General features: G+C 44.9%; 1 long non-coding RNA gene across 1 annotated transcript; it reads left to right on the top strand.

Moving 5' to 3' along the window:
• Window positions 1-22,718: 22,718 nt before the first annotated feature.
• On the top strand, window positions 22,719-43,415 carry LOC140404803 (uncharacterized). Its single transcript, XR_011938590.1, has 3 exons — window positions 22,719-22,923; window positions 39,437-39,469; window positions 40,465-43,415. It is a non-coding gene; the product is annotated as an uncharacterized lncRNA (long non-coding RNA).
• The last annotated feature ends 28,674 nt before the right edge of the window (window positions 43,416-72,089 follow it).

Raw genomic sequence — 72,089 nt, 5'->3', positions numbered from 1 at the left:
TTTCCCAAGTGCTAAAGATGGATATCAACAAACGTGTCAACGAATGTGTCCACAACAATGTCGCTCAAACTACAGTGTTTTTGTGTCTGAGAATATTGATCAGCTCCTGTTCTTTGAATGGTGTGGAATCATTTTAGTTCTTTTGAACAAGTTGATGATGCTTTGATTAATAACTTAAAAGCACTTCCAACAGTAGTTAGTGTACATGTCCGTGTGCTTCGTGTTTGTTTGGAATAGGGCATGACCCCCTGGCCTCATTCAGAACAGCGCTTCAAATGGATGTCATACTTTGAGCATTTATTTCAGTTGCTAATTGTCAGCTTCCTCCTTCTCTGGCGTGACAAATATTTAAAAAAAAAAAAAATGTTTTTCTCCTTTGCTTCTATTTTCGGGTCTACAATAGAATACTGTTGGTAATATTGAAAGTAAGGTCAGCAAAGAATTAATGGCACTGACCCAGCAGGTGGAAAATGTCATGAGGTCAGATTTCAACTATGTTTTGAATATAGGGCCTAACATGGAAGGAATTGCCAATAATTCTGTGGGATTTTGCTTTCTGTATGGAATGTGTATTCCGAGAACGTACTTTTCCTTTTAAGTGTCGAATTGTGGTTAACAGCCTTTAAAACTAGTGGAGCGTTTTAAAGCTCTTGTCATGAGATTGCAACTACAGAAAGTAACAACGTAGCTTGTGTGATGCCATAGGCAATGAGTCAAAATGAAGAAGAAAAATGGCAGGCTTTAGTTTGAAACTTTTGATTTGACCATACAGGCAGTCGTCAGGCATGTGTTGAGAATTTTGGAGACAGCTCAGTTTGTTCTACAAAGCAGGGTGAGGTGGAATTTGTTAGTACAAGGTCAGGGCTGTTTTTTCTCTCCTAAATTCAAGACTTTCAGGAATGTCGGGGCACACAATGTAAGTGCCTTCACTTTGGTGAGAACATTCGTGGCACTGCAAGAAGTTTCGTCAGCAGATGCCTTATCAGCTTGCTTATTGATTTATTGATTTGCAAACTGTATTAAAATTTGAAAATAGAGGAAAGCAGGATCCTCTGTGCCCCTTAAAAGTCTAGTAACTCAGAAGATTTTAGTTGAAGGTCTATATCTTTGTAATTGCATTGTTACATTAGAACCCCCTCAAGGTTCTATCCTTGGTTGCCTCCCATTATCTGCATGTTGTTCTCAATATGATAAAGAAATTGTGGCTGCTTTTGTATGTATACTGATGACACTCACCTCTGCCACTTGATCCACCCACTGCAGTGTTGTGAAGTTGCTTGTCCAACATTTAGTCCTGGATGAATCGCAACTTTCTCCAATTAAATATTGGGAGGGTCAGTTATTCTCTGCGTCTCCCATCTGGAACTCCATTCTGACACTCCCCAGTTCCGAGCCTTCTCTGGCCACTGTCTCGGGTTGAACCAGACTATTGAAGACCTCTATTTGGCATTTAACTGAGCTTTCAATCCCACGTTCTCTTCACAAAGAGTGTCTACTTTGACCACTGTAATATTGCTCCTTTCTGCCCCAGTATGTTACTGAAACCATATCTCTTTACCTATTCCAATATTCCCCTGGCCTGTCCACCCTATTCTGTCCGTAAATCTCTGCTGTTCTTAAATTCTGGTGGCCATGTTGTTAACTTTCTCAGCCCTAACATTCTCACTCCCTTCCTAAACCCTTGCTTCTCTCTCTCCCTTTCAGGCCCTCTTATTAGGCTTCTGCCTCTGATACACGACTGAAATGGCTCTTGCCAAAGTAACACATGACAACGTATGGTATTCTGATAAACCATGTATTTAACATGGCTGCAGCCTTTGATCAGGTTGACCGCTCCATCCTCCTCCGTCATCAGCTGAATGAGATATATTTACCTAGTTCTACTCATAGAATTCAGCTATTTCCAGAGAATCATCCAAAAACAGGTCAGGTTCCATGTATCCAAATTGCACCCAGCTCTACCATTTCACCACTTTAACACAGCTCCTAAATAGTCAGAATTCTTACCTGACATCCATATTATAGGAGCCGAAATTTGCTCTAGCGAACTATTGGGAAGGCTGAAGCCATTGTCAGATGGATTCAGTGGCTAAGAAGTTAGTGTTTGTGATAAGACTGAAGTAATTGTTTGGTCTTTTCAGAAACTCTTATTCCCACCCTCTCCCTGCCAAGTACCTGAGCATGTAAACTTCTATGATTCTATGTACAAGGCTTGATGTTTGATTTTGACTCTTACACGAGCTGCCGACCACATATTCCCCAAATTGCCTATTTCACCTCTTGTAGCATTGCCATACTCTATCCCTGCTACAGCTCACCTGCTGAACTCCTCATCTATGCCTTTGGTTTTTAAAAAAATTTAGAGTACCCAATTATTTTTTTCCAATTAAGGGGCTAGTTAGCATGGTCAATTCACCTACCCTGTACATCTTTGGGTTGCCATGATGTGGAGATGCCGGCGTTGGACTGGGGTGAGCACAGTACGAAGTCTTACAATACCAGGTTAAAGTCCAACAGGTTTGTTTCGATGTCACTAGCTTTCGGAGCGCTGCTCCTTCCTCAGGTGAATGCAGAGGTCTGTATGCAGACCTCTGCATTCACCTGAGGAAGGAGCAGCGCTCTGAAAGCTAGTGACATCGAAACAAACCTGTTGGACTTTAACCTGGTGTTGTAAGACTTCGTACATCTTTGGGTTGTGTGGGCAAAACCCGCGCAGACATGGGGAGAATGTGCAAACGCCACACGGACAGTGACCCAGAGCCGGGATCGAACCTGTGACTTCGGTGTCGTGAGGTAGCAGTGCTAACTACTGTGCCACCGTGCTGCCCTTTCCATGCCTTTGTTAACCCTAGCCTTGACTATTCCAATGCATTCCATCCATAAACATAAACTTGTCCGAAACCATGATGCTTCTGTTCCAACTCGCACCAGATTCCATTCACCCAACACCCTGTGCTCACTGACCTATGTTGACTCCCAGTTAAGCTATGATTTGTTTTTAAAATCCTCATCCTTGTTTTCAAGTGACTTTGCGGTCGTCTCTTTCCAACTGCCTCCCATTCCCCCTTGGAACATTTTGCTACATGGAAGATGCTATGTAAATGCAAGTTGTTGTTGAAACACACCTTTTTAAACCACGTTTTTAATCACCTATTTTCTTATTGACTAATTTTAGCTGGTGCCAAATATTTTCCTGTGAAATAAGTTGGGCTAGTTTCCTACGTTAAAGGTTCTGTTTAAATGTGAGGAGTTGGAAAAAAGGGACTTGTTCAGTGATATCTGTCCAATAGACAGGAATTGTTGCATGGCAAAGAAGTGTGGGTCCCTGGCTTCATCTACTTGCCAATTACCCAGGATATTGACTCAAAATAGTTCCAACCTTCATGAATGCTCAAACTTGTGACTGGCATTTGTGTAGGGTGTTTGATTTCAAATGTAAGTGAAATGACTGGCATTGGGCACTTGTGGTAGGTGTTCACATCTCCAGGGATGGTTTCCTCATGTGTCTAAGCTGAATGCCTAATATGCCCCTATTGAGAGAGCCTGAACCAAAATTGACTTAGTGGAATATCTGAAGTGCATTTCAGCTGATAGCTCCCTTTATGAAGACTTACAATCCCATTAAGCTGAGGAAAGTCTCAGATTGAACCCTTTCAGGAGCTGTTTGAAATAGAGCAAAACAATTTCCATGCCGATTTATTTTTATTTGTGAAAATTTGGGTCTAGCCTTCAACCTTTACTCTGGCAATGTGATCTTGACCAACACACACTAACTCCTGTGTCATTGCTGCTTGTGAGGGGACGTTCCTCTGGCACTCGTATCCTCTCCCTCTGACCTCCGGTGAGCCAGGCGCCGCTTAGACATAATCAACACGGTTTCGTGAAGGGTAGGTCATGCCTCACAAACCTTATTGAGTTCTTTCAGAAGGTGAACAAACCGGTGGATGAGGGTAAAGCAGTTGATGTGGTGTATATGGATTTCGGTAAAGCGTTTGATAAGGTTCCCCACGGTAGGCTACTGCAGAAAATACGGAAGCATGGGATTCAGGGAGATTTAGCAGTTTGGATCAAAAATTGGCTAGGTGGAAGAAGATAAAGGGTGGTGGTTGATGGGAAGTGTTCAGACTGGAGTCCAGTTACTAGTGGTGTACCACAAGGATCTGTTTTGGGGCCACTGCTGTTTGTCATTTTTATAAATGACCTGAGGAGGGCGTAGAAGGATGGGTGTATAAATTTGCAGATGACACTAAAGTCGGTGGAGTTGTGGACAGTGCGGAAGGATGTTACAAGTTACAGATGGACATAGATAAGCTGCAGCGTTGGGCTGAGAGATGGCAAATGGAGTTTAATGCAGAAAAGTGTGAGGTGATTCATTTTGGAAGGAATAACAGGAAGACAGAGTACTGGGCTAATGGTAAGATTCTTGGCAGTGTGGATGAGCAGAGAGATCTCGGTGTCCATGTACATAGATCCCTGAAAGTTGCCACTCAGGTTGATAGGGATGTTAAGAAGGCGTACGGTGTGTTAGCTTTTATTGGTAGAGGGATTGAGTTTCGGAGCCATGAGGTCATGTTGCAGCTGTAAAAAAAAATCTGGTGCGGGCGCATTTGGAGTATTGCGTGCAATTCTGGTTGCCGCATTGTAGGAAGGATGTGGAAGCATTGGAAAGGGTGCAGAGGAGATTTACCAGAATGTTGCCTGGTATGGAGGGAAGATCTTATGAGGAAAGGCTGAGGGACTTGAGGCTGTTTTCGTTAGCGAGAAGAAGGTTAAGAGGTGACTTAATTGAGGCATACATGATGATCAGAGAATTGGATAGGGTGGACAGTGAGGGCCTTTTTCCTCAGATGGTGATGTCTAGCACGAGGGGACATAGCTTTAAATTGAGGGGAGATAGATATAAGACAGATGTCAGAGGTAGGTTCTTTACTCAGAGAGTAGTAAGGGTGTGGAATGCCCTGCCTGCAACAGTAGTGGACTCGCCAACACTAAGGGCATTTAAATGGTCATTGGATAAACATATGGACGATAATGGAATAGTGTAGATGGGCTTTAGAGTGGTTTCACAGGTCGGCGCAACATCGAGGGCCGAAGGGCCTGTACTGCGCTGTAATGTTCTATGTTCTATAACACTCCCATGGTTTTGCTGGTACTATTGTTGGGATTATTTTGTATGATTCCATACCAATATGATGGACCTGTTACATTAGCCATAGCCTCCGTCAATGCCTGCAGTGCATGTTCTCTCAATGTGAAATGAAATGAATGAAAATCACTTATTGCCACGAGTAGGCTTCAATGAAGTTACTGTGAAAAGCCCCCAGTCGCCACATTCCGGCGCCTGTTCGGGGAGGCTGGTACGGGAATCGAACCATGCTGTTGGCCTGCCTTGGTCTGCTTTAAAAGCCAGCAATTTAGCCCAGTGTGCTAAACCAGCCCCTGAAAGCGTCTTCAGTGCTGCACAGTCACTTTCCAAGAACATCTGAGAGTCTGAAACAGGAATCTGGTCACCAGAATCACATGTGCAATACCGTACTAGACTCTGTAAGGCCTTCCCCTGTGCATGATGCTGAGCAGTCCAAATCACAAACCTTGAATTTGTACTTTAATAATCCTTAAATGTAGTTGTGATTGACTATGACATTAGAGGAAAAATATACTAATGCTTGGAACCTTGAATTCAAGTCAACCAGGATGTGATTCCTCAGTATAAAGGGTTAATGTTGATTTTATGTAAATATATAGTCTTCACCTTTTAATGCGAGATAGCAGAGGGTGGAGAAATATAGATCCATGACGAACTTCATGTCGAGACTACCTTGTAAATTGTTAGCATAATGTTAAAAAAATGTTTGCTAATTGTATCGCCTCCAGCCTTATCTGTAAATCCTGGACCACGACTACCACATACCACACCAAAGACAACAATGACAATTCTCTTAATGAAATTATTTATCCACATCCTGATTGTGTCTGTACCAGGGATAGAGAAGATTGAAGAGACAAAGAGTTTACTTACGCTACCAGGATACCTTTCTCAATGTTAGCTGGAAAATCACCTGGAAAAAGGGCTAGTTGAAGATGGCTACTCAGTCTTCGATATTGCAGTCTACCCAGTACACTGGCTGACTGAGGAACCATTTTCACGTGGCTGGCAGAGGCATATTCTGCATTTTCACATTTTAAAAAGCTACGAATACAAAGTGAAACTGCAGAAAACTACATCCAGCTTAGGATGTTAAAGCTTGCATTTTCATCTTCATTTTTCAACCTCAACACATTGCAAACTGTTTCATAGTCAATGAATTACTTTGTAATGTTGGGATCAGTAGCCAACCTACATAATACGGTTGCACAAACAGCAATGAGATAAATTACTAAACAGTCTGGCAATGTGGGTGGAGAAATAAATGTTATTCAGATTTCATCTCTTGAAATAGCGCCAGGGTGTCTTTTGCATCCACCTGAGGGTACAGGTGGACCTCATTTCAATGTGAAATCTGACATTTCTCAGTACTACAGAGTCAGATGTGCTGAAGTATTGAAGCCACAGCATTTGATTCAAGAATGAAGAGTATTGCCACTAAGATGGACTGATAGCTCTGTTAAAATACCCGTTTGTTGGTTGCAGTTTTCTGCCTGCAGGAAACAAAGTTGAATTATCAGTTTTAGAAATGTTTAGTTTTGGATGACTCTCAGCAGTAACTATTTCAATACCCTTTGGTATGTGGCTTAAAAGGTGCTGGTTCCTTCCCATCTTTGGCAATGCAATAGTGCTAATGGAGAACTAATCCCACTTCCTGAATTCTTCAAATAATCTTGTATCTTCATTTGCCTCAAATATTTATATATACTTCGCTTAGATGATGCATTGAGCTCCCAGACACCCTCCCCACAGCTCTTCATTTTGTTTTCCTTTTCAGTTCTTTACCGTAAACATTTACTCCCTCCATTGGTGCAGTGTGCCTTCAATGTGTACCATCTACTTTGATTTGATTTGATTTATTAATGTCACATGTATTAGCATACAGTGAAAAGTATTGTTTCTTGCATGCTGTACAAAAAATGCACATCGTCTACAGGATACAGTGATTCACCAGAGCTTTTTCCAGAACAAATTCCAAATCTGGCCCCTACCACCTAGAAAAACAAAGTTAACAGATACATGGGAACATTACTGCCTGAAAGTTCACCTTCAAGTAACACCACTCTTAGTTGGAAATACAATGCCCTTCTATCCTTCCTACTGAGCCAAAACCCTACAACTCCCTGTCTTAACAGCACCATATAGAATCTACACCATATAGATTGTAGCGGTTCAGGATTGCGCACCCTGACCTTCTCCAGGGCAATACATTAGCCGTGCCTACATACCAGCCTTGCCATTGATGTCCACATTGCATGAACTAAAAATTCTCCACCTTGCCTCCTTTTTTTTTTTTGTTGGTGTACCCCTCTGCTTACTGATCCTCCTACCAGAGAGGGGGAGTTTCACGTTCTTTTTTTTATACCCTTATAATTTAGAAACTGATTCCATCTGTCTGGACAGGGTTTGAATCCTGTCAATGTAAGGCCAAGATCCATTCCAATTCACATCTTTGTTTATGTTTTTCTCCCTATCCCCAAATCAATATATATTTGGTGCAGCAAAACCTGCTGAAGGAACATATTAAATACAGTGGTTAAAAAGGGTTTTTACTGATTGACCCTTTTTTGGCCACTTACGAATTATCTTTTCCCACAATTCCAGAAATACAGCACGTGGAAATACTGCGTGTGGAAAACAAAGAGGAAAACCTGAAAAATGGCTGCCTTTCCCAAATGTCCATTAATGTGAGTTCTTTTTTCCCAGATTTGCTGAATTATAGCTTGAGATTTTTTTGTGCTGTTTCATATTTTGTTTAAAATAGTGCAGTATGACTTTATATTGACTTTGAAGGAGTTACTGAGGCTGACTGAGGGGAATCCAAATGAAGATGTCAACCATAGGAATGAATAAATATGGAAAACCAGTTTCATTCATTCGTGAAAGGAGGTTTTACGGTTACTGCCCCTGCAGTGTAAAAAGGCAGGGTGGATTTGACCGCCCATTGTAAAAATTGGCAGAATAAAAGAAAAGTGCAGGAAATACTCAGCAGGTCTGGCAGAACCTGTGGAGCGAGAAAAAGTAATGTTTGAGTTGAGTATGACTATCCAGAACTGAAGGAACGTAGCAAAACCTGCTGAAGGATTTTATACCATTGAAATGGGGGAGGGGGAATGAAGGACAAAGGGGGAGAGGGTGGGATAGGGTAAATGATAAACATGTCATGGAACAAAACGCAGAGGAAGTGGTATTGGTTATGGTAATACAAAACAATTGTTCAGGATGAGTGTAATTAACAAAATTAAAATCTGGAAGTGAAAAACAAGATTCAGATTGGCACTTGGCAAAAAAAAGAATCAAAATGGGGAGGCAGGGTTCATGGTCCGAAATTGTTAACTCAGTGTTGAGTGCAGAAAGCCAATATTGGAAGATGAGATGCTGTTCCTCAAGCAGGCCAAGAACAGAAATGTGAGCGTGAGAGCAAGGTGGTGAGTTAAAATGCCAAGCAACTGGGAGCTTGGAGTCATGCTTGCTGACTGAGTAGAGGTGTTCCACAAAGTCTCACCAATTTGGGGTTGGTCTCTTCAATGTAGAGATGATTGTATTGTGAGCAGCGATACAAATACTAAAGTAAAAGAAGTACAAGAAAATTACTGCTTGATCTGGAAGGAGTGTTTTTGGACCTTGGGGCTGGTTTAGCACACTGGGCTAAATAGCTGGCTTTTAAAGCAGACCACGGCAGGCCAGCAGCACGGTTCAATTCCCGTACCAGCCTCCCCGAACAGGTGCCGGAATGTGGCGACTAGGGGCTTTTCACAGTAACTTCATTGAAGCCTACTTGTGACAATAAGCAATTTTCATTGAACAGTTAGGAGAGAGGATCAAAAGGGAAATGTTATATTTCCTGCGATCCCGTGGGAAGGGGCCATGGTATTGGGAATGAGTGAGGAGTGGGCACGTTATCATGGGAATCAATCCCTTTGTAATGCTGGCAGGGGAGGAAAAGGTATGTTTGTTGGTAGCATTGTACTGAGGACTCTAGAGGATGATCCTTTGTATGTGCAGGCTGGTGGAATGGGAAGTTAAGACTAGGGGCTGAGTGGTGGGAAGGGCTGAGAGCAGAAGTGTGCGACGTGATTTGGATTGGGGGTGTCAGCATGCTCAACTGAGGAAAAAGGCAGACAAGTGAGAAGCTTTGTTGTGGAAGGTTGTATCACTAGTACAGATATGATGGAGAAACTGGCAGGATGTGAGGAAGTGTAGTTGAGGTAGCTATGGGAGTCAATGAGGCTTAAACGAATATTAGTGAACAGCCTTTCTCAGGAATGGAAACAGGAGGAAAGTGTTGGAGATGGGCTATGTGAAAGTGAGAGAATGGTGAAATTGGAAGCAAAGTGGAAGACTTTTTCCAGTTCCGGGTAAGAGCAGGAAATGGCACTGATGCCCTCAGAAATATATCGCAAAAAGAGTTGGGGGGTGGGGTTTGAGTAGGATTGGAACAGTTTATGTTCCAATTATCCCACTGAATGATTTGCATCGCTCCGACCCATGTACCAATAGCAACACCTCTTATTTGGCATAAGTGACACAAGTGAAAGGAAAAGTTGTTTAATGAGAGAACAAGTTCAGCCAGATGGAGAAGGCTGGTGGGGAAGGAGGACTGGTTAGGCCTCCGTTTAAGGGAGAAGTGGAAAGCCTTCCGACCGTCGTAGTGAGGGTTGGAGATGTAGAGAATACTGAAGTTATAACTAGGAAACTGGAAATTGTTGGAATGAGTATGGTGTCAAGAAGAGTTACGAATGTAGGTAGGAAGAAATTTGGCAAGGGAAGAAAAAAAAAGTTAAGAAAAGATTGGAAGAATAAAGTTTGTGGGACAGCATAGGGCGGAAACGTTTATTGAATAAACTCGGTTTGTTCTCACTGGAACGAAGGAGGTTGAGGGGCGACCTGATAGAGGTATACAAAATTATGAGGGGCATAGACAGAGTGGATAGTCAGAGGCTTTTCCCCAGGGTAGAGGGGTCAATTACTAGGGGGCATAGGTTTAAGGTGAGAGGGGCAAAGTTTAGAGTAGATGTACGAGGCAAGTTTTTTACGCAGAGGGTAGTGGGTGCCTGGAACTCACTACCGGAGGAGGTAGTGGAGGCAGGGACGATAGGGACATTTAAGGGGCATCTTGACAAATATATGAATAGGATGGGAATAGAAGGATACGGACCCAGGAAGTGTAGAAGATTGTAGTTTAGTCGGGCAGTATGGTCGGCACGGGCTTGGAGGGCCGAAGGGCCTGTTCCTGTGCTGTACATTTCTTTGTTCTTTGTTCTTTGAAACCGGCAGGCTGGTTGACTGCCCATAACAGGAACTGGTAGACTTCTGATTGCAGTGGAAATCAATTGAAATGGACCATAATAAGCTGACATTGCTGATTTTATAACTAGGTGATAAGTTGATAAACTATCCAGTATGTCCAGTTTGGTGACATTTGCAAGCCAGCTTGCATGATTTTCATCGTGACACAATGTTTCAAGTGCATGGCACATTGGTATCTGAACTATTTTCTGCCATTGAATTCTCAGAAGGTATCTTGATGATGGGAATTGCAGTTCAATTTTAAGATGTAAATGAAAGATCACTTTAGGACACTGGATAATTAATATGGAATGGAACATGGAGGTTTGATCTTTCCACTACGTCAGCTTCAATTTGATGTGGTGCTGTGGAGTTTCCTGAATCTGACACTGAATATCAGGTAGATATGCCTTGTCTGGGCAGCAGCTTGTATCCCCTAACTGCTAGCCAAGGAGTCACTAATTGGCAGAGTTCAGATTGTAATGATACGTATATAGTCAGTGAAGGGTTAATAATTGCATTTGTGTGTAAATCAGAAACTAGAGGGCGTTACTAATTCACTGTACATAAGTCAGCCTCTCAGAATTCTGGGAGAAGCTGAAAAGAACATGGGGAGAGCAGAGTGAAAGTTGAATAGAGATATATAGCACAAGGTCATTGCGTAGTTTAGTAGTTAGATAGAATATTGAACACTAGTAACGATTCAATATCATTTGTTTATTATCTATAACTCTGTAGAGTGTGCAAACTTCATTTAATTAGTATTGTAATAATAAATTAGTTTTGAATCAATCTTTTGATTGTAGTATCCTGGAAGAAAAGGCGAAGAATACAACATATTATCAATCTGGGAATATAACACAGATGAGCCTTCCAACTGTTCACCCCATCTATACTCCTAATAATTTTATAAACTTCTATCAGGTCGCCCCTCAGCTTCCATGTCTCTAGGGAGAACAATCCCAGTTTATTCAATCTCTCCTCATAGTTTTTGTTTTCATAAATTTAGTGTACCCAATTCATTTTTGTTCCAATTAAGGGGCAATTTAGCATGGCCAATCCACCTAGCCTGCACATCTTTTGGGTTGTGGGGGCAAAACACACGCAAACACGGGGAGAATGTGCAAACTCCACACGGCCAGTGACCCAAAGCCGGGATCGAACCTGGGACCTCGGCGCTGTGAGGATGCAGGGCTAACCCACTGCGCCACCGTGCTGCCCATCTCTCCTCATAGTTAATACTGTCCATACCAGGCAACATCCTGGTAAACCTTTTCTGTACGTTCTCCAGATCCTGACTTCTGGTAGTGTGGTGACCAGAATTGGACACAGTATTCCAAATGTGGCCAAACCAACGTTCTATATAACTCTAACATTATTTGCGAACTTTTATACTCGATGCCCCGTCCGATGAAGGCAAGCATGCCATATGCTTTCTTTACCACCATTTCTACCTGTGCTGCCCCTTTTAAGGATTTGTGGACTTGCATGCCCAGATCTTTCTATGTCTCTATGCTCCTGATGGCTGTGCCACCTGGAGCTCCCACCTGAATTGGATCTACCAAAATGCATCACCTCGCATTTGTCCGGGTTAACTTTGGGGCAGCATGGTAGCATATTGGTTAGCACAATTGCTTCACAGCTCCAGGGTCCCAGGTTCGATTCCCGGCTTAGGTCACTGTCTGTGCGGAGTCTGCACATTCTCCCTGTGTGTGCGTGGGTTTCCTCCGGGTGCTCCGGTTTCCTCCCACAGTCCAAAGATGTGCAGGTTAGGTGAATTGGCCATGCTAAATTGCCCTTCGTGTCCAAAATTGCCCTTGGTGCCGGGTGGGGTTACTGGGTTATGGGGATAGGGTGGAGGTGTGGGCTTGGGTAGGGTGCTCTTTCCAAAGAGACGGTGCAGACTCGATGGGCCGAATGGCCTCATTCTGCACTGTAAATTCTATGATCTATATTCCATCTGTTATGTCTCCACCCAGTTTTGCATCCTATCTATACCCTGCTGTATTTTCTGACAATCTTCATCACTATCCGCAACTCCAGCAATCTTGGTATCATCCGCAAGCTTGCAAATTAGATCAGCTGCGTTTCCTTCTAAGTCATTTATATATATTACAAACAGCAGAGGTCCCAGTACTGATCCCTGCGCAACACTACTAGTTACAGACCTCCATTCGGAAAAACACCCTTCCACTGCTACCCTCGCCAGTTCTGAATCCATCTAGCTAGTTCACCCGTGACCCCATGTGATTTAATCTTTTGCACCAGCCTGCAAATGAGAGACCTTGTCAAATGCTTTACTAAAGTCCCATGTAGCCAACATTCACAGCCCTTCCCTCGTCAATCATTTTTGTCACCTTCTCAAAAACTCAGTTAAATTAGTGAGACATGATCTTCCTCGTACAAAACCATGCTGTCTGTCGCTAATAAAACCATTCACTTCCAAATATGCAGAGATCCTATGAAAATCTTTTCCAACAATTTCACTATCACTGACATCAAACTCAGTGGCCTATAATTACCTGCGTTATCCTTGCTACCCTTGTTTTAAAAAAAATATATATTTTATTAAAGTTTTCAAACACAATCTTTCCCCCTTACAAATCAACAAAAACGGTAACATGATAACTGATAGATAACATTGTTTAAATAAAATAACGAACTAACAAAATAACATGAAATAGTGCATCCCCCCCCCCCCCCCCCCGCCCCTTCACCCCATCTAGAACAAAAACAATCCCCCCCCCCCCCCCCCCCCGGGCTGCTGCTGCTGGCTATCTGTTTTCACCCTAACGTTCCGCTAGATAGTCGAGGAACGGTTGCCACCGCCTGGAGAACCCCTGAGCCGATCCTCTCAGCGCAAACTTCACCCGCTCCAGTTTTTTGAACCTTGCCATATCGTTTATCCAGGCCTCCACGCCGGGGGGTTTCGCTTCCTTCCACATGAGTAAAATCCTTCGCCGGGCTACTAGGGACGCAAAGGCCACAATATCGGCCACTTTCGCCTCCTGCACTCCCGGCTCATCCGCTACCCCAAATATAGCTAACCCCCAGCTTGGCTTGACCTGGACCTTCACCACCTTTGAGATCATTCCCGCCGCTCCCCTCCATTACCCCTCCAGTGCCGGACACAACCAAAACATATGTGCATGGTTCGCCGGGCTTCCCCCGCACCTCCCGCACCTGTCCTCCACTCCGAAGAACCTGCTCAACCTCGCTCCCGTTATATGTGCTTTATTTAGCACCTTAAATTGGATCAGGCGAAGCCTGGCACACGAGGAAGAGGAATTTACCCTACTTAGGGCATCAGCCCCAAACCCTCCTCAATCTCCTCCCTGAGCTCTTCTTCCCATTTTCCTTTCAATTCTTCTACCAGCTCCTCCCCCTCTTCTCTCATTCCCCAGTATATTTCGGACACTTTGCCCTCCCCGACCCACCCCCACCAAAAGCACTCTATCCTGGATCCCCTGTGTCGGGAGCAGCGGAAATTCTCTCACCTGTTGTCTCGTGAATGCCCTCACCTGCATATACCTAAAGATATTCCCTGGAGCCAGCTCATACTTTTCCTCTAGCGCTCCCAAGCTCGCAAACGTTCCATCTACAAATAGGTCTCCCACTCTCCTAATTCCTGCCCGGTGCCAGCTCTGGAACCCTCCGTCCAACCTCCCTGGGGCAAACCTATGGTTGTTCCTGATCGGGGACCACACCGAGGCTTTTAACACACCCCTCTGTCGCCTCCATTGCCCCCAGATACTTAATGTTGCCGCCACCACTGGGTTCATGGTAAACCTTTTCGGGGAGAGCGGTAGTGGCGCCGTCACCAGCGCTTTTAAGCTCGTTTCTTTACAGGACGCCATCTCCAGCCTTTTCCACGCCGCCCCCTCTCCCTCTATCATCCACGTACGGATCACATTGGCGGCCCAGTAATAGTCGCCCACGCTTTCTAGAACCATCCCGCCCCCTATGGCGCAGCTCCCCTACAGCCCCGTTCCCATTCCCCATCCCCCACCTGTGTCTCTTCCCCCCCCCCAACGGCGCCCACATTTCTCAGTCCCCCCCCCCCCCTCCCCTCCCCAATTTACACCTCTATACATCAACATTGCCGTTTCCCCTCCAACATCAGTCCCTCCGTTCTGGTCCAGTTTCTCTTTTTGAATGAAGGTCCATGCTTCTTCCGACGTTTCAAAATAGTAATGTCTATCCTGGTACGTGACCCATAATCGCGCCGGCTGCAACATCCCGAACTTTACTTTCTTCTTATGCAGCACCTCCTTGGCTCGATTGAAACTCGCCCTCCTTCTCGCCACCTCCGCACTCCAGTCCTGATACACTCGTATTACCGCATTCTCCTATCTGCTACTTCGTACCTTCTTGGCCCAGCTCAAAACAATCTCTCTGTCGTTGAAGCGGTGAAATCGCACGACCATCGCCCTAGGTGGTTCTCCAGCCTTTGGTCTCCTCGCAGGGACCCGGTGGGCCCCTTCCACTTCCAAGGGGCCCGAGGGGGCCTCAGCTCCCATTAGCGAACGTAGCATCGTGCTCGCATAAGCCCCGCCGTCAGCTCCTTCCACTCCCTCGGGGAGACCCAGGATCTGGAGGTTCTTTCTCCTTGATCTATTTTCCAGGACTTCAATTCTTTCGATGCACTTCTTATGAAGCGCCTCGTGCGTCTGCATTTTGACCGCTAGGCCCAGGAGCTCGTCCTCGTTGTCAGTTACCTTCTGCTCCACCACACGGAGCTCTATCTCCTGGGCCTTTTGTGTCTCTTTAAGCCTCTCGATTGCCTGTAACATCGGGGCCAGCACCTCCTTTTTTAGCACCTCCACACACCGTCTTAGAAATTCATCCTGGTCCGGTCCCCATGTCGCCTGGGCTCACTCTGACGCCATCTTGCTTCTTTTTTTCCTCTGCTGCTGCCCTCGAGGATCCTCCGTGATCTGGCCGCTGCCGCCGATCTTTTTCTTTCACACTGAGGGGTCTCCCTGTTGCTTCACCCCACACCGGGGTTCGTCGCAAAAATTTCCCGTTGGGGCTCTTAAAAAGAGCCCGAAAGTCCATCAAAGCTGGAGCCACCGAAGCGTGCGGCTTAGCTCATCATCGCCGCAACCAGAAGTCGCTACCCTTGTTAAACAACGGTACAACATTGGCTATTCTCCAATCCTTTGGGACTTCATCTGTGGCCAACGAGGAAGCAAAGATTTCTGTTGGAGGCTCCGTGATTTCATCTCTTTTCTCCCTTAGCAACCTGGGAGAGATGCCATCTGGCCCTGGGGATTTGTCTACCGTAATGCTTTTTAACACACCTAACACTTCTTTCCTCATAATTATGACTTGTTCGAAAGTGTTTACACATTCCTCTGAGACACCACCAATCAACGTGTCCCTCTCCTTTGTGAATCCCGATGCAAAATACTCATTAAGGATCTCACCCACTTCCTTTGGTCCTACGCATAATTTCCCTCCTTTGTCCTTGGGTGGACCAACTCTTTCTCTAGCTACCCTCATGTTCCTAATATATGTATAAAATGCCATGGGATTCTCCTTAATCCTGTCTGCCAAAGACATTTCATGACCCTTTTTGCCCTCCTAACTCTTTGGTTTAGAACTTTTCTACTTTCCCTGTATTATTCAAGTGCTTCATCTGTTTTTTTTATTGCCTAGACCTCATGTATGCATTATTTTTCTTTTTGACTAGACTCTCAATTTCTCTGGTCATCCACGGTTCCTGAATCCTGCCTTTCCTGTCTTTTCTTTTCGTCAGCACATGCCTGTTCTGCACTCCCATCAACTGCTCATTAAAAGACTCCCACATGCCAACTGTGGATTTACCCTCAAACAGCCTTTCCCAAACAACAGCCTAATCTGGTTGTAGTTAGCCTTCCCCAATTTAGCACCTTAACCCTCAGACAACACTCGTCCGTTTCCATGATAATTAAGGATAATATCAGATTGAAAGAAACACTATGGATCTGAAATGATTAGTGGTAGGTCAGAAGATTGGTCAAGTTTAAGAACCAGCAAAGAATGACTAAAAATAATAGAGGGAGAACGAAGTGCATGCGAGAAAGCTAGCTGGTAATATAAAACCAGATGATCAGAGTTTGTAATATAAAAGCAGATGATCAGAGTTTTTACAAGTATGTATATAAATAAATAAATATGAAAAGATTAACTAGTGTTGGTCCTATAGAGAGACAGTCTGGGGAATTCATAATTGAAAACTGGGAAATGACAAGAGGCACAGAGCAAAGATACTTGAAAATCAAGAGGTGAATGGGAGGGAGGAACTTAAAACAATACCATCACCAGGGAGAAGGAACTGGGAAAACTCTTCGACCTAAAGGGGCAGCACGGTAGCACAAGTGATTAGCACTGTGGCTTCACAGCGCCAGGGTGCCAGGTTCGATTCCCTGCTGGGTCACTGTCTGTGCGGAATCTGCACATTCTCCCCGTGTCTGTATGGGTTTCCTCCCGGTGCTCCGGTTTCCTCCCACAGTCCAAGGATGTGCAAGTTAGGTAGATTGGCCATGATAAATTGCCCTTGGTGACCAAAAAGGTTACGAGGGGTTATTGGGTTACGGGAAAAGGGTGGAAGCGAGGGCTTAAGAGGGTCGGTGCAGACTCGATGGGCCGAATGGCCTCCTTCTGCACTGTATGTTCTATGTTCTAAAGGCCAGCAAACCTCCAGATCCAGATGCCAGATGGCCTGCATCGTGTGGTTTTGAAATAGGTGGCTGCAGAGGCAATTAATCTCTGATTAGATTCTGAAAGGATCCCAGTGGATTGAAAAATAGTTAATGTATCACCTTTATTCAAGAAGAGAAGGAATCCAAAAGAAGGGAACTGCAGGCTAATTAGCCCAACATCAGTCATGGGCAAATTGTCAGAGGTTATAGCATCAAGGAGGTTATAGCGGATATATTGAAAATCATAATCTGATCAGGGAGTGTCAGCTCGGAATTGTCAAAGGAAAATCATATTTACCTAATTTACTAGAGTTTCATTGATCATAGAATTTACAGTGCAGAAGGAGGCTGTTCGGCCCATCGAGTCTGCACCGACCCTTGGAGAGAGCACCGAACTTAAGCCCACATCTCCACCCTATCCGTGTAACTCCACCTAACCTTTTAGACACTAAGGGGCAATTTAGCATAGCCAATGCATCTAACCTGCACATCTTTGGACTGTGGGAGGAAACTGGAGCACCCGGTGGAAACCCACGCAGACACTGGGAGAAAGTACAAACTCCACACAGATAGTCACCCAAGGCCAGAATTGAACCTGGGACCTTGGAGCTGTGAGGCAGCAGTGGGTGCCACCGTGACACCAGTCTTTTGAGGAAGTAACAAGCAAGGTGGGTAGAGGGGGGGGTCTGTAGATGTGGTGGAATGGATTGTTAGAAGGCATTTAAAGGGGTGCTACATTAAAGATTACTACACAAGATAAAATTACATGGTGTGGAGGATAACATATTAGCATGGATAAAGGATTGTTTAGCTAGGGCTGCATGGTGGTGCACAGGTTAGCATTGCTGCCTCACTCACGCAAACACGGGGAGAATGTGCAAACTCCAGACAGACAGTGACCCAGATCCGGGATCGAACCTGGGACCTCGGTGCCGTGAGGCAGCAATGCTAACCACTGCGCCGTGCTGCCGCAGGGAAACGGAATACAAAAGTAGGCAAGTTTTACTGCAGCTGTACAGGGCCTTGGTGAGACCACATCTGGAACACTGTACAGTTTTTGTTTTTTTGGAAAAAATATGTAATTGAGTAGTAACAGTTCAGAGAAGGTTCACTCGACTTATTCCTGGGATGAAGGGCTTATTTTATAAAGGAGAACAGGTTGGCCCTATACCTGTTGGAGTTTAGAAGAATAATAGGTAATCTTATTGAAACATACAAGATCCTGCGAGGATATGATAGGTGGATACTGGGAGGATGCTCCCACTGGTGGGAGAGACGAGAAGCAGGGGACACGATTTAAGAATAAGAGGTCTACCGTTGAAGACTCAGATGAAAATAATTTTTTTCTGAGTCATTAGTCTGTGCAATTCCTTTCCCCAGAAAACAATGGAGGCTGAGTCATTGTATATATTCAGAGTTCGACAAAGTAGCCGAGGGGTTATGAGGGGCAGACAACAAAGTGGAGCTGAGACCACAACCAGATCAGCCATGATCTTATTAAATGTGGAGCAGGCTCGAGGGGCTGAATGGCCTGCTGCCCCCAAGTCTTATGTTCCCATAGGACTTGGGGGCGAAGAGAAAACACAAAATTGAAACTAAAATGGCCTCCGATTACATTTCAAACACTTGCTAACTGAGAGATTTAGGTGCTTTCAATGCAACTTTAGAAATGTGTTGTGTTTAAAAACTCACCAAATCCTTGTCTGTTCAAGATAGTTTTTTATGGTATTTGGAATGCCAAAATATAAAGCAGCAAAAATTTGTCTTTCCCCAATTATCTTTCAATTTCTGCTCCATTTATGGTTGGTCTCTGCTTTTCCTGCCTTATTCCCCGTTTGATACTTTGCTTTTCTCGTTCAATTTGCCTTTTCTTCACTTCCATTCTCTTATCTAAGGCACGGTGTGGGAGTTAACATATTACACACTAGTGATGATTTAGACTGGTATCAAAATTTTGTTCAGATCCATCTCTTACTGGAATTTTATTTCTCTTGCCTGGAGAGCAGAATGAAGCAAAAATTGGATTCAGAGGTGAGCACAGCAACTGGGGAGGTGGAGAAGGGTAGATCAGCAAACAAAGTGGGAAAGGTAAACCGAACATTTGTTCCAGGGTGTTGTTGCTGCTTTTGTACAACTTTCGCGGGATATGATTTAAGACGTATGCCCATGTCACCCAGTGATGCATTTGGTCTTTTGGATTCTATGGATGTGGTAGGTCGGATATCAGCAGAACCAACAAATTACAGATTTTGTCCGTTTCAAATGACCACGTTTACCACGGACATTGACTTGGAGTCATCTCTATCCTGTTTAGATCGCTGACCTTTCAAAAGTTTCCTTGAAAAGGAAAATCAAAATAGATAACTGTTATATAGAACATAGAACATACAGTGCAGAAGGAGACCATTCGGCCCATCGAGTCTGCACCGACCCACTTAAGCCCTCACTTCCACCCTATCCCCGTAACCCAATAACCTCTCCTAACCTTTTTTGGGGGGACACTTAAGGGCAATTTAGCATGGCCAATCCACCTAACCACATCTTTGGACTGTGGGAGGAAACCGGAGCACCCGGAGGAAACCCACGCGGACACGGGGAGAACATGCAGACTCCGCACAGACAGTGACCCAGCGGGGAATCGAACCTGGGATCCTGGTGCTGTGAAGCCACAGTGCTAATCACTTGTGCTACCGTGCTGCCCACTGTGCTACCACGCTGCCCACCATTGGCTTCACCCTTGGCGTTTCCAAGGAATATTAGTTTGTCCTCCAATATTTGGTTTCTTAAACTTGATCAACAGAAGAAAATACAAAATATATGCTAATTCTGTCATAGTCCAGACGGTGTCCAGAGATTAGGTGAAGTCCAGCTTCAGGAAGTCCATGTTGAGAACAGTTTTGTTTTTAATGATGGGTTTAAATTGGTTACTATAAATTCACCAGTACATCATTGCTTTCATCTTCATGGACTCAGTTTAATAACTAACATAAAATCAAATTACTGTGGATGCTGGAAATCTGAAATAAAAACAGAAGATGCTGGGAAAAACCAGAAGGTCTGGTAGCATCTGTGGGGAGAGAACCCGAGTTTTTAAAAAAATTTAGATTATCCAATTATTTTTTTTCCAATTAAAGGGCTATTTAGCGTGGCCAATTAACCTATGCACATCTTTTGGGTTGTGGGGGCGAAACGCAAGGATTGAACCTGGAACTTCGGCGCCGTGAGGCAGCAGCCCTAACCACTGTGCTGCCCTAAGAGAATCCGAGTTAACATTTCACGTCCGTATGACTCTTCTGAGCTGAAGAGGGTAGAAATGTGACGGATTTTATATGTTCGGAGAGGTGGTTGGAGCAGGTGGACATGCTAACATAGGCATAAAGGTAAGATGTGTTAAGGTGGAGAAAGTTTACAGTTGTTGAACTCAACATTGAGCCCAGAAGGCTGTAATGTGTCTAATCGGAAGATGAGGTGCTGCCTCTCCAGTTTGCAGGGGGCTTCATTACAACAGGCCAAGGATGGACATGTGGGCATGCGAGCAAGATGGTGAGTTGAAATGGTAAGCGACAGGGTTGAGGTCATGCTTGCAGTCTGAGTGATGGTGTTCCACAAAGCTCACCCAGTCTGCGTTTAGTCTCCCCAATGTAGAGGAGACTACACTGGGAGCAGCGAATACATTAAACCTTGACTACAACTCCTCACACCCCACTTCCTGAAAGGACTCCATTGCATTCTTCCAATTTCATTGGGATGTTGTCATCTTCAAAACAGTGTTTCTGACATGCCTGGCTTTTCCGTTAACTGAGGTTTCCCTCCCACTGTGGTTGACAAGACACTCGTCTGTGTTCAACCCATCTCCTGCACCGCTGCCCTCACTCCTTCATGTCCCTCCCAGAACCATGGTGGGGGGTCCCCTTTGTCCCCAGTTTTCACCCACCAGCCTCCACATTCAAAGGATCACCCTTTGCCATTTCTGCCAACTCCAGCATTTAGTTAAAAAAGTTAAAACTTTTTTTGCCCCAATGCAACCACTCCAACCCGCAGAGTCACCTGCCACTTGTTCTTTTGTTTTGTTTTCACTCAGCACTGTCACTTGTTCTCCTATTAACACAGTCTGCTATCTTACCTTTCTGCCACTATCAACACCTACTTTCATCCTTAAAACTGCCATTAATGCACCTTTGTCTTGTGCCCTAGACATATTTGGCCGAGTTCAATCTCCTCGTTCATGCCTATCACTGACCTATTTTGCTCCACCCGCTCCCTAACAGTATAACATCTGTCATGTTTCTCCGTCTCTCAAGCTTATGTTAACCCCATTTCCCTCTCCATAGATACTGCCAGACATGCTGGATTTTCCCAGCATGTTTTTATTTAGTTGCGAAGTCATTGCTGAATAGAAGCATAAATTAAGCGTTCAACTATTTTTGACCCACTGTTACACAGATGCATATTTTAATATTTTACAAGGTACTGATGGTTTTTGGCCAATTATTTTATCCTTAATTGTGTACAGTAAATAAGCTAACCCATCAATAAAAGCTGATAGACCCAGATGCTGCCTGGACTGGAGGGCATGTCTTATGAAGAAAGATTGAAGTGTGCTGACTTGATAGAGGTGTACAAGGTGATGAGAGGCATGGTAGAGTGGATAGCCGAGACTTTTCCCCAGGGCGGACTTGGCTATCACGAGGGGACATAATTTTAAGGTGTTTGGAGGAAGGTATAGGGGAGATGTCAGTGGTCGGTTCTTTACACAGAGAGTGGCGGGTGTGTGGAATGCACTGCCAGCAGAGGTGGTGGAGTCAGAGTCATTAGGGACATTTAAACGACTCTTGGGACAGGCACATGGACAGCAATAAATTGAAGGGATGCAGGTTAGGTTGATCTTCGGTTAGGATAAATGGTTGGCACAACATCGTGGGCCGAAGGGCCTGTACTGTACTGTTCTATGATCTATATCTTGGTCGGTGAATAATGAACAAATTTCAACTCCAGATGAAAGGATTTTTCCCCTCCCGTTATGGATAGTTTTCTGCAGTGAATGGAATTTATCTGGATCTTTTAACTGTTCAGTCCTGGGTAAGGATGTCAGATTCTATGCAACGGTCACATAAATGAAGAAGCAGTCAACATATTGCAGAATCAGAATATGTTGCTAGCCTTTGGTGGCATGCAGAATGCAAGAAAATGGAATCCTACTTCATACTTGAATGTTATGACTTCAGGTGATTAATTTTGCTTGAAACTACTGATTCCATGTTGACCACATTGAATCCTAATTCAGTACAGTGAAAAAACCGAGATGAAGAAAATAATTTTTATTTCATATGCATTTATTTGCATATCGGAAAACCTGCTCAATGACTCTGACCAAATCCATCGACTGCAAGTAATATTCATTTGATCCAAGAACTGCAATTTCAAACTTGGACCCCTCCTCATACTGCCGTGTAATTGGAACAGCAAGCAATAGAAACTGACAGCAGCAATCAATTTAAAAATCACAAGTTGGTGCTCATAAATATTGCCAACTTTCCTGCTTGTTGTTTAAATAGTTGATTTTTCTATCCCACGGTAAATAAAATGCACTATCTGTTTGTGGGGGTATGTCGGTATCTTCGCCAGTTAACAGTCCGTATTCCCTTTGCAGGAGATGTGATGCATCACAGTGGAAAACTACTGTTGTCTCCAGTGGCTGCTGGTTATCTTCAAAGCACTCTACATCTACACAAAACATCCTCCACAAAGCAGTTAGTTCATAAGGCTCCTGGAGTTGATTGAGCGTGTCAGGATGGTTTTTCAGTAAGTCATCACTGTTTCAGATGGTATATTTAGATTGAGCTTCAGTCTATATTTACGGCGGCCTCGATAAAAAATGCTCTTGTATGATTCTGATGCAACCACTTTCATTGGTTTGAGTGGTAGTTACTTCTGCCGAGAGCTGGTAAACTCACACCAACTGGAGTATATTTGAAGCCACCTGTTGCCGTATTAACAAGCCTGAACTTTGAAAGGGTCACTCCTGCTGTTCCCCTAGGTTGAGGCAAATTAGTGCAACTCTGAACCGATGACATGGCAGCAATTTGATCTACAAATACAATGGAGATCAAATGTTTCCTGCTTTTCTGTATAAGTAGATAATCCTTCTAGAGGTATTTAGTGCATCCTCCAATGTTGAAATCTTGAGAAAGAATTGGTTTGAGTGAGGGTCTGTATATATTGAATCCTTGTTTGGATATTGTGAATGTTGGGGGGGGGGGGGGGGGGAAGAGCGGGGATGCAAAGAATATGGGGCCACATACTTGAAGATTAGGAGGGGCGAAACTTGAGATGTATTGAGTTGTGAAAAATTACAATGGAGAGATAGATTAAAAGCTGACAGTGAGAGAGAAGCCACTTATTTTCCTTGTATTCTAGGAGTGAGTAAGAGAGGCATTGGTTTTGCAAGAAATGGAACCCATTATTCAAGTCTTGCATGAGTTGGTGCTTCATAGAATTGTTCAGGGAGAAAGAAATGATTGGGACACAGAAGGAAGCTAAACGTAGAAGCATACAAGTTTCTATACAGGTTTTCATATTTTCTCTGCACTTCATCAAAGCAGCCAATCCTGCTTTCTCACCTTAAATGCTTTGCTTTCAATATTTATCCAAATTTTCCTATATGAAAGATTCACTGGTCTCTGCTTCAGCCTCTTTTTGCATTTGAAATATTTTATATCCCAACAGCTCCGTGCATAAAAACTTTCTCTGGATCTTGTTCCTTAGTCAGTGATCATTTTATCTTGGCCACCCTTTGTCAGACTTGTTAACAAAGGGAATTATATATGTAGGTCACTGAGACCAATAATGTCAATGAAGGACGGCTAGAGCCATTAAAGTTGAAAATGCATACAAGCAGAAATACACAAGATACTGACAGAAATAGGAAACCAGATTGTATTAGTACACAATAGGTTGAAAGTATAATTCTCTTTTTTAAAAAATAAACATTTTTATTCAAATTTTTACATATTTTCAACAACCCCCCCTTACAGAAAAAAGAAAAACAAAGAACACATAAATAAACATCTTACAACTACATCACGAATTCCCCCAATATACAAACCCCCCATTAAGCAATAATAAACACAGTAGAAAACACAAAGTACATCCTCCCTCCCCCTCTGGGTTGCTGCTGCTGCTGACCACCTCCTAACGCCCCGTCAGAAAGTCTAGGAACGGTTGCTACCGCCTGAAGAACCCTTGCACAGACCCTCTCAGGGCAAATTTTACCCTCTCCAATTTAATGAACCCTCCCATGTCGCTGATCTAGGCTTCCACGCTCGGGGGCCTCACATCCTTCCACTGTAGCAGAATCCTCCGCCGGGCTACCAGGGGCGCAAAGGCCAGAATAAGGGGCTGGTTTAGCACAGTGGGCTAAATAGCTGGCTTGTAATGCAGAACAAGACCAGCAGCGCGGGTTCAATTCCCGTACCAGCCTCCCCGAACAGGCGCTGGAATGTGGCGACTAGGGTTTATTTCACAGTAACTTCATTGAAGCCTACTTGTGACAATAAGAGATTATTATTATTATTAGAATACTGGCCTCCTTCGCCTCCTGCACTCCCGGCTCGTCCGATACCCCAAATAGTGCTAACCCCCAGCTCGGCTTAACCTGGGTGTTCACCACCTTAGACATCATCCTCGCAATACCCCTCCAGAAACCATCCAGCGCCGGGAATACGCAGAACATATGGGTATGATTTGCTGGCTCCCCGAGCACCTCCAACACCTGTCTTCCACCCCAAAGAACCTGCTCAGCCTCGTCCCTGTCATATGCGCTCTGTGAAGAACCTTAAATTCTTTCAGGCTAAGCCTGGCGCAAGAGGAGGAAGAATTAACCCTACCCAGGGCGTCCGCCCACGTACCCGCGTCTATCTCCTCCCCAAGCTCCTCCTCCCATTTACCCTTTAGCTCCTCCACCGAGGTCTCCTCCTCCTCCTGCATCTCCTGGTAGATCGCCGAGACCCTGCCCTCTCCAACCCACACCCCCGAGAGTACCCTATCCTGGATCCTGAGTGCTGGAAGCAGCGGGAACTCCCTCACCTGCCGTCTTACAAACACCCTCACCTGCATGTACCTGAAGGCATTTCCAAGAGGAAGCCCAAATGTTTCCTCCAGCGCCCCAAGGCTCGCAAACGTCCCATCTAAAAACAGGTCCCCCATCGTTCTAATTCCTGCCCTGTGCCAGCTCAGGAACCCTCTATCCATTCTCCCCGGGACGAACCGATGGTTCTCCCGGATCGGGGACCAAACCGAAGCCTCTACCTCACCCCTGTGGCGCCTCCACTGCCCCCAAATTTTCAAAGTCGCCGCCACCACCGGACTCGCGGTGTACCTAGTCAGCGGGAGTGGCAGCGGTGCTGTCACCAGCGCTCCCAGACTCGTGCCCACACAGGACGCCATCTCCAGCATCTTCCATGCCGCCCCCTCCCCTTCCATTACCCACTTGCGTATCATTGCCACATTGGCAGCCCAGTAATTCCCACACAGATTAGGTAACGCTAACACTCCTCTGTCCCTACTCCGCTCCAGAAACACCCTTCTCACCCTCGGGGTCTTTTTCGCCCACACACATCCCATGATGCTCCTACTGACCCGCTTAAAAAAGGCCTTGGGGATCAGGATGGGGAGGCACTGGAATATAAAAAGGAACCTCGGGAGCACCGTCATCTTCACCGACTGTACCCTACCCGCCAAGGAGAGTGGCAGCATATCCCACCTTTTAATCTGCTCCACCAGCCTCGTCAAGTTGAGCTTGTGTTGGGACCCCCAGCTTCTGGCCACCTGGATCCCCAGATACCGAAAACTCCTTTCCACCCTCTTCAGTGGAAGCTCGTCTATCCCCCTTCCCTGGTCCCCTGGGTGCACCACGAAGAGCTTACTCTTCCCCACGTTGAGCTTGTACCCGGAAAAGTCCCCAAACTCCCTGAGGATCCGCATCACCTCTGGCATCCCCCCCACTGGGTCCGCCACATACAGTAACAGATCATTGGCATACAATGAAACCCGGGTCCTCTTTCTCCCCCCCCCCCCCGGACCAGCCCCCTCCAGTTCCTGGACTCCCTTAGAGCCATAGCCAAAGGCTCAATTGCCAATGCAATAGCAAGTGGGATAGTCCAAAGTATTCCGACCTCCTCTGATTCGTGGCCACACTCGCCACCGGGGCTTCGTAAAGTAGCCTACTCTAACTAATGAACCCTTCCCCCGAACCCAAACCCCCTCAACACTTCCCAGAGGTACCTCCACTCCACCCTATCGAAGGCCTTCTCCACGTCCATCTCCGCCTCCCCCTCCACTGTAGGCATCATGATTACGTTAAGAAGCCTCCGCACATTGGTATTCAGCTGCCTTCCCTTAACAAAACCCGTCTGGTCCTCGTGAATCACCCCCAGGACACAGTCCTCAATTCTGGTAGCCAACACCTTCGCGTCCACGTTGAGGAGAGAGATTGGCCTATACGACCCTCACTGTAATGGGTCCTTGTCCCGCTTCAAGATCAGCGAGATCAGCGCCCTGGATATCGTCGGGGGTAGGGCCCCCCTCCCTCGCCACATTGAAAGTCCTCACTAATAGAGGGCCCAGCAGGCCCATGTACTTCCGGTAAAATTCCACTGGGAACCCATCTGGCCCCGGTGCCTTCCCCGCCTGCATACTCCCCAGCCCCGTAGTCAGCTCCTCCAGCCCTACCGGTGCCCCAAGCCCAGCCACCTGCTGCTCCTCCACCCTCGAACCTCAGTCGATCCAAAAATCGCGCACCGCCCCCCCCCACCTCCGTCGGCCTCATAAAAGTCTCTAAATACCCCATTTATTCCCACCGCACTCCGCACCGTGTTCCCCCCTTTATCTCTAACTCCCCCAATCTCCCTCGCTGCCTCCTGCTTCCGAAGCTGGTGTGCCAACATCCGGCTAGCCTTCTCCCCGTACTCATACACCGCCCCTTGTGCTTTCCTCCACTGCACCTCTGCCTTCTTGGTGGTCAACAGGTCGAACTTGGCCTGGAGGCTTCGTCGCTCCTTGAGTAGTCCCTCCTCGGGGACCTCTGCATACCTCCTATCCACCCTTAAAATCTCTCCCACCAATCTCTCCCTCTCTCTCCTCTCCTTCTCCTTGTGGGCCCTAGTGGAGATTAGCTCTCCCCTAATCACTGCCTTCAGCGCCTCCCAGACCACCCCCACCTGCACCTCCCCATTATCGTTAGCCTCTAGATAGCTTTCAATGCACCCCCGGATCCGCCCGCTCACCACCTCATCCGCCAGCAAGCCCACATCCAGGCGCCACAGCGGGCGCTGATCCCTCTCCTCCCCTAGCTCCAGCTCCACCCAATGTGGGGCATGGTCTGAGATGGCTATGGCCGAATACTCCGTGCTCTCCACCCTCGGAATTAATGCCCTGCTCATAACGAAGAAGTCTATCCGGGAGTAGGCTTTATGGACGTGGGGGGAAAAAAAAGAAAATTACCTGGCCCCCGGCCTGACAAACCTCCATGGGTCCACTCCTCCCACCTGGTCCATAAACCCCCTTGGCCACTGCCGGCCTCTTACCCTTCCTGGACCTGGAGCGATCCAATGCTGGATCCAGTACCGTGCTGAAGACCCACCCCCCATTATCAAGCTCCCTGCCTCCAGGTCCGGAATCCGGCCCAAAATGCGCAGCACAAATCCGGCATCGTCCCAATTCGGGGCCTATACATTCACTAATACCACCCGCACCCCCTGCAGCTTACCACTCACCATCACATACCTACCTCCATTGTCTGCCACGGTGTTCAGCGCCTCAAACGATATCCGCTTCCCCACCAAAATCGCCACCCCTCGATTCTTTGCGTCCAACCCCGAGTGGAAAACCTGCCCTACCCACCCCTTTCTCAGCCTAACCTGATCTGCCACCCTCAAATGCTTCTCATGGAGCATAACCACATCTGCCTTTAGTCCCTTCAGGTGCGCGAACACACGGGCCCTCTTGACCGGTCCGTTCAGACCTCTCACATTCCAAGTTATCAGCCGGATTGCCCCCCCCCCCCCCCGCCGATTAGCCATCCCCTTTTCTAGGCCAGCCACGTGCCCGCGCCTCCCGCACTCTCCATTCCCCCCAGCGGCAGACCCCCGCCCTGACTCTCTCTCCGAGCTCCAGCTCACCTTTGCCCAATGCAGCAGCAACCCAGTCTCTTTCCCCCCCCCCCCCAAACTAGGTCCCCCCCTAGCTGCGTTGCTCCCCCCATAGCACTCCCGTAAGTCAGCTGACTCCCGCCACTCCATCGACCCCCCAGTGTGGTAGTCTCTCTCCCCCCCCCCCCCCCTCCTGTCCATCAGCGGGCGCTCCTCTCCAACACCACCCTTCCCTCCGGCCCTGCCCCCTTCCTTCCCTAGCGCGGGAAAAAGCCCGTGCTTTGCATCAGACCGGCCCCGCCCTCTATGACGCCCTCCTCCAGGGGCTGTTTAGCACAGGGCTAAATCGCTGGCTTTGAAAGCAGACCAAGGCAGGCCAGCAGCACGGTTCGATTCCCGTAACAGCCTCCCCGAACAGGCGCCGGAATGTGGCGACTAGGGGCTTTTCACAGTAACTTCATTTGAAGCCTACTTGTGACAAGCGATTTCATTTCATTTCATCTCCCTTTTGCGGCCTAATCCCAGCTCCCCCACCTCGGGCCTCCCATCTTCCCTCCCCCCAACGGGGCCCCGTCCTTCCAACCACCGATGCCCACACTCACAAAACCTCCACTTCGAGCCAATTCACCCTACCCCACCCAGCACCCAAGGAAACAATACAGAACAGAATAGAACATCCCTCAAAGCACAGTAACCACAGTAGCCCCCCGTGACCTCCCCTCATAGAAAGCAAAGAGTGGGGATTAATGGGTGTTTCTCTGGTTGGCAATCAGTAGCTAGTGGTGTCCCTCAGGGATCAGTGTTGGGCCCACAACTTTCTCATAGATGATTTGGAGTTGGGGACCAAGGGCAATGTGTCCAAGTTTGCAGACGACACTAAGGTAAGTGATAAAGCAAAATGTGCAGAGGATACTGGAAGTCTGCAGAGGGATTTGGATAGGCTAAGTGAATGGGCTAGGGTCTGGCAGATGGAATACAATGTTGACAAATGTGAGGTTATCCATTTTGGTAGGAATAACAGCAAAAGGGATTATTATTTAAATGATAAAATATTAAAACATGCTGCTGTGCAGAGAGACCTGGGTGTGCTAGTGCATGAGTCGCAGAAAGTTGGTTTTCAGGTGCAACAGGTGATTAAGAAGGCAAATGGAGTTTTGTCCTTCATTGCTAGAGGGATGGAGTTTAAGACTAGGGAGGTTCTGCTGCAATTGTATAAGGTGTTAGTGAGGCCACACCTGGAGTATTGTGATCAGTTTTGGTCTCCTTACTTGAGAAAGGACGTACTGGCACTGGAGGGTGTGCAGAGGAGATTCACTAGGTTAATCCCAGAGCTGAAGGGGTTGGATTACGAGGAGAGGTTGAGTAGACTGGGACTGTACTCGTTGGAATTTAGAAGGATGAGGGGGGATCTTATAGAAACAGATAAGATTATGAAGGGAATAGATAGGATAGAAGCGGGCAGGTTGTTTCCACTGGCGGGTGAAAACAGAACTAGGGGGCATAGCCTCAAAATAAGGGGAAGTAGATTTAGGACTGAGTTTAGGAAGAACTTCTTCACCCAAATGGTTGTGAATCTATGGAATTCCTTGCCCAGTGAAGCAGTAGAGGCTCCTTCATTAAATGTTTTTAAGATAAAGATAGATAGTTTTTTGAAGAATAAAGGGATTAAGGGTTATGGTGTTCGGGCCGGAAAGTGGAGCTGAGTCCACAAAAGATCAGCCATGATCTCATTGAATGGTGGAGCAGGCTCGAGGGGCCAGATGGCCTACTCCTGCTCCTAGTTCTTATGTTCTTATGTTCTCACAACCGACCTTCTGTCCGTGTCCAACTTTTCGGCCTGAATAAAGGTCCACACCTCCTCCGGCGTCTCAAAGTAATGGTGCCAGTCTTTAAACGTAACCCACAGTCGTGCCGGCTGCAGCATCCCGAATTTCACCTCCTTCCGATGCAGAACCGCCTTAGCCCGATTGTACCCAGCCCTCTTCTTGGCGACCTCCGCGCTCCAGTCCTGATATATACGGACCTCTGCATTCTCCCACCTGCTGCTCCGCTCCTTTTTTGCCCATCTTAGGACACACTCCCCGTCCACCGAACCGCAGCAATACCGCCCGCGGCGGCTCGTTAGACTTGGGCCTCCTCGCCAGGACTCGGTGGGCCCCATTCACCTCCAGGGGCCTCGGGAAGGCACCCACGCCCATCAACGTGTTCAGCATCGTGACCACATATGCTCCAGCATCCGACCCCTCCACTCCCTCCAGGAGACCCAGAATCCGCAGATTCTTCCTCCTCGACCGATTCTCCATGTCCTCGAACTTCTGCCAGTTCTTATGCAGCGCCTGGTGTGCCTCCACCTTCACCGCCAGGCCCAATATCTCGTCCTCATTCTCCGAGGCCTTCTGCCGCACCCCCCGGATCGGCGCCCCTTGGGCCTTCTGGGTCTCGACCAGCTTGTCGATCCAAGTCTTCATCGGCTCCAGCAGCTCTGCTTTCAATTCCGTGAATCAGAGCTTGAGAAACTCCTGCCCACTGTGCCCACGCTGCCTGGTCTCCACCCGCCGCCATCTTGGCTTTCCTCCCTCGCACTTTTCGCTGCACCAGAATTACTTTTTTCACCGCTCCACTCCTGGTCCAATCCATACAGTGCAGGGAAATGGTACTGTCACCTTCCCACACTGGGAACTGTCGAACAAATGCCGCTGGGGCCCCTCAAAAGAGCCCAAAAGTCAGTTTCTGGCGGGAGCTGCCGAACGTGCGACTTAGCTCAGCATAGCCGCAACCGGAAGCTGAAAGTATAATTCTCAAACATAATTCTTACACAGTCCAAGAATGTGCCATGACCTTTGGGGCAATGCAGTCTTTTGAAGACTTCTGTGGGTGGGGTGGTGTTCCTTCTGCTTTTGCACGAGGTAAACAGCTGTTTTGTACTCTATAGGTATGGAAGTATTGACATTGAAGAAAGACTAGTATATATCCAGCTCATTGGTTCTGAGTAAACCGGTGTCAAGTTCAAACTCAAAATGGCGGCGGCTTACCCTCCGTGGTAATTAGCAGCTTGACACACTGCTCCACCCAGGACTTGCAGATGTTTCAAATAGTGCAGAGCCTGAATCTTTAGACCTGAGTGATTTACCTATTAAAAAAACTAACTTGTTTAAATTTGCAGTCATTGGTAGTTGTCAGAAATTTGGAGTCTACACATTTTGTTCCAGAAACGTTCAATAACATTAGCTTAAGTTCAAAATCTTCTCGAGCATCATTACATCTTAGCCATTGCTTTGATGAGCTCCTGCAACAGTTTGGTTTGCAACTTGTAAAACATGGGCATTGGAAATCCATTGGTGGTGCTATACTATAAAACAAACCTTAGACGTTAACGATTGGAGCTGATTGTATGCAATTTGAAGTTACTTTTTCTCTGGTTTACCTGAGCTTTGCTTCAATAACATACATCCGTTTCTCTGTCTGGCTCTGTCCAAAATCATCTCATAATTCCCATTTCATGGAATAATTTAAATATTTTTCACAAACTTTCTTTGTGAGTTTGCTAATGTAGTTTTATGACATGGAAAATGTTTCCCTTGTTGAAACTTGTTGGATACTTTCAGCCCTGTTCAGTAAGGTTTGAGAGTCTTGCTGTCCTTGTATTATGCACTGTCATTTAACATGGATTGACAAAATCCATTTGAAAATGCAAACCAATCTCAAGCCTGGAGCCAACAGGTCTTCGACAAATCCATCTCTCTGAACAAACATTAGTGAAATGGATGGCAGAATGTCCAGCAGGTTGAAACATTGGAATGCCTCATAACTAGCCGCAATTTGTTTTTCGCTACCTTCTGTGTATGACAATCTAAAACTGGGTTCTCTGAGTAAATACAACACTCTGATGTGGAGTAAATACCATTACAAAGCATTTACTGGGTGGCACAGTGGTTAGCACTGCTGCCTCACAGCATCAGGGACCCAGGTTCGATTCTGACCCTGGGTGACTGTGAAGTTCGCACATTCTCCCGTGCCTGCGTGGGTTTCCTCCGGGAGGTGCTCTGTTTTCCTCCCGGTGCTCTGTTCTCCCAAAGCTGTGCAGGTTAGGTGAATTGGCCATGCTAAATTGCCCCCCCTAGAGTCCAAAAGGTTAATTGGGGTTACAGGGAGAGGGTGTGGGCATAGATCAGGTGTTCTTTCGGAGGATTGGTGCAGACTCAATGGGCCAAATGGCCTCCTGCACTGTAGGGCTTTGAAGATTCTGTGATACTGTTTAAACCTTACATACCTTACAGCTATGTTATGAATGCCCCAGCTCCTGAACTTTCAGCTCCTATGTAATCGCGTCCTCTCCGTGGGCCAGATTACATTTTTGTCAGTTTCTTTTGGAGGCTGTCAAATCAAGATAATCTACATTTGTAGGTTTTGTTAAATGTCAATCCTTCATGCATCCAATTTCAAGTTTTCGTACATTTCATTTGGTAGGGTTTAAATTTAACATTGCTTTGGGATTGAGTTAAGTGACAGGGAATGGATTTTAAATTTATGAAATTGGATCAGGTTAATAACATGATTCCTGTCAAAAGGGCATCATTCTTTTCTGCCTCGGAAACTGCAGACGCTACCAACACTGGAAGAATGTATAAAGTAGGAATCCTCAGCAGATGGTGGCGTGGTAATGTCACTGGTCTGGTAATTGTAATGTCCTGCCACAACAAACAGTTGGTGGAATTTAAATTAATAATCTATAATTGAAAACCTAACATGCTGACCATGAAACCAATGCTGAATATTGTAAAAAGACCCATCTGGTTCATTAATGTCTTTTAGGGAGGAAAATCTGCCATTCTTGCTGGGTCTAGACTACATGTGACTGCAGATCCACAGCAACGTGGTCGAGTTACCTGCCCTCTGAAATGGTGGAGCAAGCCGCTGAGTTCAATTACAATTAAGAATGGGCAACAAACGCTTTGCCAGGGACGCCCACATCCCATGAAAGAAAAGAAAACAAGTTGCAGAAAAATGAATCTGCATTGTTTAATGTTTTCATGTTGTGCTGTAGGGTTTGTTTGCAATGAATTTCTAAAGACTGCTTTGGTGTGCCATTAATCACTACATATCTGATATGTCATCCCAGAGGAGAATCCAGCACATGTGATACCCTTTATGATTCTTCCTCAAGCATCTGTACTCATCCAACTGACGAGCTGAGGTGTGTTCCTAGTAATGTGAAATCTAAACCTTATTAATATAGTTGTACAGGCAGCATTTCCAGCCCACTATTAATTTGCATTCGGTAATAAGGTGAAGAGTTATATTGGACCACATTATAAAAAGATGAATGATGGTGAGGAGTGGGGGCGGGTGGCTTTAGACTGTTTAAATAGCGTTGCAGGATAAATTCTGCAGCTTTAAGTCTGGCTTCAATGTCATCTCAATCTTAGTTTGTCGTTCTTCTGTAACACACTCTGCTGCTGTTTATAATTCACCCAATTTTAAAGATGCTTCACCAAAAGATTTTCACGTTCTGTGGTTGAGTGTAGATTTCTAAATTTGAAAAGTGGACAGTAGAGTTTTCTATTTCCGAACAACATTGATGTGCTGTGTGATTTGACCTGGCGTTGGAGTGGGATTTTATTTTGCAACTTAATCCAACGAAAATGATATACATTATACACATCATAATCTGTAATCCCTCCTTTGTCCTGTTGCCCATCTGAACTCCAAAATCAGATAGTTGTGCTAAATTTGCTTCCTGTCATTTAGACATACAGCAGGTGGTCAGCTCTTCACATTGTGTTGATGTGAATGATTCCTTCACAGAATCTGACTGATATGACACTCGCCAGGTTGGTGGCATGATAATGCTGACCATGGTAGACCACTGCTAGCGGACTTAGATTAGTTTAGACAGCTCCAATAGGTTGCTTGGTTCTTCATTTATTTGCAGTTTTAAACCCGATTTTGTATTTAACATTCTACGTGGCTGGTAGATTACATGTAATCATATAATCCCTCCAGTACATAAGGAGACCATTTGGCCCATTGAGTGCGCAGCGACCCTCCAAAAGAGCACCTTAACTTGGCCCAATCCCCTACCCTATACCCGTAACCTCACCTAACGTTGAAAACTATGGGGCAATTCAGCATGGCCAATCCACCTAACCGGCACATTTTTGGACTAGGAAGAAACCGGAGCACCCGGAGGAAATCCACGCGGACAGTGGGAGAAAGTTCAAACTCCACACAGGCAGTCACCCAAGGCTGGAATCGAACTTGTGTCCCTGCCACTGAGACAGCAGTGCAAACCACTGTGCCTACCCTGTTGGTTTACAAAGCATTCCTCCAGAAATTATCCATTCTCACCCCTAAAAGCATTTCCTTTCTTCATTCCATCCCTAAAAAAGTATCCATAATTTGTCTTTCCCCTATTGTGATTTCCAGGCCAACTCAGAAGAAATATTTTGCTTTGTAATGTGGTTTTTTGTTCTGAAACAGTGGGCTAAATCATCTAACTTCCAGTAGAAATTAGCAAATTGTATTTTCACACAGAAAAACTAGTTGTCCCTTAAAACACTTGCTTTCAAAACTGTCAGTTCGAGAAATGGTCTTATTATTAACTCGTTGAACATAGAATAGTTGGTTTGGTATCTTCCACCAGAGCATCTTTGCTTTGAGCAAATTTTCCACGGGCAGAGCGAAACATTTCTAAGGAATAACCAAAGAACAGAACTTTCATCCGCACATTACCCAATGTGATGCCTCTAGTTAAGTGAAAGTTCATCTCTAAAGCTGATCACGTAACTGGCACCCAAATACAAAGTGGGATGACCCTTGTTGAATAACGTACTCGCCATAATTAGGCGGTACTATCTTTCAAGTGGGATTAGCTTTTGTAACAGTTTTGTTTTTACTGTACTGGTGACATAAGATCAGGGAGGGGATATGTAATTTTGAGTAAGTTACCTTTTGGAGAACCTGAAGTGGGTAAAGGTCGAGCATGCTTCTCTGGCCAAATGTTGAATAGCCTTTAACAATATTTGCAGATTTTTCCTTTCTTTATTCTAAGAAAACAAAATGTCTAGCAGTGTCAATAAAGGAAATCATACCAAATGTAAGGACACAGTGAAGAATGAAACGGTCATACAGGTAGATCAATTTTGTTACCAAGGAAGTATGTGAAAGTGCGACCAAGAAATACGACTTGAGATTGGAATGGCCAAAGAGGCATTTCAAAAACTAAAAAAGGTTATAATGAACTGAAAAATTAGCCATGAAAACAAAAGCTGAGAATCTTGAACGCTACATCACACAGATTTTGACATGTGGAAACAAATGTTGGATAATCAGTGAAGCAATACAGCAAAGAATTGAAGCTGTAGAGTTGTGGATTTAGAGGCAAATAATGAAGATATCTTGGCTAGTAAAATCTGAGACCGATAGAGGTCTGCTGACCAAGATCAAGAAGGAACAATTGGAATTCCTCAGGCATGTAATAAGCCATGATTTAGAAAGACTGCTGCTGATGGGAAAGATTGATGATAAAAGTGATCGAGATCGACAGAACAATCTTTTGAAAGAGCCTTGCAAACTGAATGAATGTACCATCAACAAAAATGATCCATGACATCAGAGAAAGATTAACATTGGAGGTCCATGGACAGCAACACCTTCTCAGGGTGTGGTACCTGAAGAGAGAAGGATCTCCAATGCAATGACTGCACTGCTTTAGAAACATCCTTTGACAACCAGTTACAATTCTTCAGTAAGTTCAAGTAAGGTAGGGTACCCATAAAACAGCCTCCACCTTAATCACCGTCTTGGGTAACCATTATCAGTCTTGCATCTTGTGGCAAGAATCAATTCCTGTTGTATTTAGATGGTCACATCAGGTGCATACAGCATCTGCTTTTTGTTAACCTGGAATATTTTGGACAGCATTGGGTAAGTCGCAAATGTCATAACTGGAAGGTTAGTTATGAAAGATTAGAGAAGGTGACAGTGAAGGGCATGGCTGAGATGTGTTGATTAGATGCAGGATATATTTAACTGAGCTATTTTTAAAACTATTATTGGAGTGGATAAATTTCAGATAACGTGCACTGTGCTCCACCACACTGTGTGTCTCAGAAGAATCTTCTATTCTTGGCCATGCCACCTTGGGAAAGGATGAGGGGGATGTAGAGAGAATGAAGATTACACGTTCCTTCACTTTCTGGGAGAAACTGAAACTTAGAGGTCAGGTTGCCGTATGCAAATCCAAATGCCTAGTGACAGTGATACTGACTGGAGTTTCAGAACAAGTCATTTGCCGTCTCCCCATTCAATTTAGTCAGTGGCTGTATTTTGTGCAACAATTAGTTCAAAATCGAGTTGACAAATATAAATGGCTTTTTAAGAAGGCCTTCCGAGTTTGTTGAGCTTTGACCATGGAAACCGTACAATTTGTAAATGAAGTTAACTATTGAAAGGAGAAGGCATCCTCTCAAGAAATGATGCAACACATTTGAGCAAAACTGCTAACTCTCAGATTTGGAAATGTAACTGTTGGCTGCTTTATTGGCAGCATATTGAGACTTCAATCTTCTAATTGGATGTTCGTGTATCAGTTTCGATTGTTGAGAAGTAGGCTTGTGGTGACCATTGCTGCCGGCCAGTCCCACAAACTTGTTAGTTTTGGTATGTTTGCCTTTGGTTGAACGTAAAGTTGTTTGGCTTTGTTCTAACCTGTACTTCTGAAAATGTTTAATTGGGTATATGGAAGAGATATGCATAGTTTTTGTGTTTGAGAGCTTTAAAAATGAGAGTTCCATTGCATTTCGCCCTGACACATGATTTTGTGATTGTACAGCAAGAGCAATGTTTCTCTTTGATCTTGCATAAATTCCTTGATGTTGAACACCTTCAGATAGTTTTGTGTTGTGTTATTTTGTTTTTTAATCTTTGGGTGAAAGGGGGTAGGGTGTGCATTCAGCCTCCTCTGTCTCCCCTCGATTTAAAAAAAAATGTAGTTATGCTTTGGCAGCAGCAGATTCACCAAGCAGCATGGTGCCACTGCTTATTTTAACACCATTTTAGAGGGGGGGGAATCAGAAAAATTAAAACAAAAACATTGGAGTGAGCATTTGATTGCACATATTTTCTAAATATGGTGAGGAAAAAGAAAGCAGATGTTTAAAAATTGACCCTGTGCCAAGGAGTTACAGAGGAAGAAAATCTAGGTCGGCAGTTACTGTACTAACCAGGATAGCAGCCACTTGGCAAGGTTACAAGGCAGTCAGAGACGTTAGCTTTGGCGCAATTTTAATACATGCAAATACAAATTTTTTATTCTTCAACAACAAATCCCCCAGACTTGAGACTTCGCACATGTTTTCCTTAGGCATAGAGGCTTACACTGAATTTTTTTCAGATTTTTCCCTGCCCTAGAAAATGTGCAATTTGAGTGTAGAAAGTTGCGCAGGGGGGAACTGAGCAGTCTTTTTTTTCACCCTTTACAATTGCTCAGAGGTTGTGCTAAGGATTTTAGGTAGGAAGGTTTCTGGGGGGCGAATCAGGAGCAAAAAAAGGTTCGAATTTGCCAGGTAGACTTTTCCGAGGTGGGGGAAAATGCTTTTCAATGATTTTTGGCTTTGAAATGTTGGAGCTCGACGAGGTTACAGGCAGAGTGAGTTGTTTTTTATATCAGAGTCTTTTGGTAGTGGTCACAGTGCATGCTCAGGGCCATCCGCATCAGGGTTTAAGAAGGGGGGAAAAGGGCTATTTTCGGGTTCGAAAATAATTTCATTTTGCCATGTTTATGATTTTAGATTTCTAAAGTAGATTATCTGTAGGGAAAGGGGTGTAATTTTTCACTAATTGATCATTTTTCAGGCTTTTTCGGATCCTCACTGTTTTTGCACCCTTACTGTGCAGCCTGATGCAACTCACTAGCTCCATTGCTGCTGACGTTTCAAGATTTTTTCCCCCAAAATATTCAGAATAATTCATAGGGGGTTTATTGGAGCAAATTAATGAAAAAACATAGTGCTAGGAGGCAGAAAATAACTTTTTATTGAACTATTTTATTTGAGAAGACTTCTGGAAAAATACCCTTGATTTTTGGAAAAAAACATAATTAATTTTCGTCAAATTAAATTAAAATTAAAATACGTTTTGGGTGCATTTGTCAATTTGGTGAGACGCATACATTAATATAGGCCTAAAATGTAGAGGTTTTTTTTAATAACCAAAATTGCGGCTTGAGGTGTAAGGCAAAATTCTAGCAGGAACGGATTTCTAATATATACAAGGAAAAGCAAAGTTTAGGACCGATAAATGGGTATCGCTTTTTTAAAACCGTTGTTTAATGTTGCAAATGAGCTAAAAATTGCAGAATTTTGTTTGGGCGTGGCAATCCCTTAAATCCTGCATTATAACCTTTATTTGTACTGTAGCATTGTTATTTTACAAGTCATTTTTCTACAGTACCTGCATAAATATTTTTCCCGTTTTTTGGAAAAGTTATTTTTTTGCTTTTCCCCCAATTTAGTATTTTCTAATTTTCTCCAAAACGAATCTTGTTTTTGATGCTTTTTTTTGTATTCAATCTGAACTGATGATTTGAAAACAGTTGACAAATTGCAATCGCCTGACCAATAGTTAGTTGAAGTTCTTTTTGAGGTGTTTTTGAGGCTATATTTTGGCTGGACGATTGGATGCATAAAGTGACTTATGATAAGGCAGACATTTGCTGAACCGCCATTTTGTCTAAAGCAGCAGATCTGCCAGGTTCAGCAGACCTCTAGCTCTACTCTGTTAATGCACGAGATTAGTACGTTGCTTTACTTTTTGTAAGGAAGGTTTCCCCCGATTTTAATTTTAGAAGTCGCCCTTGTCCGATTCGTTCATGTTTCATATTGGGGTATTTTTCGTATTGGCTCAATTATTTCTAGTAGAAAAATTGTCTGGTTAATTGATAAATATTGGCGAATAACGACACCAATTTATTTGATTTTTTTTTCTCTCGGTTTTGTTTCAAACGGTGGAACGGCATAATTGTGCCTGATTTTCATATTCAATTTATGAGCATAGTACTTAAAGTTCATTTTAACCTTCATTCTTGATTTTAGTATTTCAAATGGCTTTTAGGTATCAAAATGATTGAAAAGTAACAGCTGTTTTTCTTTCTCCCCCTCCATCCCTAGAACTCTGCAGGACTTTACTATTCAAATATACAGGTGGGTCTATTCTTTCTCTTAATAGCAATTTGTAAAATAAAGTGAGAAATAGTTAATATTTATTGCCCCCCAGTATTTGCAGTGCCAATTGGTGACATTCTGAAATCATTGTAAAACCTGGAGCATCTTTTGAGTGCAGTATTTTTTCCCTTGGCATGACATTTCTCTCATGTTAGTGTTTAATTAGGATTGCTCAAAATAATGCTCCTTTGAACTAATACATTGTTCATACTGACTTGAATTGTTTTCTGAACCTGTTGCAATATTTGTTGCTCAACCTGACCAATCACATTAATGTTCATTTTGTTTTTAAATCCCGTGGTTCACAAATCTTAACCAACCTGAGTCGAATGAGAAATTGTAACTCCCTATGAACATTTCATAGGCTGGTTCAACCGGTAACACTTGATGAACGTTTTTTTTTTAAAAAGCCTCTCGTACTGCATCCCAAAAGGAGCACTACTGAATGTTTTCTGCAGAAAAATAAATTTGTAGTTTCTTGTGCCTTTCGTACCCCAGAAAGAGGTTGCTGGAGGGATAGTACAATCGACTCCTGAATCAGTTTTGTGGTCTTTCTGCACAAAGTTTCATGAATTTTGAATATGAACAAATGCATGGTGCGGCATCAAAGAAACATGGTCCTGTGTTATCAAAACCAATGAAAATCAACTCCTTAGTTACCCACCACATTATTCCCGTCTCAAAGCTCTTTCAAACAATCCATGTTTATTTTTCTTTGCCTTGCGTTTGTATATCAACTCAGTGCCGTGTGTTCCATGTGCAAAATCGATTTCAGCATTGTCCTATTTTTGGCACAATTTCCTCATTGATCGTCAAAGAGCTGATGAGACTGGTACATACTAAATTGAAACTGGCAATTGACTTTGTTTCTTGCCTTGTTCTGCTCATCACTTATGTCCACTTAAGTACTGCAGCAGCATTTGTGTGCTGCGATTATAGAGTGTATATGTGTGAAATTATGTGTTCTCTTCCAGTCCTTCAACATGAGCGAGACAGCCTGGGGACACTGCCTGCACCGACTACTCACGATTGCAGTTGTAAGGGGGCAGCCCCGCGGGCTTACTGCAAGGTGGGGAGTTAGTCCCACTGAGGATTTCCATTGATTTTGAATAAACATTGCCTCCACATGTCGTGATCATTGCTCTTTTGTAGTGTTTTACAGCATTATAATTTTGAAGACTGTTCATAACTATTTTCTAGTATGTTAATCCTTAGAAAGAAACTCCCTCAAGACCGTGTAGGGAGAAAAAACAACGCGAAATCTGTGAACAGCTCGTGGGTAGGGTTGGAAACTCTGATTTGGAATCGGTGGATGTATGAAATAAAGGAGGGGACTTGAATTTACCCAAGTGTTTGGGATGATAGTGGTAATGTCATTCTGTGACGCTCAAAGTTGGAAGATTTGCTCACTTCTAGGCAATGTTTCCGCAGTAATAATGACTGGAATGTAAGTTTTGTTTTGTGTGGGGGTGCAACTATTTTACTGACTCTCACTTTTCATGTAGTTATTTCCACTGGACAGTGTTTACCAACAAATCTCATTTGCAGAGATTTTAATGTGTACAACATTCATTTTATATTACATGGAAGTTTGTTGCCATAAAGAAAGATGCTTCACTTCCCTATTAACTATACTTTCTCTGAATAAGTCATCTATTTTTCAGGAATACGAATGACCAATTTCTAAAAGGATCTGCGAACACTTTATCTACTTGAACATTCTACATGATTTACTGGTTGCTTGGAAGTTGCACTGCCAAGCTGTAGGGTTATAATAAAGATAACTTGCATCAAAATATGCAGGTCGAAATAAGAACATGTACTTAAAAGAAAAATAGATTCCATTGGTTAGCCTTGTTTTATGAAGAGCTCATTCTTGTGAAACCCAGTTGCTTATACTTCTAAGTGTGTCGCCCACTCTGTCTGGTGGGAAAACTTGCAACCATCTTGTGTAACTGAAAAACATGGTACACAGGATGTGATATCAATTCTGGGCAGTAGGATTTGATAGAAGCAAGAATATTGCAGGCTCTGCTTTACATTCTCAGAAAAGGAAAAGAAGAAAAGGATTTGCATTTATATAGTGCACTTCATGGCCATTGGATGTCTCAAAGCGCTTTACAATGAATTATACTATTTTGAAGCGCAGTCCCCAGAAGATTCAGAGGCCAATTAGTGTAAAACAAACTCCAATAAACAGCAATCTAAAAATGACTAGATTATCTGTTTTTGTCATGTTGATTGAGTGACAAATACTGGTCAGGACGCAGGGGATAACTCCACTGTTTTTCTTCGCAATAGTGCTGTCGGATCTTTCACATTCACACGAGATAGCAAATGGGGCCTTAGTTTACAGAATTTTTCATAGAATTTACAGTGCAGAAGGAGGCCATTCGGCCCATCAAGTCTGCATCGGCTCTTGGAAAGAGCACCCACACCTCCACCCTATCCCCGTAACCCAGTAACCCCACCTGACCATTTTGGACACCCAAGGGCAAATTTAGCGTTGGCAATCCACCTAACCGACACATCTTTGGACTGTGGGAGGAAACCGGAGCACCCAGCGGAAACCCACACAGACATGGGGAGAACGTGCAGACTCTGCACAGACAGTGACCTAAGCCGTGAATTGAACCTGGGACCCTGGAGCTGTGAAGCAACAGTGCTAACCTCTGTGTTACCGTGCCACCTCGTCTGAAAGTTGGCACCTCCCATTGTGTGGCATTCCCTCAGTACTGCATTGGCATGTTGACCTAGATGCATCTACAGTAGCCCCTTTTATAATACATCCATTCGTACACTAAAGTTCGGGAGGCTTTGTAATGTGTAGTTTATGATTATAGTATGGAATTTTGAAGGCAGCCTCATTTCTCTAACCTTAATAATCATCATTAAACTTTCCATTCAGAATGTCAGCACATCAAATTTCTTTCCTGCTGATATAACACGCAGGAGGGAATTGGAAGCTTCTGGCAAATTATTGACAGTATTTTGACGGAGGATGATTTTTGACGATGTGGCTTTGAATGGTGCTACTTACAGCGAACGCATACATGATCCACATGCGCCATAACCTGTTGGAGGTGACTCTTGTGCCACCTGGAGATTTGAGTTTTGTATTACCATTAAATCCTTGGAAAAGGTAGCTTGGAATAGTTCCCTTTAACTTGAGTTAATAGGAGTGAAAATCACGTGTATTTTGAATTTTTATGCACTGGATAAACAGTCACTAACCAAATAATGAAATTCATCTAATCTTCATTGTGTTAGAGCAAACATTTTGTCTATTCTCTGTTATTTCAACTTTTTGTCTCTTCCCATTACCGTTATGTGTTATTACTTGACCAAGCAAACAAGCAACTGACAACTTCCTGGACCTGTGATTTTCCATTAGGAGGAACAAAACAAATGGACTGGTTTGGCTTTTTGATTTATCTGACTTTGTTCCCATCCTGCCCATCTCATCTGGTCCCAGCCTCTACTCAACCTTGTATATCTCCCCTAAAAAGGAGCTACAACGGAAAGTGAAAACTTGCTGTATGGGTCATTGCTGGTGACAGCCCTAATCGTGTCAAGCCGCAGTGTTAGCATGATCAGTGCCAGAAATCGTTACCTGCAAGGTGGAATGTAAGTGAATGAGTGATCAGTGGAGAGTCTCTTACTTAGCAGAAACATAGACATTCCAAATGCTTTACAATCAACAGCAAAACTTTGGTTTACTGTGCAACCTGTGACATAACAATATGTTATTTAGGAATAAGAAAAGGTTATTCATTAAAACAAGCCCAACTTTTAAAAATGGACCTGCCTCCTTCCCTTTATCCCACAGTTTCTTCAGAAAATGTCTCTGGAGCTCATTGCCACTGTCTCTTGCCTTGGGTATGGATATGTGGGAATGACTGGCAGGAAAAGACAAGCCAATACATCGAGCCTACTCCATACACGTGATTGTGCTTGACACGCTCTCTCTCTCTCTCTCTCTCTCTCTCTCTCTCTCCTCCCCCCACCCCCCTCCCCCAACCCCCAAAACTACATTCCAGCAAATGACCATAATTTTTTTTTTTTAATTTAGAGTACCCAATTCATTTTTTCCAATTAAGGGGCAATTTAACGTGGCCAATCCACCTACCCTGCACATCTTTGGGTTGTGGGGCAAAACCCACGCAGACACGAGGAAAATGTGCAAACTCCACACGGACAGTGACCCAGAGCCGGGATCGAACCTGCGACCTCGGCGCTGTGAGGCAGCAATGCTAACCACTGTGTGACCGTGCTGCCCCCTAAATGACCATAAATTAAAAGTTATAATTATACAGACCAATTTAGATTTTGGAGTGCTCCCTTGTAATTATGGAAGAATCTCCCCTAAAAAGGAGCTACAACGGAAAGTGAAAACTTGCCGTATGGGTCATTGCTGGTGACAGCTCTAATCGTGTCACGCCGCAGGAAGGCATATCTTGGCTTTCTAGAATGAATTCCTCATCTCTCAAATATAATTTTGTGGTAAACTACTATTCATCAAATATAAATTTATTGCACTTCAAACTAAAGTGTGTTTCAGGGCAAGTCAATGATTTAGTTTTGAAAGTCCAGTAAAACCTAGCCCATTAGTACTACAGAATCCTTAGTGAAAACCGCCATATTGTGTACTTTTTCAGAGGGAATTTTTGCTGTTGCTTTAAATCAGATTGATTGCAAATCATCTCTCCCTAACTGTCAGGTTTATCGCTGCTGATTTTTATTGTACAGTTGAAGCAACAAATCTCCGGCTAAAATTCTGTATGAATCTGAAAAAATAAGACTTCTTTGACTATTTTGAAGTTGCTTCCCTCTGATTTTAATTTTCAAAAATGCCAACTTCTTTAATTGTATTACGTCTGAAAATGAAAATTCTCTTCAGCTCTAATTATGTTTGAAGAATGTTGCGTATTATGGATAAATGGGACCAGGAAATGGCCATTTGTCCCTTGGAGCCTGCTCTGCTTTCCAGTTAGAACATAGCTGTTCTTCTATCTCAATCCCACCATCCTACATCCCTGGATTCTCTTTATATCCAAAAGTCTTTCATTCTTTGACTGCACAACCGCAGTGCTCTCGAGTAGAGAATTTAAAGATTTACAATTATCTGGGCGAAGAAACTTCTCATTTCAACCCGAAGTCCCTCCCTCCCTTCATTTGAGATTGTGAACCCGAGTGCTTGAGACTTCAGCCTCCTAACATCTACCGTATCAAGTCCTCCAAATATTTTGTGTGTGTTAATGAGGTCACTTTTCATTCTTCTATAGTAAGACATTTAGGCTGATTTGTACTCCCTTCCCAAAGGATAATCACCTCGTCCCAGGAATCAGTCCAGTGAACGTTTGCACCACCTCTGAGACAAGTATGTCCTTTCCCTTCCTCGGGTAAGAGGAACCTAGTCTGTACACAGCACTCCCAAGGCCCTATGCAATTTCAGTAAGACTTTTGTTCTTTTACTCCAATCCCTTTGTAATAAAGACGAACACACCTAATGCAATGACGAGACCATAAATCTGTTTGAATTCTCTGAAATGAATTTGTTCTTGCAGCCTAAAAGCTGTTACAATCCTCATTATTTCTTGTTTCTGTAATCTGGATGACGTTTCAGAGCTATTGAGTTTCACGTGGAATGTTTTCCAGAATGTTTGTCCTGTTAGCAGCATAAAAAATTCTCTCTCCTCATACCTGTGTAGGCATTTGCTTCCTTGGCATTCCTTTCTGTTCCTCAAAGTGGAAAACCTTTTCTAAACACTATTTTAACCTCCACAGGGCTCTGTATGTTAGAGGCTTTGTTCTTTGTTCCTGTGCAGCCACAGCCATTTTTGTAATTAAATTATTATACAAAGTTCTGCAGTAGCAGTGTGGGTTATCCACATTCAAAGTCTGTTCCTTTATCTTGATAATGTGCTATTTGCATTTGGCCAAATGTTTGAGACAGGAAGCAGAGACTTGTGGAAATATGGCTGCTTTTAACAATTTGTGATGTGGCCAAAGTCACCAGCTAAGCCTTTTTAAAAAAAAAAAAATTTGGAACTTGCACAGCCATTTCTAGAAGGAGTTGTACAAATAACTAAGCTACCGTTCCATGGTCTGTATATATACTTAATAAAGTTCAAACCTCCAGTTGTTCACAGCTATGTCTTATTATGGCTTCAAGAACAATTTATGTTGGCTGTTGTCTCGCTGAAATGACCAAATCAGAAGCTTGAGACCCATGGGTGCTCACTTTCCTCAGTGAGGAAACTTCAGGGTTTGAAATCCAAGTTCTTCTCCAGTTGTAGTTGAAGGACCTTTCTCTTCAGCTGCCTGTAGGTCTGCTACTCTGAAACCTGGAACTAGGATAAAGCTCAAAAAAAGACAATTGGAGAAATGATAGTCACAACACTAAAATAATGAGGGGCATAGATAAGGTAGATAGTCAACATCTTTTCCCAAAGGTAGGGGAGTCTAAAACTAGAGGGCATAGGTTTAAGGTGAGAGGGGAGAGATTCAGAAGGGCCCAGAGGGGCAATTTCTTCACTCAGAGGGTAGTGAGTGTCTGGAATGGGCTGCCAGAGGTAGTAGTAGAGGCGGGTACAATTGTGTCTTTTAAAAAACATTTAGATAGTTACATGGGTAAGATGGGTATAGAGGGTTATGGGTCAAGTGCGGGCAACTGGGACTAGCTTAATGGTAAAAACTGGGCGGCATGGACTGGTTGGGCTGAAGGGCCTGTTTCCATGCTGTAAACTTCTATGATTCTATAACACTGATTTGAGACATGGTCCACTTGGAAAGGCTTCTTCAGGTATACGAAACAAAGGATACCACCAACCAGCCCATGAATGAGTGAAGAACACGTAGCTGCTCAGAGGTCAGGGTTCAAAATCATAGTTTGAAGTAAAATCTGTTTGCATTAAATTAATCAGAATTCACAGGCTTTATTCACATTTCACCATTTTATAAAACAAAAGCTTTCCAGCAGTTTAATGGATTTTGCAGGGTTTTCCTAGTTCTGGTTTTGCAAATTGGATGTAAAGTGTGTTTTTTAACCAAATCTGTACAAGTTATTACAATTCTGATATTTTCCAGATAGTGAGTTCTCACTCTGCACGAAGGAGCCTTTACAAGTCTTTAATTTCCACGCTCTAGTAATATAATATTGTCTGGAGTTCAAATGAAACATGCTCGTTACTGAAACCTGCTCACTGGAATTGGCTCAATTTTCTGTGTGTAAATTAAATTCTTTGAAAGTAAAAATTTTAAACCTATCTCACTTGGCTATAGAGCAACTCGTGTTATGTACAAAAAATGCAATTATTTGTTAAATCTCCAAATATAAAATTTGATCTGTAATGCAGATTTATACATAAATCTCTCCATAGGCTGGATTAAAAAAAACTTGATGAATTGAGAGAAAATGTTGCTAAAAAAGGCAACTGGCTACAGAGGTAGACTAAAGGGATTTAAATCTCTTGTTTCTTCAGTTGCTTCACTAAGTGGCTCATCCTTCCACATTAAACTCCACATTTCTACTTCCACCAATTTCCTTTCAGTTCACCTTTCCCTTGACCTGGCTTTCCGCGTTGGCGCATTCCACCTCTTCAAACTATGAACTCTCAAATTGCTCCCCTTTCCTCCATGACACGCAAACTTTTACTTTCATTTTTTGTGACTAATTTTACTTCTTTACTCCCTGTCAAATCTATGCTTTCCCAAGATTGGTCTGCCATGTGTGATGGTATTTACACTGCTGCACTTTTTGGATAGCATTCATACTGTGGTGCGCCATACCCAATGACAGAATAGCAAATTGACACCACTTCCACGTCTTTGCTTTTTACTTGTTCCCACATGAATTGCCGGTGAAGTGCATGGGAGATATGTGTGATTACATGGAGGGGGAGGCTTTCAGTGCTAAAACTTGCCAGCTGAGAATATAGCAGTTACACGTGGGCTATAGAAGAGCCTCCTGGACTAACGGGGATGCTCTTCATGGCCACAACTTTCCTGTCTAACTTTATTTCCATTATCATAAGACTTGGAATTGAAATTTCACGTGTAAATATTTCATATTACACTGGTTTCAGTGTGCATCATTGTTATTTGTTGAGACTAACTTAGCTAAAAATACTGGCGTGCCTTGTGGTTGGCACTCATTGATGGTTATTGGGAACTTAGGAACACTATTGTGTTCACTCTTTATTGAATGTTGATGTTAGTGTCCAATGTTGTATTCTGCACACTGTGAGGCGTGGCTGAACTTAGTAGGCTCAGCTGGCCCTTTCAATATAAATAACAATTGTCTAAGGTCACTCTCAGCAGGGAGAGGTGAACTTGTAATCCTTGCCAGCCAACACCACTAATTCACCCTTGTCGGCCATGAGCTTCCATGCAAGCTGCCATCCTCCTGTTCAAAAAGGAAAACTGCTGACTTCAGACACACCTGCACAAAACTGACTTTTGAACGCCACCTTTAAATAAATGTAAACTGGGTGTCATGAGATTCTCATGCAATACTGACTTTATCGTAATAGTAGGACTTGACTATTCATGGCATGCAAATGTGTCACCAGTAGGAAACAGCGATGGGCCGGCCCAATCTACCACACGCACACACCCTGCTGATTTAACCTCTGCACCTGAACCCGCTGTCAGAAAAGTGTAAATTCAGCTCCCGCTTCATTGTCACCTCGCTTGCCATGTTTCCTCCTCTTACAGACCCCATAAAATGTGTCCACCCCTATCCCTCCCCTTTAATATTTCACTTTACTAAATGAGTTGGGCTGGCTCCATGTGCTGTTTCTCCCGACAAAGGTGCCATCTGAAATCCGTAGCTCATAAGATCTAAAGTACCTGGCACCCGATTGCTTTGGTATTTCATTACAAGATCTCATTGAATGCTATTATTTACTATTCCTTCCCCAGCTAAATTTACTTGTTCGTCCAAACATATCTTGCCGAGCAGGGGCAATTCTAAGCTCCTTGTTTCCGTCACCCTTTGCTCTCTCACTTTAGCCTTATATGACTCAGCTCATTGTTCACCAATGACATTATTTCTATCCTCCTCTTTCATCCATAACTCCACCAAAACATCAATCAATATCCTGTTTTCCGAAATCCTACTGTACTCTTATTGTAGCTGAATCTTGATTTCCTATCAGGTCCTAGTTTGTCCAACTGTTCTGACACTAATCTGATTTCTGCTCTGCCAATAGTAGACCCTGCTTCTAACCAAGATAGAGTACCCAATTCTTTGTTTTCCAATTAAGGATCAATTTAGCGTGGCCAATCCACCTACCATGGGATATTTGGGTTGTGGGGGTGAGAACCACGGGGAGAATGTGCAAACTCCACATGGACAGTGAACCAGGGCCGATATCGAACCCTGGTCCTCGGCAGTGCTCGCCACCATGACGCCTGGTCTCCTGATTCTAATCTTAACATGTTGTATTGGTGCGTATCCCATCAATGATATATTTAATATCCCCAAACAGTAAAAAGCAGTTGGTTCACTTCACTTTTTGGTACAGCTCAATGATAATCAGCAAATACAGCATCAATTTCTATACTTGTATTGATAATGCTAATCTTTTGTACTTTTTAATTTCATGACCATGATATGAATTTTCACTACTATTGGGCATTAAGTCATGGGATGAGTCAAAACAAATCCAGCTTAATATAAGCAAAATTGGCCATTTTTGCTATCTTTAGACAATGCCTTTAATTTTATTGACCTCCCTGAATACTACCTCAGGTTAAGTCTAATACTGCTGCAGATCATAGGCTACTGCTTGATCACAAGCGGAGCTCCCTTCTCCATATTCTCTTCAAGTCCCAGGCTGTAACATTGCCTGCCTTTACACCACATTTTACCATTGCAAGCCGTGCCTATATGGTCTTCTCCAAATCCTGCACCAGTGACCTTGAACCCTACATTCTCTACTTGCCCATCAGTTAATGTTGAAAAGCACTTTGGCACACTTCCCTATAGAAGTTCCTTCCTATAGTGTCAGCAGCTTTTTCACCTGTTCTACAATGTGAAATTCTCTTCGATCCTGGCCCCGGTTTGTTGTCCGTGTGGAGTTTGCACATTCTCCCCATGTCTCAGTGGGTGCCACCCCACAACCCAAAGGTGTGCAAGTTTGGTGGATTGGCCACGCTAAATTGGCCCTTAATTGGAACAAAAAATGAATTGGGTACTTTAAATTTATTTTTTTAAAAGAAGAAAAAAGTGAAATAGTCTGTTCCCTTGCAGTTATTTGTTCCTCTGTGACTGGCTTTTTCTGTTAATCTAGTTCTCTCTCCAGCTATTGTCCCCCTTTCCTACAAATCTACCATTGTTACCCCTACTCATGAATCAAATCTGTGATCCCCCTGGACTTAATCTCTCTTCAGTCATCATCACTAACCTCTTAATTTATTGCATCTCAAACCCATGCTCATCACTCCTGGAGCTACATACTTGAATCACTCCAATCACGGTTCTGCCCCTACCATAATATCAAAACGGCTCTTATCAAAGCCACAAAAGGAAATCAGTGTGACACTGACAAAGATAATCTATTGCTTAGTATGTTTGCAGCCTTTGATGCAGTTGACCATACCATCCTCCCCTAATATCTCTTCACTGCTGTTCGTTTGAGTGCAACTGCATTTGTCTGGTTCCATTCATCTCAAGTCTCAACCACAGAGTCACCTGAAATAGCTTCCCTTCCTCTACAGTTAACTGTGTCCCCCCGAAACATCCTTGGCTAGCCCTTATCTCTCAATTACAGCTGCTTCATGTCAGTATTATCTGAAAACATGCTGTTAGTTTCCACATATATATTAGAATTGAGGCCCAGAAACTCTTGCCAGACTCCTATATTCTACACTCTAAACTTGAGGTCTTCCAAACTCTACCTGTGTCCTAACTTGAAACTAGTTGCTGTTCACCTCTCATCCCTATGCTTGCTGAGATACAGAGCTCTGGTTAAGTAAATGTTAAAATTCTCATCTTTATTTTCATCTTGCCATGAACTTGCTCCTCCCTATCTCTATAATCTCTTACAAAACTTCGAGATATCTGTGCCCTTCCAATTCTGGCCTCGAGCATCTTGATTTTAATCACTCCATGACTGCCAGTCGTGTCTTCAGTCCCAAGCTTTGGAATTCTCTCCGTAAACCTCTTTTTTTCTCTCTCTCGTAGTTTACTGATTTAAGACACTTCTGAAAATGTACCTTTTTGGCCAAGATTTAGGTCATCTGACCGAACATCTCCTTATATGGCTCAATGTCAAATTTTGTTCGATGCTGCTGCTGTGAAGCATCTTGGGACCTTTTTGCTATATTAAAGATGATATGTGAGTGCAAGTTGTCAGTTTGAGGGAGTTTGCATTATTAATAGATTGACATGATTTTCTTTTCTCTTCACCCTTCCCCTTTCTGTGCTTCAGGTAGATTATTCTGGCTGTTTTGACCTGCCATTTTGGGGTTCTAGCAATCTCCCTTTTGTGTTAGAGCCGAGGTATGACTTTTTTCAGCAATAATTTCCTATTTAACCATATCTTCATTTGTGCAACACATTTTGTTGCCTTGGTTGTCCACCTAGGGCTAGTCACCCAGGTGAGTGATAACCTTAAGAAGGAGAAAGCAAACTTGTCAAAATATGTAAAGCATACTGGACTATATAGTAGACCCTAATTCTGGTTAAGATGGCAGTGAGTGCCATTGAGCCATATCTATGCTGTTCAGCAGGATTGTGAAGGGTGTGACCAGCCTGTGCATGGAAGGTAATTCCACTTGTTGGAAAGTCCATGATGATTTATTTCAGACTTGGAAATGCCCGAGGATCCACTTGCCAAAGAAGATGTAATCCATTTGTGGAGAGTCTTGTGTGAGAGAGCAGTAATCACCATTCTGTCAGAGAGTCACCTGTTATTGTGCATTTGCTCACAAAGCATTGAGCTTGACTCTGGATTTTATACCACACCCTAGGGTGTTGACCGCCTATTTTGTGTGAAACTTGAGCAGTATCTGCTCTGACACTTGGTTATCTGTTCCACTCAGGTGGTTCAAATACTCTAGTCATTAATTGGAACTTGTGAGCTGATTTAATTGCTTCTGGGACAATAGCCTAATGTGCTTGCAGCAGGTGAATTTTCAATTTCACCTGCATTACCCATCTTCATTCTGTTTGGAAACTGATGTGCATCAGAACCATTGCCTATTGAGAATAATTCTTTGAGTTTTCTCAAAGTGTACACCTGTCATTTAAAACATAACTTAGTGTGTGGTCATCCTTGCTAAAGTGGGTTTCGTTCACCATCTTTCTGTTTTCAGTAGTGACCTAGATCAACTTTCATCCTGATCTGTGAAAGGCCCAGATGTTTCGAGCCTCTTAAATTATCGACCTGTTTAGAGCAGTGCTTCTGAAACCTTTTGCTGGCGTGACCTCATTTTAATGCCCTCCTGATTTTGCGAGACACAAGACTAAATATTTACGAGTTGGCGAAGGCGTTCAGCTGCTAACCGGGGGAGAAGGAGTGTGAGGTTGAGTATGGTGAGAGGTGTTCAAACCGCAGGTTAGAAGAAACACTTTCACAGGCTTTTTCCCAGCAGGAACCAGGCCTCGTTTCATTAGGCCATGACCACTATTAGAAAGAAATGTGAAGATTTAAAAGGGCCTCGCAGCTGTTTCGCAGCACTCAGCCTGAGCTCTCCTTCACAGCCAATGTTGTCTCGGGAGCTTGCAACCCTAATGATCAACAGTTTGGGAAGCCCTGGTTTTGAGACTTAGAGGATCCTATTCAGACCCGACAATCCACATTGTATTCTAACATCCAAATTCAGCCTGGCTGAGCCTTTAACCCTGGCCCATGCTGCAGTGTTAGCTTACCATCTGTGGAATTTTAGTTCACAACAATTTTTGCTGCATGCAGAAGAATAGATTGCCATGCTGCTGGTGGCAGCATTCAAGTCTGATGCTTCGGTGCCTAGTCACAAACTACCAGCTGAATTTCTGGTGGTTTTCCAAGACTAAATGTTCATGTAAAATCTCGAGTCCTCCGATAGTAGGCTGAAATGGGTGGATATTAGCAATAGAAGCATTCATTTCCAAGGGACCCTGAACATGCATATAACTGATTGTGTTTCCCAAGAGTTTCCCACTTTCAAAAGTAAGGAACATTCAGCTTATTTCAACCGCAGAACTCTCGGTGTTTTACTCTGGAAGACTGGGGAAAATGGTCGATCATCAAATATTGTGGCCAGGTGATTGATAAGCTACAGTGGATCTCAGGGATGCAGACTTGAATATATGGATCGGGACCAGTTAATTTGACCCATAATGGAGGGTTTACTTGGAATTGACAATTTCTACCAGTTTTCGCAGCAGGCAGCAATAGCCTGTTGTTTCACTAGCCAACAGAGAATATGTTTGAAGACATTTTCCTTGGTTTTCCCCTTTGAGTCAGTGGGAAAAGGACACTCATTCCTATTTTTGTACATTATGTTCTTCACGTCCACCAGCTGTTCAATTCCTTTTCTACAAATCCACCTTTCCCCACCAACCTGAGGAAATCGGGCTTCCCAATTGCTGCATGCCTGTTGAGATAGCCAGCTTAGAAGAAGGGTTCAGATTCAAAACCTGTGCTCATGGAAGATCTAAAAAATGTGACCTTTTATTTCTTTGGTGATTCAGTATTTCTACATGGGTCTTGAGTATGGAGCACCACAGTTAGTGCAAGAATCTTGTGAACCGTTGGGTTTCTGTGTGCTTATGTTCTTTTGAAAGGATTTCTTGATTTCACTGTTAAATTGTTAGTTTCCTTGCCCCAAATATATATTCCTTCAAAGGACGTAGGTTTTAATACAGGTAAGACAACAGATCATTGAGAATCTAGATTGCCAATGATTTCCTTTGGGAGAAAGATTTTAGGCAACCTATTATGAAAATGAGCTGAGCTCATTGAGTAGCAGAACCTATCTCCTCTCCTTGTGTTAGTCTCTAGCATCAACTACCAGGTGAACTAGAGATCATTGTATTTTTGCAGTGACTACTAGAGAAAACCTATGAAGGATTTCTTTTAGGCCATCTGCAAAGCTTTACTTTCTCATGTTTAAAGTCTGTAATAATCAGCACTTAAGTACTGCTTGTTCAACTTGATCTGAAGGTGTCATGTTCTCAACCCAAACGCCACTGCTACTCTGGTGTTATTCGAGATGAACAAATTACGACTGATGATTATATGTTTCCTCATTTGTTCAATTTTCATCTGCAGTTAAGAGATTAAACTAAAAGCTGTATCCTAAATGGGAAAAATCTCAATGGGTGACGGAAGCAGAGAGATCTAACAGTGCAGGAATGCTGGTTTCTTCATTAGGATCATAGTACCTCCCCCTGACGTGATTATTCCTGATGTGAGGTTGATCTCTAGTCTCTCTATTCTGCGCCACATGTCCTCTAAAGACATTGATTTCGAATATATATTTTAAAGATCTCTTGGTTCATCGTGGGTGACTAGCATTAAAGAAATATTTCTAAATATCATGCCAAACCAATGGGGTTTTACTTTGTAAAAAAAATATTTTTATTCTCCTTTTTCACATTTTCTCCCAAATTTACACTCACCAACAATAAACAATAATCAGTAACAAATATGTCAATCCCCATATCAATAACAACCATCCCATCCTCCCACCAAACCCCAATCATTAGCCCGCATATTCACACAAACAAATGACAAAAAGGAATAAGAGACCACCCATAGTCGCCATTAACACCCCCCCCCCCCCCCCAACCCACACTCCCCAACTAATGTTCAGTGTTATCCAGTTATAAAAGTGCGTAATCATAGAATTTACAGTGCAGAAGGAGGCTATTCGGCCCATCGAGTCTGCACCGGCTCTTGGAAAGAGCACCCTACCCAAGGCCAACACCACCACCCTATCCCCATAACCCAGTAACCCCAACCAACACTAAGGGCAATTTTGGACACTAAGGGCAATTTATCATGGCCAATCCACCTAACCTGCACATCTTTGGATGTGGGAGGAAACCGGAGCACCCGGAGGAAACCCACGCACACACTGGGAGGATGTGCAGACTCCGCACAGACAGTGACCCAAGCTGGAATCGAACCTGGGACCCTGGAGCTGTGAAGCAATTGTGCTATCCACAAGGCTACCGTGCTGCCCCGGTAATGACTAGCATTAGGGTAATGAATAATACCCATGAATTGTAGAACCCCTCCATCCTTCCCCTCAGTTCAAACTTAACCTTCTCAAGAATCAAGAATTCCAACAGGTTCCCCACGCCACGGCACACTGTGGAGAGGTTGCTTTCCAACCCTGGCTGGTCCGACACTCCGAATATAGCCTCCCGGGGGCCCAGGTCAAGATTTACGTACACCACTTTAGAAATTACTCTAAAAATCTCCTTCCAGTAATCCTCTTGCTTTGGATAGGACCAAAACATATGAATGTGATTAGCGGGGGCCCCCCCCTGCAACGTTCATACACATCTTCTACTCCTTAAAAGAATCAGCTCATCCTCGCCCTCGTGTGGTGTGCTCTGTATACCACCTTCAGCTGTATCAGCCTCAACCTCGCGCACTAGGTGGAGGCATTCGCTCTCCGGAGCACCTCACAGACCCCCTCCTCTATAACCTCTCCCAACTCTTCCTCCCACTTTGCTTTGATCCCTTCCAGTGGTGCCTTCTCCCCTTCCAAAATAGCTCCGTAAACCGCTGACACTACCCCCTTCTCCAGTTCCCCTGTCGTCAGCACCTCCAGCAATGTGGAAGCCAGCTCCACCGGGAAGCTCTGAATCTCCTTTCTGGCAAAATCGCGAACCTGCATGTTTCTAAACATTTCCCCCTGCTCCAGCCCATACTTCGCTTCCAGCTGCTTCAATTCTGCAAACCGACCCCTAAGAAACAAATCTTTTAGTGTTTCCTCCCATTTCCGAAAATGGGGTTTTACTTTTGGGAAAGTCTTTTCAACTGGCTGGTTTGGATTTTTTTAAGGATTCCTCCCAAACAATGATGCTCACACTCTCGCTCGCTCATGTACATCTAATGGGTAGAGAGGAATACCAAAAGTTGCACATCATGCTAAACTAGGGGATAAGGTAAACTGAGAAAGCAAGCAGGATAATGGAATGGGACGATATTAAGCTTAGTGTAGATTTATATTCATTAGAACACTTGTAAATAGGTCAATGGAGTAAAGGAACAGAAAGACTTTGCGGTACAGTTTCTTAAATGTGCCATGTCAGGTAGAAAAAGCCTTAAAAAGGTGAAAGGGGGCTTTGAACATCTGTTGGTCCATTTACATTGTGTGATCGAGTAACATGGCTCCCGGCCAGTTTGATATTGTATTGTTGGAATGTTCCTCTTGGTAAGTGTGGAGGGAGATTGTGAGATGTGAATTTTATAATATGAAAGCGAAACCTAGTGTGTAACTTCAGGCTATACTTATTCTAAAACTTATGTTTTACAATCTGCTTTGTGGCTGGCTATTTCAGTCATTGGAATAGGTGTTCCCTTTAGAATTAGATGCCCGCAGGCTTCAATTAGTTGGATGGGTTGACGTAGAACTCTAGTGCTGTCTCTTCCTACTCAATGTTCTGGATTGCTTCAGATATTTCCTACAATTATAGTTTAATTAAACAGAACTTTTTTTTTTTTTACAGAAAGGATTTAAAAAAAAAAAAAAAAAAAAAAATTTGAATGGGCAGTTTTTGATGGCTGGAGATTTTGGTACACATTCAATATTGCTGTTTGCGATTCCAGCTTCAATGCATTGCACACTTGGCTACATTTTTGGTAACATGCACTGGGTTATTTTTGAAATCGGTCCTGTACATTTCATGGTGTAACACATTGGGTGCGCTTGCAGTGATGTTCAGCTATTCACCAATCTCACTGAGCAGCAGTGTGTGTGGTGGAAGGCTAGCTTTTCTTTTTGCTGCTTTGCTATAACATACAGATTTTGATTATTTTTGTACAAAAATAGTTGAACTCAAAATGTTGCTGATTAATTTCTGATTCTCTGTGTGCACCGTAGCCTAGCTCCACTCCGCAAACTGTAGCATGGCCATGTTTTATAAAGTGTGTCTGTCATAACCAACAGTTTTTTTACCAATGGGACTCGCACTGAATGGATCCTTTCCACTTCCATTGGCCTGTTTTCCAGTGCATTCAGGCTCAATTGAAAACTTCAATTTAAGTTTTCAAGAATTATGGAACAGAAGTGGATAGACAGTGTTGATATAGATCAGCGATGATCCAATTGAATGGTGGAAGGGGCTCAATGGGCTCCCCCTTGTTCATGGTCTTTCAATTGAGGGAAGAAAGCCTGGATCACTAAGATATTCATCCCTTCAGTAGCCAGGTGATCTCCCCTCTGCCGTTTCCTGGAAGAGGCTGCCAGCCACTGAGTTATTTTCATAGAATCATAAAATCCCTACAGTGCAGAAGGAGGCCATTTGGCCCATCGAGTCTGCACTGACCCTCTGAAAGAGCACCCCATCTAGGACCAATTTATCATGACCAATCCATCTAATCTGCAGACCTTTGGACTGTGGGAGGAAACCGGAGCTCCCAGAGGAAACCCACGCAGACACTGGGAGAAAGTGCCGATTCTGCACACAGTCACCCGAGGCGGGAATCGAACACGGATCCCTGGCGCTGTGAGACCGCCATGCTAGCCACTGTGCCACCGTGCTTTCTCTCCTATTATTGTAACAGCAAACCAAAGTCAGTTTCACAAACCTGAGGAACAGTTTAATCTGCGATGGCCAGTTTCTGTGTAGTTCCCTGGGTTGGACACAGACAGGTAATACTGAGATTTTGTGAAAGCGCTTTCAGATATAGATTGGAAAAAGTTCCTGCGCAATTTACATCGATGCCACAACATCTTGTTGCCTTCAGTGACTGCATGATTCTGTTTTTGTCACTAACTGCTTGACCACAATGACTTGATTTAGTAAGTCATACGGATATCCAAGCAAGCTGCATTCTTCAAAGTTACAGACAAGATCTGGGTCCCGCTTTGATTTGGCAATCCTATGTCTCCAAATGTAACATTAAAGACTGGAATAAGGAGCCTTTACTGGCCAGCTGCTATAAAGATGCTATGGCTGGGCCATGTACCAGGGCAGTGGAGTAACAGATACTGCAGGATGTCACAAATCACCTTTGAAATCAGATTATAAAATTCACAATCTCCCTCAAACACCTACCCAGAGGAACATTCCCAACAATACAATCTAAAAGTGGCTGCCAATTGCAAATAGGTAGGAATTACTAATGACGCTTGTACTGCAATACATGGTACATTTGTGAACAATTGCACTATTACACTGGGCAGACGGGGCTGGTTTAGCACAGGGCTAAATCGCTGGCTTTGAAAGCAGACCAAGGCAGGCCAGCAGCACGGTTCAATTCCCGTACCAGCCTCCCCAAACAGGCGCCGGAATGTGGTGACTAGGGCCTTTTCGCAGTAACTTCATTTGAAGCCTACTTGTGACAATAAGCAATTTTCATTTCATTTTTTTCATTTCATAACAGTTGTACTAGAGGAAGTTCAATAAACAACATTGATCTCCAGGTGCACTAGCACTTTGCTGTGAACTAGCAGTGAAGGGGATTTTTCACTGGTGATTCCCAGCTTTCTGAATCTGGAGTAGCTGAGTCATAGTGAGATGTGGTCACGGGGAGAACAGAAGTCATTTATTTTGGGGAAACCAGGTGGTTTCCAGTCCGCAATCTTTTTCGTAGGGTTGGAGGCAAGTTGCAATAACTGGTTATTTCTCCAATGCTGTACCTATCTTGCCTTTCGAGCATGTTTGGATTGGAGAGTGGCAGGTTATTCTCTGTATTTCAGGTTGCATTTGGTAGAGTAAATTTAATTGTTTGTGGGGCATGGAAAGAGAGCCCTCTCGGCTCGCCCAGTTTCACAGTGTGGTACATTTGGAGGCTCGCCATAGACAAATTCCTGCCTCCCCCACTGCCCCCTACCATGATGCTTAGGAAGACTCTGAGTGGGTCCAAGATCAAGGCATCTTCACGCAAGGAGCAGACAGGGAAATAATGACTGTCAACCAAGGCCATTTTTGCGTGGTTCCTAGTTCCATTTGACAGAAGCCGGTGTAAATGTTGTCCTTTGAGAAGCAGTGTGATGTTTGTGGTTGATTAATACACCATAAAATAGCAATTAAATAATTCCGCACTGCATTGATTTGATTTGTGACATACATTCCCCAACACCAGAACGTGGCTGCACATCAAAAGTAATTCATTGGCTGTGAAACACGAGCTTCCGGAGACGTGAAAGGCACTAGATCGATTCGTTTTTTCTTGCTTTGTACGGAAGTTATACCACGTAATAGGGAACTGTGGGGATTTAAAAAATACTAATAGACTGATAGAAATTATTTGAGTCCAATGTTGAGATCATCCGTTTAGCCACTGGCTTAAAATAACAGGCTCTTCTGTCTCAACACACTAACAACATGCTAATTTTCATCCTCACAGCAAATGGCCTTAAAAACTGTAAACCGCTTGAAATAAAAGTGAGAAATGCAAACACCGAAAGGCTGTCCTCGAGGTTAGAATTCCCTCAAATTAGGTACAAACTTTCACATGCATCTGGGATGGATCCCATTCCGGGTCACAGAACAATCACTCAAATTCCTAGAAATGCACATTAGTGTTTTAAGTGGGCACTCTGCAATCTCATTCAATCAGTAACATGTGCTACTGAATAGTGAATTCCACACCTGTCGATTCCAGGTCACTTTTTTCCAGCCATATTTGGTTTAATGTCCTTTGACCCAAGTCTTAATAATTCAACAGTCGTATAAAAATATCATGGATTCCTCATGCAGGTAAAGCCTGCAAGATGCAGCATTCCGGGCAGAAGCCTTGCGTTAAATGAAATGTTTGCGTGGCTGCCGGGTGTACTACCAAGCTACTCATTAGGTGAAGATATCTACTTCGAAAGTTTCAGGGTGAAATTTCAGGCAGTGCTATTGCTGTCTATTCCCAAACTACTGTAATGCTGGTCTGGAGGAAATACTTGCACATTAGAAAATTATCGTAGCAGTATGCCTGGGACCAGGAAACTTTGATGCATGGCTTTGCACTTCCAACTCTATCTCCCCAGAGTGCTTTAAATTTCCCTTTGAAGGAGAGTGAGCTTTAAGCAGCAAATGGCGATCCTGGAACGCGTATTAGCCAACCAGTCAGGTTCAGAAATTCCTCTCAACATTGTGACCGTGCTCACCTCCAATCCCTTTGGAGCCTCAAAATTCATACCCGGGGCATACCCGGGAAAGTGGTTTAAATCCATTATGGGCCCTCAGCAGAGGAGCAGTGTCAAGTCTCCAAGCTGCTCTACTTTTCTGTGCGATAACATCCAAGGTCATGTCAGATCACTGTCTACCTCCACAGCAAATTGATGGTTTTCTGCTGCCTTTGTTGGAAGCCACCTGCTAAACTATGCTAACTTTAAATAAAAGTTTGATTTAATATTTAATTGTTTCTCTACAGGGTGTGTCAACTGCATTCAACTGGTGGTCCCATGATAACGTTTTATTCATTTCAACATCACATTTTTTATTATACTTTTTAAATTGACAGGAACCTCACTCCGTGAGATACTTATTAAACACCTAGCTTCTGAGCATGTTTTCAGAATAGCTGGCACATACTTGTACAGTTGTGCTTGATGATCATGTATCAGAGTTACTGTCTGCAGGATTGCCTGTCTCTTACCTGTTATTATAGCCACAGTATTTATATCACTGGTTCAATGGTAAGACCCACATGGACGTTGATGGTGGAGGGGGTTCAGCGATGGTAATGCCATTTAGTGTCAAGAGGAGATTGTCATTGCCTTGGCAGTTATGTGGCATGAATGTTACTTGCCACTTCTAGCCCAAATCTAATTATTGTCCAGGCCTTGCTGCAAATGGACATAGACTGCTTCAGTATCTGAAGAGTCGTGAATGATGATCAGCACTGTGCAATCATTCGTGAACATCCCCATTTCCGATCTTGTGTTAGAAGGAAAGTCATTGATGAACCAGCTGAAGATGGTTGCTCTTTGGACACTATCCTGAGGGACACCTGCAACGATGCCCTGGGGCTGATATGACTGACCTCCAACAACCAACGCAATCTTCCTTTGTGCCAGGAATGACTCCAACCAGCGGAGAGATTTCCCCCCCACCCCCCATTTCTTTATTCACTTCAGTTATCATAGGGTCCTTGTTGCCACTCTCAGCTGTCTTGATGTCCAGGGCAGTTGCCCTCACCTCAACTCTTTTGTCCATGTTTGGACCAAGTGTATAATGAGGTCAGCAGCTGAATGACCCTGGTGGAACGCACAAAGAACATCAGTGAGCAAGGGACGCTTGATAGCACTGTTGACGACACCTTCCATCACTCTGCTGACGATCAAGAGTAGACTGATGGGGTGGTGCAGTGGTTAGCAGTACTGTCTCACGGTGCCGAGGTCTCGGGTTCGATCCCGGCTCTGGGTCACTGTCTGTGTGGAGTTTGCACATTCTCCCCGTGTTTGCGTGGGTTTTGCCCCCACAACCCAAAGATGTGCAAGGTAGGTGAATTGGCCACGTTAAATTGTCCCTTAATTGGAAAAATTGAATTGGGTACTCTAAATTTAAAAAACAAAAGAGTAGACTGATGGGGTGGTATTTGGCTGGGTTGGATTTATCCTGCTTTTTGTGGACAGGACTTTGGGCAATTTTCCACAGTGCTGTAGCTGAACTGGAACAGCTTGGCTAGGGGTATGGCTAGTTCTGGAGCAAAAGTCTTTAGTACTATTGCCAGAATGTGGTCAGGATCTATAGCCTTTACAAAATCCAAAGCCTTCAGCCGTTTCTTGATATCACGTAGAGTGAATTGAACCTGTGATGCTGGGGACCTTTGGAGGAGGCCAAAAAAAATAATTTACTGGACACTTCGAAATGGTGTCTCACATGGGCCAGTACTCCAGAATCAAAGTCCAATAAGGTATTCCTTCACAGAGGTCAGCAGGCTGAAAGCTGATTGTATATAATTCACTTTTACAGTAGAATTTATTTCATATGATGGGAGAGGCATGTGGAGATGAATCGGTCTTGTAGGTGATGTGATAGGGCTCGCAATTCAATCTAAGCAGAGCTACTTTTCGATGACGCTAGTCAGATGGCAGACTGAATTTACAACGCAGCAAGACAAAATAATGTTCCCACGCTAGGGGTCTATGTCACATGACTGTCACTCATCAAATTGCCGTTGACCAGTGATGTGCACCCCTCATCTGTGTTCCCAAGGTAGTCAACTGTCCAACCCATTAAGATTTGAAAGAAAGGTTCCAGAGCCCCATGTTCTAGCAGACGAGAAGGTTCCGGTTGGCCAGCCTGGGTTCTGAAATGCAGATGGCCTTTGTATAGTTCTCTTTAGTTCACTTTCAATGTGGTCTCTGCAGGTGTGGGGGGGATTGCTTCTTGACTAGTCTGTGAGACACCTCCCAATTTTGACACAACCCCCCACAAGTTAGTAAGGAGGACTTTGCAGACTTCGACTGGACTGGGTGTGGAGGTGTCATTTCTGCTGCCTATGGGTGGTGTGTCTGGTTTCATTCCTTTCCACATCATCGTGGCTTGATACAACTGAGTTGCTGTCTAGGCCATTTCAGAGGGCAGGAGTCATCCACATTGCATCTTCTAATCTTCCAGCAAATTGCTCAGCATTTCAGTTCAATTGCGAATATTGTTACTGAAGCAATACAGCTGGACAAATGGGTGAAACTAGAATATGCAAGAGTTTCGGTTCTAGAAGAAAAATTGAAAAAACTCTGCACAAGAGATAAACTCTAATATAGATGGACAAAGATGAATTCTATATGTATATAATGGAAATATATGTATACATTACCATAATGCTGTGTGATAAACATTCAATTGTCATCTGGATCAGTGGCCATGATAACATTGTATGTTACATGGAACCAAATAATATTTCTTCCAACTCACCACGAGCAGCTCCACGGACCAACCACTAGTTTACTATCGGAGTCTTCTATCCAGTGTGCACACTCTGTTACACCTCCTGTCAGCTTCTTTCTATCGCACTTTGTGATTGGCCCAAAGCGAACAGATGCAAATCAAAAACTGAAGAGGTTGAAAACGAAAGCCAGGAAAACAGTTGGGAAACTATCCTGAGAAATTAGAAGGGTCTGGGGGGGGGGGGTAAAAAAACAACCAGTCTGGACTGAGCTGTCAGAATAACCCAGCTGGGAGTGAAACCTTGTTCATGTACTCATTTTGGTGGCTTCTCTTTTTGGTTTCAAATGGCTAATCTGCTTCTCTTGCTGTTGTTTTCAAGGTTGGCTGTGTTTATGAAGGGAGCTACTACATCACTTTGAGGTTTATGAATATCCAGATTCTGGTTCACTCGATTCTGGTAAATGAAATCTACAATTTCCATATTCAGTTGTCACGTGATGTAGGGAACTGATCTGATGGCAGATCGCAAGGACAATGGCCCTTTTCAGTTTGAGCCGAGGTAAATCATGTTTCCCCTTCTCATAGTCCCTTGCAAACGCCACCCCATCTCTGCTTCTGGTTTCAAAAGCAGTTCACACCATTGTTGAGTCTTGGATAAAAGAAATGGAAAAAACATACCTTTCTCAGGCTAAACTGCAGCGCTGTTTGGTTCCTGGTTGTTGACCTCCAGAAACTGCCACCTTCAGATCCCGTGCCAGGGTCATCGTTATTCCAGCTCTGCCCACATGAGAGCTGGAAATGTAATTGCAGAGCACAAGGCTTGGCTGTTGATTCTGAAGCGAGTTGGCTGAGGAATCAAACAAATTGAGGAGTTGCACTGTGTTTCTCTTGCCACACCTGTTCAGTCAACACCACACACACACACACACACACACACACACACACAGTTTCCAACATTTTCTACTTTGCAGAATATTGCATCTTGCTCCCCCCCGTTGCTGCAGACGGTTAGGTATACCGATCTGTTGGAAAATTGATTATTGTGCTGCATAGTGGAGTGAATGGGATGCGAGTGTGTACCTGTCATTGCCCACACAGTGAACCACTGATTTCAGGTTATTTTCCCTGCTTATTTCACTAAAGAGAATTGCTGGATTCTCACAAACAGTCTTTACCTTTTCTTCAGCACAATGCTTGCGATAGGAATACCTTTTATCGGTAAAGGGGAGGTGAACCACATAACTCACCCAGTCAGTGTAGTGGAAACCGCTGCTCTGCATTGTGCAGTGTTGATAGATAAAAGCAGATAAAGGATTAAATGGTACATTGTAATTGTTTTTTAAAGGAAATTACCGTAAAGATGGGTTCCATTTAAGGCTTGTGGACACAGTATCAGTAGATTTTAACAGTTGTCATGTGAGAGTACCTTTACGAAATGGGTGTTTATAAATGGGTGTGTATATAAATATCTGTAGTGAGAGAACCTTTAAGAAATGGGTGTGGACTTCCGGGTGCGGCTATGCAGAGCTATGTCGCATATTCGGTAGCTCCCGCTTGGAACGGACTTTTGGGCTCTTTTGCAGGGCCCCCATGGCATTTGTTTGACATTTCCCGGTGTGGCAAGAGGACTGCAACACTCCCCTGACGGTGTCCCCCAGGAGTGTTGTGTCTTTTGGCTGCCAGGCCCGGCAGAAGCAGTGGAAGATTTGGCTGCAACAGGATAAACAGCATTTGCAGCATGCAAGCGGGGGAAGGGCAAGCTTAAAGCTGCAAACAGTCCTGACGACCTTTATCAAAAGTGAATTCTAACAGCAGAGGGAACAACTGTGAAATGATCTCACCAGGGCCACTGAAGAAGCGGGGACGAGGCTTCCGGTGGCGGCCATGGAGGAGTAGGTCACGCATTCGGCAGCTCCCGTCTGGAACGGACACTTAGACCTTTTTCAGGAATTTCCACGGACATTTTGGGGCAGATTGGTGAAGTGAACACTGCCAAAAGGATCCCCCCTCGAGACTTTTGGGCTCTTTTCAGGGCCCCCAAAGGCACTTTTCCGACGTTTCCTGGTGTGGGAAGGAGTTAATAATAGTTCCCCGTCAGTATATGGCTTTAACTAGGAGCGGGGTGACAAAAAAGGTGGTGGTGGACCAGAAGAAGGGCGGGAAGAAGGACAAAATGGCGGCGGGCGGAGACCAGGCAGCGTGGAGGCAGTGGGCGGAGGAGCAACAAGAGAGTATCCAGCGCTGCCTCAGAGAGATTAAAAAGGACCTGCTAGAGCCAATGAAGGCTTCTATTGATAAGCTGCTGGAGACACAGACGGCCCAGGGGGTGGTGATCCGAGAGGCTCAACAAAAGATCTCTGTCAATGAGGACGAGATCTTAGCCCTGGCGGTAAAGGTGGAGGCGCACGAGGCGCTCCACAAGAAATGGCAGGAGCGGTTCGAGGAGATGGAGAATCGGTTGAGGCGGAAGAATCTGCGGATTCTGGGCCTCCCGGGGGGGCTGGAGGGGCCGGACGTGGAGGCCTATGTGGTCACCGTGTTAAACTCGCTGATGGGAGCGGGGTCCTTCCAAGGGCCCCTGGAGCTGGAAGGGGCCCATAGAGTGTTGGCGAGGAGGCCCAAGGCTAACGAGCCTCCGCGGGCAGTGCTGGTGCGGTTCCATCGGTTCGTCGATCGGGAGTGTGCTCAGGTGGGCCAAGAAGGAGAGGAGGAGCAGGTGGGAGAACGCGGAGGTTCGGATATATCAGGACTGGAGTGCGGAGGTGGCGAAGAGGAGGGCCGGGTACAATCGAGCGAAGGCGGTGCTGCACAGGAAGGGGGTGAAGTTTGGCATGTTGCAGCCGGCGCGATTGTGGGTTACCTACAAGGACCGGCACCATTATTTTGAGTCTCCGGAGGAGGCGTGGACCTTTGTTCAGGCCGAGAAGCTGGACACAGACTGAGGGTCGGGATGGGCGACTGGGGACTGCGGTGGATATGTTATGCCTATTTTTGGTTCGGTGGGGGGGGGGGGGGCCTTTGCATTGTTTTGGGTTTCTTTTTCTCTGTGTTTTTCTCTTTCGGGTTGGGGAGGGTGGATGGGGCGGGTTGGGCACTGTTTTGGTTGGTGGCGGGGCCTGGTAGGTGGAGAGCGCGGGATTTTTTTCCCGCGCCGAAGACTGGGGGGGAACGGGACCGGGGTGGGGAAGCAAGGATTGTTTCCCGCCCTTCGAAAGGAGGGGGAGAGCCTGTGAATGGGGAGCGGGAGAGGAGGGTGTGCCACAAAATGGGAGGAGTCGAAGGGGAGGCGGGAGTGGCCGGGGTCAGCAGGAGTCAGCTGACTTGCGGAAGTGCAATGGGGGGAGTAAGCCAGCTAGGATGGGTCCTAGCCGGGGGGGGGAGGAATCGAGTTGCTGCTGCTAAGACCAAGGAGGAGCTGGAGCGAGTGGGGTGGGTCAAGACGGGGGTATGCCGCTGTGGGGAACGGGCCGGGTGCGGGCGCGTGGCTGGCTGAGGAGGGGTCATGGCTAGTCGGCGGGGAGGGGGGCGGGTAGCCCCCTAATCCGGCTGATAACCTGGAATGTAAGGGGACTGCATGGGCTGGTTAAGGGGGCCCGCGTGTTCGCGCACCTGAAGGGGCTCAAGGCGGATGTGGTTATGCTCCAGGAGACACACCTGAAGGTGGCAGACCAGGTAAGATTGAGGAAGGGGTGGGTAGGTCAGGTGTTTCACTCTGGGCTGGATGCCAAAAGTCGAGGGGTGGCGATCTTGGTGGGAAAGAGGGTGTTATTCGAGGTGTCGAGCATTGTGGCAGATAATGGTGGTAGGTACATAATGGTAAGTGGTAAGTTGCAGGGAGAGAGGGTGGTACTTGTCAATATGTATGCTCCGAACTGGGACAATGCGGGTTTTATGCGGCGTATGTTGGGTCGGATCCCAGACTTGGAAGTGGGGGGCCTGATAATGGGGGGAGACTTTAACACGGTGTTGGATCCTGCACTGGATCGCTCCAGGTCTAGGACGGGTAGGAAGCCGGCGGCGGCTAGAGTGTTGAGGGAATTTATGGACCAAATGGGAGGGGTGGACCCTTGGAGATTTGCAAGGCCGGGGGCTTGGGAATTTTCATTCTTCTCACATGTCTATAAGGCTTATTCTCGAATCGACTTTTTCATTTTGAGTAGGGCGCTGATAGCGAGAGTAGAGGATACCGAGTATTCAGCAATAGCCATTTCGGAACACGCCCCGCATTGGGTGGACTTGGAGATGGGGGAGGAGAGGGACCAGCGCCCGCTGTGGCGCTTGGAGGTGGGGCTGTTGGCGGACGAGGAGGTGAGCGAGCAGGTCCGAGGAAGTATAGAGAGGTATTTGGAGACCAACGACAACGGGGAGGTCCGAGTGGGGATGGTATGGGAGGCATTGAAGGCGGTGGTGAGGGGAGAGCTGATCTCCATCAGGGCCCACAAGGCGCGGGGGGAGAGGGAGAGGCTGGTGGGGGAGATGGTGAGGGTAGACAGGAGGTATGCGGAAGAACCTGAGGAAGGATTGTTGAGGAAGAGGCGCCATCTCCAGGCCGAATTCGACCTGGTGACCACCAGGAAGGCGGAGGTGCAGTGGAGGAAGGCCCAGGGGGCGGTCTACGAGTATGGGGAAAAGGCAAGCCGGATGCTGGCGCATCAGCTTCGGAAGCGGGACGCAGCTAGGGAGATCGGGGGAGTTAAGGACAGGGGAGGGAGCGTGGTGCGGAGTGGGGTTGGCATCAATGGGGTCTTCAGGGACTTATACGAGGAATTGTACCGATCCGAGCCCCCACGGGAGGAGGGAGGGATGGGCCGTTTCCTGGACCAATTGAGGTTTCCAATGGTGGAAGAGGGACTGGGGGCCCTGATTGGGCTGGAGGAGCTGATCAAAGGGATAGGAAGCATGCAGGCGGGGAAGGCACCGGGGCCGGACGGTTTCCCGGTCGAGTTCTATAAAAAATATATGGACCTGTTGGGCCCGCTGTTAGTTAGGACCTTTTAATGAGGCAAGGGAGGGGGGGGCTTTACCCCCGACGATGTCCCGGGCACTGATCTCCTTGATCCTGAAGCGGGACAAGGATCCCCTGCAATGTGGGTCTTACAGACCGATTTCCTTGCTAAATGTAGATGCCAAGGTGCTGGCGAAGGTCTTAGCATTGAGGATTGTGTGCCGCAGATCATCCATGAAGACCAGACGGGGTTTGTGAAGAGGAGACAGTTGAACGCAAATGTGCGGAGGCTTTTGAACGTTATCATGATGCCAGCGAGGGAGGGGGAGGCGGAGATAGTGGTGGCGATGGCCGCTGAGAAAGCCTTCGATAGGGTAGAGTGGGGGTACCTGTGGGAGGTGCTGAAGAGGTTCGGGTTTGGGGAGGGGTTTGTCAGGTGGGTTAGGCTGTTGTACGAGGTCCCGATGGCGAGTGTGGCCACAAATCGGAGGAGGTCCGAGTACTTTCGGTTGCACTGAGGGACGAGACGGGTGTCCCCTGTCCCCCCTGCTCTTCGCACTGGCAATTGAACCCTTGGCTATGGCACTGAGAGAGTCGAGGAACTGGAGGGGGTTGGTGCGGTGTGGGGAGGAGCACAGGATGTCGCTTTATGCGGACGACCTGCTGCTGTATGTGGCGGACCCGGTGGGAGGAATGCCAGAGGTAATGAGGATGCTTAGGGAATTCGGGGACTTTTCGGGGTACAAGCTCAATATGGGGAAGAGCGAGCTGTTCGTAGTTCAGCTAGGGGACCAGGAGAGGGGGATTGGCGAGCTCCCACTAAAAAGGGCGGAGAGGAGTTTCAGATATTTGGGGGTCCAGGTGGCCAGGAGCTGGGGGGCCCTGCAAAGGCTTAACTTTACAAAGCTGGTGGAGCAAATGGAGGAGGAGTTCAAGAGGTGGGACGCGTTGCCGCTGTCCCTGGCGGGTAGGATGCAGTCAATCAAAATGACGGTGCTCCCAAGGTTTTTGTTCCTGTTCCAGTGCCTCCCCGTGTTTATCCTGAAGGCTTTTTTCAGGCGGGTTAACAGGAGTATAATGGGGTTTGTGTGGGCGAGAGGGTGAGAAGGGTGTTCCTGGAGCGGAGTAGAGATAGGGGGGGGCTGGCGCTGCCCAACCTCTGTGGGTACTACTGGGCTGCCAATGCGACAATGGTGCGTAAGTGGGTGATGGAGGGGGAGGGGGCTGCATGGAAGAGGCTGGAGACGGCGTCCTGTGGGTACGGGTCTGGGGGCGCTGGCAACGGCGCCGCTGCCGCTCCCTCCAAGAGGGTATACCACGAGCCCGGTGGTGGTGGCGGCCCCTATAAATTTGGGAGCAGTGGAGGTGGCATAGGGGGGAAGTTCGGGCCTTGGCGTGGACCCCATTACGGGGGAACCACCGGTTCGCCCCAGGAAGAACAGGTGGAGGGTTTTCGGGGTGGCACAGGGCAGGCATACGAAAGTTAGGGGACCTGTTTGTGGACGTGAAGTTCGCGAGCTTGGGTGAGCTGGAGGAGAAGTACGGGCTCCCCCGGGGAACACCTTCAGGTACTTACAGGTAAGGGCGTTTGCCAGACGGCAGGTGGTGGAATTCCCACGGCTACTGCCACACACAGTACGGGACAGGGTGCTCTCGGGGGGGGGGGGGGGGGGATTGGGGAAGATCTCGGAAACTTACCAGGTGATGCAGGAGGAGGAGGAGGCCTCGGTGGTGGAGTTGAAAGGTAAGTGGGAGGAGGAGTTGGGAGAGGAGATCGAAGAGGGGACGTGGGCAGATGCCCTCGGGAGGGTGAACTCTTCCTTTTCATGCGCGAGGCTCAGCCTCATACAGTTTAAGGTGCTGCACAGGGCACACATGACCGGGACAAGGATGAGCAGGTTCTTTGGGGGTGAGGACAGGTGTGTTAGGTGCTCAGGGAGCCCAGCAAATCACACCCATATGTTCTGGGCATGCCCAGCGCTGGAGGAATTTTGGAAGGACGTAGCGAGGACGGTGTCGAGGGTGGTAGGATCCAGGGTCAAACCGGGCTGGGGGCTCGCAATATTTGGGGTGGCAGAGGAGCCGGGAGTGCAGGAGGCGAAAGAGGCTGGAATTCTGGCCTTTGCGTCCCTGGTAGCCCGGCGGAGGATTCTCCTTCAGTGGAAAGATACGAGGCCCCCAAGTGTGGAATCCTGGATCAGCGATATGGCAGGGTTCATTAAATTGGAGAGGGCGAAATTCGCCTTGAGAGGGTCGGGACAAGGGTTCTTTAGACGGTGGCAACCGTTCTTAGACTTTCTAGCAGAATGCTAGACATTGGTCAATGGCAGCAGCAGCTCGGTTGGGGGGGGGGGGGGTTTACTTTATTTTTGTTTATGTTATTTACACTGGAAGGGTCTGAGGGGGTGTATACACCTGTTGTCTTAAGTCGGGGTGTTAATGTTAATTTATTATTTAGGCACCGGGGGGGGGGGGGGGGGTTTGGGGGGTTGCTTTTTTAGATTGTGTTTTGTACTTACCCCTGTTGGGTTCTTTTTTCTTTCTCATTTTGTTATTGATATTTTATGAAAACCTTTAATAAAAATTATTTTTAAAAAAAGAAATGGGTGTGTATTACTGCAGTGATGTCAGAGTGGGTGGAGCTGGACTGTCTGTCAGCTTCTTACTTTCATTTTAGGCTGTTTGCTGCAGGATGTGTTTCAGTTTCGTTTTCAGTGTTGGAGCTGAAGCCAGACACAGAGCAGGCTTACTGTTGATCTCTCTGCATGAAAAGACTATCTCTTGATCATTTGGTGAATTCAGAATTATAAATGTTCTCGGTAGTGAATGTAAACCTGATGTGCCTCTGTTAAAAGGTGTTTCTTCTGTCTTCTGGATGTTGTTTGGGAAGTTATTAAGGATTACTGAGTGTTGTATTCTTTGGGGGTTGTATTTGAATTAATGGGTGCTAAAATGTTCACTATGTTTCAAAAAGGTTAACTTGAGTTCATAGAATAAACATTGTTTTGCTTTAAAAAATACTTTTCCGTTTCTGCTGTATTACACCTGTAGAGTGGGCCGTGTGCTCCCCATACCACAATCTAGTAAACGTTGTGGGTCAGGGGAACTCCATGATACACTTTGGGGTTCTCTAAACCCTGGCCCATAACACAGTTACTTTCCAGATTTCCTGCAACTCCTTCAAGAATAAAGCACCACATCTTTGGAGAAGGAGAGGGGAGGAATATAGCAACCACTGAATATGATCAAATGTGTATTTTTGTCAGTCCACCTGTAATAGGTGTTAGAATTCTATTTGAGACTGTAAACGTTTAAAGAGAAATTCAAGCACCCCGAGATTTACCAAAAGAAATTAGCCACAAAGTTTCACATCTTCAAACTTATCATGTATATAAAGAGAAACAAAGCAAGCACGACTAACTCAACCATAGATTATGAAGACGTATTCTATAAATGCTTCTATTTTCTTGAAGGTTCATTCACTTCTTTAGCAACCAACTCACCAGATATGCTGCAGCCTTCCGGTATTTACTTTAATTCTCCACAGTATTCCAGCAATTCTCTGAAGTATGACATTTCATAGGGATCCTTCCATTAGCTTTTGCCTAAGTGATTCTCCAATTTTCTTTAAAGGGTTCATGACTGTGAACTCTTCATTCAGGCATGGGCTTCATTGCTTTCTTGCTCAGGGATTTAAATGTAGAGTCAAGGTCTGGGTTTCTAATGTCTCCTACAGCTTCTGAATACTTGGTCCCTGAGCTGATTTCCAGCTCCTAGCAGATGCTTTCTCTACCGGTTCCGAGCTGACTGCTTTCAAGCTAGCTACCTTTAGCTTGCCCTTTGCTGCAAGGCTTTGAGGAGCACTGCAGATTTCCTCCTCTCGCTCCGAACCGGGCAAATCTTCCATCTGCTTTTCCTTTCACAAATTCCAAACCGAACTTGAGCCTCTACCTGTATGCCATGCAGTGAATGATAAAGTTAGTTTTGGTGTAGACTGTAGCGAGGAGCCGATGGAAATAAATGTTAGTCAGGCCTCCATTTTAAGCAGATAAAATACTAAAGCTGCAACTGCCTCTATATTCCCAAACTGGAACCACTTGCTTCCATCAGTAACCACATGCAGGTAAATTGGAAAAAAAAGAATCATCTATCCCAGTGTTTTTAAAACTTTTTTTTCCGGGACCCACTTTTACCAGCTGGCTGACCTCCGCGGCCCATGCCAGCCATTTTCACTTACCTTTAATGCGAAAGGTGGGCCTGCTTGGTCCTCACAATCTCACTTGCTTTGTCATTCGATGTTACATTTCTGCTAAGGGCTTCAGCTGATGATTTAAGTTCTCGGCCCATCATTTGACAAAAAAGCAAGAGTCTTAGCCATGCTTAGTCGTCAAATGCCTTTGAGTTTTGAGGGTGTGAAAACTCCCATTTGCCAGTACTTCCCTGTATCTAACACACATGGGCGTTGCATCCTCATTTGCATTGGCACAATTAGCAATGCCATACCTCATAAAAACAATTTTAAACTGTTTTTTTTCCGATTTCATTTTTTTTGTTGTCTGTTCACAAGTGGCTCTGGAGCTCTGTTCAGAGGTAACATTAGCATTGTTTTGTACCGCTATGGACTCTCCTGAGCAGTGCTCTCAAGCAGATTC

This window comes from Scyliorhinus torazame, chromosome 31, assembly GCF_047496885.1.
Source record: "Scyliorhinus torazame isolate Kashiwa2021f chromosome 31, sScyTor2.1, whole genome shotgun sequence".
In the NCBI taxonomy this organism is placed as follows: domain Eukaryota; kingdom Metazoa; phylum Chordata; class Chondrichthyes; order Carcharhiniformes; family Scyliorhinidae; genus Scyliorhinus; species Scyliorhinus torazame.
This window is presented reverse-complemented; position numbering and strand designations above follow the sequence as displayed.